This window comes from Brassica rapa, chromosome A09 (genome assembly GCF_000309985.2).
Source record: "Brassica rapa cultivar Chiifu-401-42 chromosome A09, CAAS_Brap_v3.01, whole genome shotgun sequence".
Lineage (NCBI taxonomy): Eukaryota > Viridiplantae > Streptophyta > Magnoliopsida > Brassicales > Brassicaceae > Brassica > Brassica rapa.
This window is the reverse complement of record NC_024803.2, coordinates 20,786,148-20,857,059: the sequence shown is the minus strand read 5'-3', so window position 1 is coordinate 20,857,059 and position 70,912 is coordinate 20,786,148. Positions and strand designations below refer to the sequence as shown.

Below are 70,912 nucleotides of genomic sequence, written 5' to 3'. Positions count from 1 at the left end.
CACATAACAAGGCAAAAGCCAGGTTACGGCAACGGATTTAAAATGTTCATTTCTTCATTTTTTTAACATTAACTTTTTAATTTACAAACTAATTTTTAATTTTATACAGCTAAGGCTATGATTTATGGATCCTAATGTTGGGGTTAGTACCTACTGTTATACCTAAATTTACCCAGTTATTCATAGCAAGGGAAAAGCCGGGTGACGGCAGCGGATTTAAAATGTTTAGTTCTTCATTTTTTCAAAAAATGAAGCAACATGCTCTCTAAAAATGGTTTGCTTCATATTTTTCTTCAAAATAGAGTATTCTACGTATATTCTACCACCACTTTATAATTAATTATTAATAATACCTTATACTTTTTCAAATTTGCCAATTTTACCCATGTGTTTTGTTTTAACATTAATTCCACCCAATTACTATTTAATAAAAATTAATAATTATTATATAATACAATTATTACACATAACATAAATAAAAAACAAAAGATTTTATAAAAAGCACTAACTACATATATATCTATTAAGTGATTAAAAATATTTTAAAACAAAAAAAATGATCTTATTTTATTCTAAATTCTTCTAAATCGAACATAAAATTCGTAGAAATCAGTAATTTAATATTCTTCGTTATTAACATTCAATTAGATAAAAGTAATAATGTAAAATTTGAAATTAATTGGATGACATTAATATTTTTAATTTGTTTAAGTAAAAAATAACAATAAATAAAAGTTAAAGAATAGTTTGTAAATAAAAGAGTCCATCTTCAAAAAATTAAGAACTGAACAGTATTTCTCCAAATTTGAAGAAATATTGTTCAATTCTTCAAAAAAAATTTAAGAAATAAAGAAAAAAATGAAGATAAAAATGAAGTACCAATGGAGTAAAAAATGAAGCAAAAAGTGGAAAATGAAACACCATTGGAGATGCTCTAACTTTTAATTTACAAACTAATCCTTAACTTTTTATTTAATTGTTATTTGTACACAAAATTGGTAATAAGTGTTAATGTCACCCAATTTGCTTCAAGATTTATATATTACTTTAATGTCATGTGTAATAATTGTAGCATATTAATACTCTTTAAGTTCTACATTGAAATTGTAGCTTTATTTTTTCACAATCAAAATACTTCCAGTGTTAAAGATCTGAAGTATTTCCTAGTATTTTTAGTGTTACGCATTTCCTAGTATTTTCAGTCTTACAATGCTAGTATGTCATAGTAATACCAGTGTTACATTGCAAAGTATTTCCAGTATCGTAACACTGAAAATACGTAACATTATAGGCACATAGACCTCTCGATATCAGTACAAGAGATTAGTTCGTCAATTTTTTTTTTTTTGCTTCTCGGGTCTCAGACGGTCTGTGGCTCTATGATAGTGTTTCAAAGTATTACCAGTGTCGCATAACGTTTTTCATAGGTTTTTTAAGCGGGTTCTCATGACACATTCGTTTCTGGAACGAATTGGTCAACCAGAAGTGGATCTAACTAACCATCGGGAGGAAAGTATTCCTTTTAATGTGCACGATGCTACATCTATTCTCGAGTTTTGTTCATCGCAAATGTTTTTGATGCTTTTCCGTGACTCACTTGGTACAATGGAAACTGAAAGAAATGCTTTGGTGATTGAAGATTTCTCGTATAAATTTTTAAACGAAAATGGCTTTCTAAAGCCGGAAAAGGGTTCAATACTTTGGCTAATCGTCGAGTTTCAGTTTGATATTGGTACAGGCTTTTTGTACGCATCATTGCGACAAGAAATGATGTATAGTTTTTGAGATTATGTTCGTAATCGTTTGGATATGTTGCTAGCGGTTAGACGAATTTTAGATTTTCGTTTGCCTATTTGAGACGATTTGCTTTGACAAAATCGTTTTCTTGACGATTTGCAAAAGTTTTTAGAAGCTTGGGAGTATACGAGTTTAGTATACGTACCTACTCCCCCTTTTTTTTGTTACCGAAAGAAAACAATTGAACCGATACTTTGAAGGGTTGTGTACGTTTCTTCTTCTGAGGTTTGATATGATCGATAATCCGGGACGATGTAAAGATGACGCTTGACTGTGATTTTGTTGTTTCAACGTTTACGACTTGGAATATGTCGGTTCGGAGAAAATTGCCAGAAACGAATCGGTCTTAAGACGACGTTGATGTCTCTAGTTTTTTTCTCTCCTTAGGAAGCGAGCTTGATATGCGTGGCGATCGTTTCTCGATTTTCGGAGAGTTTAGATCGGTTTACAAGATCTAGATGAACGGTTATGGAATGATATATCGAGAAAGGAAAAATCGCCTAAGACTTAGTTCGCTAGACTATCCACCTAGGTTTTACGTTCCCTAAAGTTCTATGGCAGTCTCAAAGGCGTTTTTATTTCTTAGTAATTTCCTACGAAAAATTCCAAGTCTAATTTCAAAAATTTCAAGTCGTAAATACCTTAGTTCTCTCGAAGATTCAGTTTTTTCTCTTCTCAATTTTGCTTGTTTATTTTTCCTTCCTCTTCTCGTGTATGTTCGCCATTTTCGATTTTGGTGTTTATCCTTTGAAACTTGACATTTATCTTCCGAACTTGACTGTTATCTTCCGCTTAGATACGACGACAATTTTTATAAAAAGATTCAACGTAATCGTATAGTTGAGGCGGCTAAGATGTTAAGTTAACCGTTGCCGTTTTATACGAATAATTTGAATTCATGCTAGAAAACTAGTCTTTGGGGGGTTTTTTTTATCGTAAAGTTTCAATGGTAACTCCAATCGAGACGAAACAAGAGACGTTTTGATCGAGATTTGAAGGAGAACACAAAAATGGAGGTAAGCGCGAGTAGGAGCAAGCATAGGAGTTAAGACGAGTCTTATTTGTTTTCGTCGTAAAATCTCAACGGAAACTCCGATTGAGACGAAACGAAAAGCATTTTTATCGGGATTCAAACGAGAACACAAAGAGGAGCTTTTTGAGGTCTGACAGGTCGCTATGTAGCGAACTTTGGTCCGACAGGTCGCTACGTAGCGAGTAGAAGCAAACCAAGAAGAGTCATACTTGTTTTCGTCGTAAAATCTCAACGGAAACTCCGATTGAGATGAAACGAAACGCGTTTCGATGAGGATTCAAAAGAGAACGCAAAGAAAGACCCTTTTGAGGCCTGACAGGTCGCTACGTAGCGAGTAGAAGTAAGCCGAGACGAGTCCTACTTATTTTCGTCGTAAAGTCTCAACAGAACATCCGATTGAGACGAAACGAAAAGCATTTCGATGGGGATTCAAAATAGAACGCAAAGGAGGAGCTTTTTCAGACTTGACAGGTCTCTATGTATCGAGCTTTGGTCTGACAGATCGCTACATAGCGAGTAGAGGCAAACCAAGAAGAGTCCTACTTGTTTTCGTCGTAAAATCTCAACGGAAACTCAGGTTGAGACGAAACGAAAAGCGTTTCGATAAGGATTCTAAAGAGAACGCAAAGGAGGACCCTTTTGAGACCTGACAGGTCGCTACGTAGCGAGTGGAGGTCTGACAGGTCGCTACGTACCGAGTAGAAGTAAGCCGAGGCGAGTCCTACTTGTTTTCGTCGTAAAATCTGAATGGAAACTCCGATTGAGACGAAACGAAAAGCGTTTCAATGAGAATTCAAAAGATAATGCAAAGGAGGACCCTTTTGAGGCCTGAGAGGTTGCTACATAGCAAGTGGAGAGTTGGTTTGAGCTCGGTCGCTACATAGCGACCGAGCTGTGTGCGTGCTCGGTCGCTACGTAGCGACCGAGCTGTGTAAGTGCTCGGTCGCTACGTAGAAACCGAGCTGTGTAAGTGCTCGGTCGCTACGTAGTGACCGAACTTGGCTGGAGCTCAGTCGCTACGTAACGACCAAGCCGTGTGCATGCTCGGTTGCTACGTAGCGACCGAGTTGTGTGCGTGCTCGGTCGCTGCGTAGAGACCGAGCTGTGTGTGTGCTCGGTCGCTACGTAGCGACCGAGCTGTGTGCGTGCTTGGTCGCTACGTAGCGATCAAACTGTATATGTGCTCGGTCGGTACATAGCGACCCAGCTGTGTAATCGATTTGTTGCGCTTCCTTTTTCCGCGATTAACCTAGGGGGTTTCTGTGGTTTTTAGGAGAACAAGTTTTACCCTTCCGAAATGTTTTCGGAAAACGTATTTTTGGTAATACCCTTACGGATTGAGATTTTTTTTGTTCCGTAATGAGTCAAACTTACGGGTTTGATAAGATTTATCGTTTCCTTTTATGTTTAGAAAGAGAAATCGCGAGCTCGTTTCATTGCACTTTCTATGGCGAAAAGTCGCAGCAAGGTTTTTGATTTTCTCAAGAACTGTGGCTTTTGCGTAGGCATTGGCCATAGGCGCAGTGGCGGCTGGGGCTTTCTTACCAGCGTTATTGCAAACTACGAGAGTTAGATTGATCCATACCCCCCCCCCTCCTTCTAGCGCCAAACTGTGGGAACCGAAATTCGCACTGTCAATTTCCGTTTAAATTAGGAAAGTAGGAGAACCCTAGTTTCCCAGAGGTCCCGGATATCTGCTAATACCACACACTAAGCAATCAGAACACGAGATAACGACGATAAATTTTAAGAAATCGTAAAAAGAGAGCAAAGAGAAGTCTTATTCTGAATTTGCGTATGAGCGTTTCCAACAAGGTATAAGCCTGGGCTCGAGAGCTGTCGGCGAGATTCCTAGTTCTAACAACCCTAAGACGGCTAAACCTAATTGAGTCGCAGCTCGAAATAACAAAAACGGAAAGTTGCCTAATTGCTCTAAGTGCTGAGAAAATCCCTACTTCGTGTCTCTCGCCTAGGACTCCTTATATTCTCACTCCTAGCTCGGTTTAAGCTTTTTCCCTTCTCCTCTTAAGCCGTCATAACTTAAAAATGGAGATATTCCATTTTCCCGATCTTCGTAATTATCTTCGAAAACTTCGTATTTATCCGCGGAAACTTGACATTTATCTTTCCTTGCGAACCAAGCATAAACCGTCCTACGGTTTATCGGCTTTGGTTAAGAAATCGTAAGTGGGCTTCGAGTCATGTCTTAGGTCTCTTTGGGTTGTTTTTTGACTCGAAACGTCTATTACGGCTTCTTTCGATAAAAACGAACTTTCCGCGGTTTTTATCGTAAAGATCGATTGATCACTTCAAATGACGAGAAACATGAAATGGGTTTGCTACGGTGTTCGGGAGATAGCATTAAAGAGTAGACAAGAATGCATGGATTTGTGTCGTATCGACGTTTTGGGAAAGCTAGATCGCTGTAGAAACCGAAATTCGCACTGTCGATTTCCGTTTAAATAAGGAAAGTAGGAAAACCCTAATTTCCCAGAGGTCCCGGATCTCTGCGAAAGCCAACGACAAGTGACCGAATATATGCGGAAATCATGAAAAGATAACAAACGAGTTTAGAGAAAACAGTAGATCTTCTTTCGAGTCTGCGTAAGAGCGTTGCGATCATTACAAGAGATCATAAAAGCTTTGGCCGCAAAGGCTGTCAGCGAGTTACTTAGTTCTAGCGGCCTAAAAGCTCAAACCTAGTTGAGTCGCAGCTCGATAACAAAAGACGAAAAAGATACATAAAAGGTTTTTGATTGATTACAGACTGAACCTTGTTAAAGGCTGCCTACGTACCCCTTTCGAGGATCAAGTCGGACGTAGTTCAATTGATAGAGCTGGACAAGAGATCGAACTGCCTGGGCGAGTTTGTCTAGTAATTGAGTGCCAGTCATAGAAGCCTAACTTGTCGAGAATAAAGCCAAAAGTTTCTAAGTGCCGAGAATTCCGAGTCTAAAAAAGGTCTCCCCCATGCCTCTCGCCTAGGACTCCTTATATACTTGTTTTCGTCGTAATATCTCAATGGAAACTCCGATTGAGACGAAACGAAAAGTGTTTCGATGAGATTTCAAAAGGGAACCCAAAGGAGGACCTTTCTGAGGCCTTACAGGTCGCTACGTAGCGAGTGGAATCAAGCCAAGAAGAGTCCTACTTGTTTTCGTAGTAAAATCTCAACGGAAACTCCGATTGAGACGAAACGAAAAGTGTTTCAATGAGGATTCAATAGAGAACTCAAAGGAGGACCTTTCTGAGGCCTTACAGGTCACTACGTTGCGACCGAGCTGTGTAATCGTTTTGTTGTGTTTCCTTTTTCCGCGATTATCCTAGGGGTTTTTCAGCGGTTTTTGGGAAACAAGTTTTATCCTTCCGAAATGTTTTCGGAAAACATGTTTTGGTAAGACCCTTACGCATCGAGATTTCTTTTGTTCGGTAATGAGCCAAACATACGGGTTTTGATAAGATTTATCATTTCCCTTTATGTTTAGAAAGAGAAATCGCGAGCTTGTTTTAGTGCTCTTCCTGTGGCGGAAGGTCGCGACTAAGTTTTCAATTTTTCTGAACAATACGGCGTTTGCGTAAGCGTTAACCATAGGAGCAGTCAGTGCTGCGAGTTTGTCTTTCATATATCCCGACATTGTTTCGATCAAGCGTTTTGTGGCCATGAGTAAGAGTAATCCGTAACCCCCCCCCTCCTTCTAGCGCCAAACTGTAGGAACCGAAATTCGCACTGTCGATTTCCGTTTAAATAAGGAAAGTAGAAAAACTCTAATTTCCCAGAGGTCGCGGATAGCCAACGACAAGTGACCGAATATATGCGGAAATCATGAAAAGATAACAAACGAGTTTAGAGAAAACAGTAGATATTCTTTCGAGTCTGCGTAAGAGCGTTGCGATCATTACAAGAGATCATAAAAGCTTTGGCCGCAAAGGCTGTCAGCGAGTTACTTAGTTCTAGCGGCCTAAAAGCTCAAACCTAGTTGAGTCTCAGCTCGATAACAAAAGACGAAAAAGATACATAAAAGGTTTTTGATTGATAGCAGACTGAACCTTGTTAAAGGCTGCCTACGTACCCCTTTCGAGGATCAAGCCGGCCGTAGTTCAATTGATAGAGCTGGACAAGAGATCGAACTGCCTGGGCGAGTTTGTCTAGTAATTGAGTGCCAGTCATAGAAGCCTAACTTGTCGAGAATAAAGCCAAAAGTTTCTAAGTGCCGAGAATTCCGAGTCTAAAAAAGGTCTCCCCCATGCCTCTCGCCTAGGACTCCTTATATACTAGCTCCAAGGTCCGTTTACGCTTTTACTCTTCTGCCATTAAGCCGTCATAGCATAAAATGGAGATATTCCATTTTTTCCGATCTGCGTAATTATCCTCAAAATTTCGTATTGATCCGCGGAAACTTGACATTTATCCTTCCTTACGCGCCAAGCGTAAACCGTGCTACGGTTTACGGGCTTGTGGTTAAGGAGTCGTAGGATGGGCCTGGAATCATGTTTTAGATCCCTTTGGGCCGTCTTCTGACTCGAAGCGTTTACTGCGACTTCTTTCGATAAAGAACGAACTTTCCGCGGTTTTATCCGCAAAGTTTGATTGATGATTTAGAATGGCGGATAACATGAACTGAGTTTGCTACGGTCTTCGGGAGATAGCATCGAAGGATAGACGAGAATGGATGGAATGGTGTCGTATCGACGTTTCGGAAGAGCTCGGTCGCTACGTAGCGACCGAGCGGACCGGACGCTCGGTCGCTACGTAGCGACCGAGCTGTGTGCATGCGTGGTCGCCGGGTATCGATCGAGCTTGGCTTGTCCGTGGTCCGATTGCCGTAATCAAGGTTGTCCGCGGCCGAATTGGATACATGTCTGTTTCCTTCGGACAATCGGTATTTAGTGGTTCGATTGAGATTTGAACAAGATTTTACCGCAAGGCTCTTTGTAAAGATATCTTTACAAAGATTACTTTTTCGTAAAAACGTTCATGCTGATTTTTATGGATTTTCAGGCATTGATTCCGTCGTGGCCGATTTTGACCCCAACAATCGCTTCGTAACGATCGAAACGTGCACGTGCTCGGTCACTATGTAGCGACCAAGCTTGGCTCGATCTCGTTCGCTACGTAGCGACCGAGCTTTGCTCGAGCTCGGTCGCTACATAGCGACCGAGCTTTGATCGAGCTCGGTCGCTACGTAGCGACTGAGCGGTACGCGTGCTCGGTCGCTATGTAGCGACCGAGCTTGGCTAGAGCGCGGTCGCTAAGTAGCGACCGAGCAGTGTGCATGCTTGGTCACTGCGTAGCGATCGTGCTTGGATTGTCCATGGTCCGATCGCCATACTCGAGCTTATCCGTGGCTGGCTTAGATACGTGTCTGTTGCCTTTGGACAATCGGTATTTAGTGGTTCGATTGAGATTTGAACAATATTTTACCGCAAGGCTCTTTGTAAAGATATCTTTACAAAGATTACTTTTTCGTAAAAACGTTCATGCTGATTTTTACGGATTTTCAGGCATTGATTTCGTTGTGGCCGATTTTGACCCCAACAATCGCTTCGTAACGATCGAAACGTGCACGTGCTCGGTCACTACGTAGCGACCAAGCTTGGCTCGAGCTCGTTCGCTACGTAGAGACCGAGCTTTGCTCGAGCTCGGTCGCTACGTAGCGACTGAGCGGTACGCGTGCTCGGTCGCTACGTAGCGACCGAGCTTGGCTAGAGCGCGGTCGCTAAGTAGCGACCGAGCAGTGTGCATTCTTGGTCACTGCGTAGCGATCGTGCTTGGATTGTCCATGGTCCGATCGCCATACTCGAGCTTGTCCGTGGCTGGCTTAGATACGTGTCTGTTGCCTTTGGACAATCGGTATTTAGTGGTTCGATTGAGATTTGAACAAGATTTTACCGCAAGGCTCTTCGTAAAGATTTCTTTTGGAAGATTACTTTTCTTAAAAGCGTTCATGCCGATTTTCACGGACTTTCAGACATTGATTCCGTCGTGACCGATTTTGACCCCAACAGTTCTAGCGAGTGGCTTGGCAAGTTAGACAAGTTAGGTAGGTTAGGCGGAATTAATGGTTTAAAAGGTCAGTCGTAAGTGGTCTTCTCGCTTTTCTAAGAGTGGAATGCGATAAGATTGGGGTTGCGCCTTATGACGACTGCCTACATACCCTTGTTGAAGGGATCAAGTGTCTCGTAGTTCGTTTTTGGAGTTAAGGTTCTTATGACATGTTTTTCAGCGAGACCTTTACGGTCTAGTTTATATGTAGAGGTTATCAGGCATGTTGCTGCCGATGGCATTTTATATTAGTGTAGAGGGAAGACTACGAATTGGCATCCCATAATCTAACTCTGTGTGAACTGCTATATCTGTGATCTGTTTCAAGAGTTTTCTGCCGTGCGTAAACTTGCGGGATTTTTTAAGACGCTCAAATATTAGCCAACAGACAAATTTTGGGATCTCGTATCAGGGTGTTTGATACTATGGCTAGAGACGTTAGAGACCAGTGTGCTGAGGGCAAGACCTAGGTATAATCACAGCTTTAGGGGGTGCGATGACTACTTCGACTTACGTCTCCCATATCGTTTTCGACCTGATTCCGTCCCGCTTTAAAGTCCGTGATATGTTATCGGCTTAAGTGACTTGTATGGTAGGAATCGAGCATCTCTTCGAGGACAATTTTTAAGTCTCCCGAAAGTGCTGACCAAAATTTCGGATTTTTTATATAGCACTATTACCCTTGTGTCAGTGTTCGAGAGTTATCTCTACGAGATGGCTTAGTTTGTTTAGGACGTTGAGAGTTTGTTGTGATCAGCAACAAAATTAACGTTACATATTACCATTTTTAACTTTTCGCGAAGAATACGTGTTTGAGAAGATGTTAGTGCGTATGACTGTTTGGTCTATCAAGAAGGTGTTTTTATCGAGGAAGATATTTTTTCTCGAAAAAAACTTATTCTTCAAGCATCTATGACGGTCTCGCGATACTGAATGTTTGTTTTTCTTTTGCATGCCGAGTTTTCGTGGTTGAAAAGTGAGGGCTTGAAGATGTTTCGCGGTGTTGCAAGAGTTTAGTCTTAACCTACGTTGGAGAAACATTTTTGGTTTGTATGCGGATGTTTGCAGCCAAAACTGTTATTGCTGTTAGGATTTGCAATCGAGGAATTAGGACCGAGGCGTCGGGTAAATTTGTCCATTAGAAGAAGTATTTTCCTTCATAGTGCTTTGTGAAGTGTTGGCCTTCCAAGATCTATTTCGTGCATTTTTTAGGATGTTTCATATAACCCTATATTATGGGTAAAATATAGCAGGCTTAAAGTGAATTGTGAAATGTATCGAACTGGTCGATTGTCGACAAGTTTAGGTTTTCCGTTAACCGTTTGGTTGTTAGGACTGAGTTTCGTTACAAAGATTTTATCATATAATTTTTTACTGTGGGTTATACGATAATTATTCTCTTAATAGTCACGAGACGTTTTTAGACAAATCGTAGATTGTTGTTTAGCCGTTAAGTGATGGAGCGATGGTTTCTCAAATAGTTTGGCTTGGTGTGAAGGATCTGTTCACTCAGATAGCCAAGGACGTTGTAGGTCAAGGATTAGACCATGGTACTTTCGTGTTAACATTAAGGTCATGTTAGTTTATAATCGTCCTTAAAGGGGATGCCAAATTCTGGTTTGGAATTTTACTAAATGGCGTACTTGACCGAGGGCCAAAGAGCGCTTGTCGAGATAGATAGGCCAAGTTTTCCAGAGTTATCCATCTTAAGATGGCCGATAGTCGTAGAATACGATTCTCTGCTCTAGGTTTCAGTTACGACAAATGTTTCGTATAATGTTACCTATAGTCTTATGAAAATTTATTTATTTTTGTCTGAGGAAGACGAAGCTTAAGAGGTTTAATACAGAACCAATTGATATATGGTGTTTTATACATCTTGTATATATGCTTTTAAATTGGTTTTCAAGTCTTTATCGAGTCTTCCTAGTCCTTTTGGAGTCATTACAGGTCTGGAGTTGCATTGGATGGGAGATGGATCAGCTGGAACAAAAGAGGCAGAAAACAATGCAATTTGGTGGTTTTCACGCAGAACAGTCTTGATGACTGTTCCGGATAGTGGAGCAACCCAAGTGACTGTTCCGAGTGAGTGTTCCAGCGGCAGAGATTTTTTAGGAAACTACAATCATTACGGGATTTGCCCTAATTATCCATATTTTCTCTCCCAGCTGCCTGTGGCTTTGATATATCATATTTTCTGTTTCTCTTTATCATTCTACGCTATTCTAGACAGAAGAAAACCATTGGAGACTTTAGAATTTGAGGATTTGCTTATTGTAAAGGGAGAAGGCTCCATCTCTCTCGTCATAGAGAAGATTATCCTGAACCCTATTCTTATTATATTGAATTGCATGATGTTATTCAGTCTTTGTCTCTGTGATTTCTTTGTCCATGTCTGAGTAGTCGCTTGTTAGGTTTAGGGTGTTAAGGATCGTGGATCAATGAGCTAGACACAAATAGGATTGTTATTCTTTGATATCTCTGTCTATTGTTATGCTTATTGCTTATGTTAAACTGGCCATTTAGCATATGATCACAAGTTTAATCTATTCATCAAAAGTGTTTTAGGTTACTGGAAATAGCATAGATAGGCGATTTGTCCTTAGCCAACGAAAGCTGATGTTAAGGCGAATCGTGAACCAATTGAATCTGAACTTAATGCTTGTCATCATTCTCTGATCCAAACGACAGTTTAGGCATTAGGATTGCTTGATAAATTGGTAGACACCACGACAGTGGGTTTATCTATTCTTGTTGTTCAAGTTCTAGATTGGCTCGTATTGTTTTCCTGAATAGTTGTGTAGCTCATGATCCTAAGTCCAATGAATCACCCTGAACCTAGCTCTTTTAATCATCTGAAAACCTTTTAACTAGTCTTTTATTTTCTGTCATAATACCTCAATCTTAAAACCCCCATATTGTTTTAGCTTAATATTGATCCTATAGAAATAAAGTGTAACAGTTGGTCTCTGTGGATTCGATCCTAAAGTGCTACATCGACATACCATTCGATTGTGGTAGTGTGCACATTAGGTTATTTGGTGTGCGTATACACGTAATATCAAAATGGCGCCGTTGCCGGGGACCATCTTTTTACCTTTATTTTTCGGTTATTTATTTAGTCTAAGACCTCTAACTTGCCTTATCCTTTTTGTTGCAGCTAATCTTCCAGGTGCATGACCAGTAGACATACTCGGAGAAACGCACAAGGAGAGTTAGTTACATTTACCAACCAGGAGCTAGCAAGGTTAGAAAGAACAAATCGTCAACAGCCAAGGCAAACTGACACCACTATGGGTGATCACGCCAATCAGGACGATCTCGCTGCGGCTATGGCACTCATGCAGCAGCAGATGCTACAAATGCAGCAGACCATCCAAGCTCAGCAGGATGCTGCTGAACAGGCTGCTCTCGCGCAGCAAGAACAACAGGCGCAGACTGTTCCAATCGGGCAGAGAAACCTTCCGCGTAACATCCCTACTACGCGCTCTGCCATTGTTCCTCCACTCTGCACCAGGCAGGACTTCGAGATCAAGCCTGCTTTGATTGGTCTAGTACAGAGAAAGGTGTTCTCTGGTCTCTCTACAGAAATTCCAATGGAGCATATTGAGAGTTTCGAAAAAGTCAGCAGTTTCACTCGCGCGAATGGTGTTCCACCAGATTACATCAGGTGCATGCTATTCCCATTCTCTCTTGATGGAAAAGCTGCACGGTGGTTGAACTCTCTCCCTACCGGCTCTCTCACTTCATGGGAACAGGTCCGATCAGCGTTCCTCAGCCATTTCTACTCTAAGGCGAGAACAGCTGCATTGAGGAACAAGATCACCTCCTTCAGACAGCTCACTGATGAGCTTTTCTGCGACGCATGGGAGCGCTTCAATGACTATCGCAGAGAATGTCCTCACCATGGATTTGATGATGATTATATCCTGGACATTTTCTATGATGGAGTGGACTGGAAATACCAAGGTGCTCTAAACTCTGCGAGCAATGGAGACTTCATGACTCAAACCACAGCTGGAGCGTTTAAGCTGATTGAGAACATGGCTGCTAGCTCAGCTAATAAGAAAGAGGAGAGTGATTGCTCCAAGAAAGGAAACAGTTCTGACGCCCAGAAAATAGATGAGCTGACTGCCAAGGTTGATCAGCTACTGAAAAACAACCAAGGGCACGTTTTCAGCATGGAACAACCTACGGCCGGGCATATTCAGAACCAGAACCAGCGACAACCGCAGAGCAATCCACATGCTGTTCCAGCTACCGGGAATAGTCAACCAGATGAGCTGAAGGGTCTGGGTATGATGATGCAACAGCTGTTGCAGGGTCAGCAGGTTCAGGCCAAGGCGTTGAATCAGGTAACCACGGAAATAGACACCAGGATGGGCAACATGTTCACTGAGCTGAATAACAAGTATGACAATCTTGCGATCCATATAAGAAAGATCGATGTTCAGCTTGCTCAAACAGCTGAGAGTGTCAAGAGGCAACAAGAGACGCTCCCTGGAAAAACTGATAAAAATCCAAGGACTGAGCACTGTAATGCAGTAGAGCAGTCGTTTGCTGAGACTATTCTAGTCGCAGAAGAGAACACAGAGCAGTCTGCTAGCTCTGAAGTGATTGCTCCTAGCGAACCTGCTGAAACTCCACCAGTCCGAGTCTATGTTCCTAAGGTTCCCTATCCAATTCCACCTAGACATCTGATGGATCCCATTAGTGAAGAGCAGCTGATAGGTTTTAACAAGATGGTGAGAAGGCTTCCTAAAGAACTTGCATTCGAAGATGCTCTGCAGATTCGTCCATTGCTCCAGTTCTTTAAACACTGTAGAGAGACTCAAGAGGAGATCAAGGTCCTCTATATCAAAGCACTGTCTACACCAGCATTGAAGGTATTGCCTAAGGTTGATGATCCTGGAAAGTTTGTTTTCCCATGCTCCATCGCAGGAACAACCTTCAAGGATGCTCTTTGTGACTCTGGTTCTTGTGTGAATCTCGTCTCAAAGGCTATTGTAGACGATTTGGCTATTGCTGATGTTGAGCGTTCTCAGCTGACCCTGACCTTTGCAAACTCTTCCAGAGCAATCCCATATGGAACCATCCGCAGCCTTCATGTTCAAGTAGGAGAATGCATTGTTCCTGCTGAGTTTCAAGTTGTTGAGATGAACAAGGATCATGAGATGCCTTTGATATTTGGAAGGACATTCATGGCTACTGTTGGAGCAACCATCGATATGCCCAACAAGAGAGTCTGCTTCTCCAACATCAACAAGAAAGTTTTCTACAAGGCTGTACCCACCAGATCTTCCTCATCACACGCCTCTCGCATCTCAGTGTTTGATGTAGAAAAGCTGAAGGTTGTTCCAAAGAAGGAGCATGGTGATAAGGGTGAGAGCAGACTGTTCTTTGATGAAGATCCTAGCACTGATCCTACTAAATTCAGAGGGAATTTAAGGGTGAAACAGAAAGTCCAGAAGAAAAGGGTCAAGGGAGATCCTACAATGACTTTGATACCTCTCAAGTGTGATGAGAACTCCATTGAGTATGAGGTAAAGTGCAAGGGTACCTCTAAACCTTTCTCTAAAGTCAGAGCTATTCTCACACATGAGCTGAAGGAGAAAGGGGAAGCTGCTGTGAAAGGGTTGCTGAGTAGAGTTCTGAAGCTGAACATGTCTGATTGTGGCGCTTGTTTTGGAACAGGCCCTCCTGCTCAACCCGACTGATCCCAGTCACCAAGTCAAGCTAGAGACTTAAACCAAGCGCTTGGTGGGAGGCAACCCACTGGTAAGTGTAAATATAACTTGGTTTTGTTTTTGTTTTTCTAACTCGTTTCTTTCTTTTGTTTTTCTTTTGGGTCAATTTGAGTCCGTTTTTTTTATTGAGTCAGTCAAAACTTTGTGGGAATTAGGACCTTATTCTGTGTTGATCACTGACCACCTCGTGCTTTAGTTATCTTATTCAGTGACCTTAGCAGTGGCGAAAGACACACATGTGGACCTGGAACACCCTGACATATCTCACTTGATTCTCCAGAAGTTCTCAGCCGATCAGGTTACACTGGGTAGACATAACTCCACCTTACTTGAACCTAATCTTGACTGAAGTTCTTCTTGTTATGGGCATTAGATCAGGGAAACGAGAACACACTCAGGACTTCTTATCCTTTTTATCCATCTTGCTGATCCTGAGTGGCTAGCTCATCTTTAGCTAGTTCCCACCCTGCACCTTAGCCTTTATTCCACCTTCATGCATTTGTTTTTCAGTGTTATATGTGCAGATATGTGCAAAAAGGTCGGAGAGGAAAGGATCAACGCAGCCTGCTACTCGTTACTGCTACAGAAATTCAGTAAGAAAGGAGAACAAGCAGATTAAGGGAGCAACAGCTCCATAACCAATGAACTGCACAAGAGCAGGGGTGGAGAACCAGAATGGTCGCGAAATCAGAACCACCAGTGGCACTCAGAACGATCATGTATTACCTCTTTATTCGTCACATCACCATATCAGTCTTCAAAAAAAAAAAAAAAAAAAAAACGAGATTAATGTGATGGAGAAGGGGAAGAAAGAAAAGAAACATGGAGCCACTGGAAAGGTCGAGCAAGAAGTTGGTACCAAGTATTGAAGAGTGTGTAGAGGAAAATGGAAAGCAGAACAATCAGTTGCATGTTCCGTCATCAGAACAGTCGCACCAGATAGAGCAAAAACGAGTAGAGGCTGTGGACATCAATGGATCTATCCTCTCTTGCCATTTTGTGTGATATCATGCATCCTCTTAAATGAAATGGTAGCCCCTAAACACTCTTAACTCCACCATTAAATAGCCTGTTCCACATTTAGACCGTCTACCCTGAATGATGCCTGTGATGAGAAGCTCACGCTACTCTTAAATGAATGTAGGGAGTTCTGTCTCGATAGTGTTGCTTTTTCAGGTTTGAGATGAAGAGTATGGAGCCGATTTTTGAACAGCAGTCAGTGGGGTTCCGGTAAGGGTGTGTTGTCCTAGTTTTACTGCTTGTATGGTTCAGAGATTCGTGGTTAAAGTATGGTTGCTGAGAATAGGAGAGTTCCCACACTTTCAAACCTTTCTCCCTGTTCTTGATACTTGACATTGTTTGAGGACAAACAAGGATCTAAGTCTGGGGGAATTGATATATGGTGTTTTATACATCTTGTATATATGCTTTTAAATTGGTTTTCAAGTCTTTATCGAGTCTTCCTAGTCCTTTTGGAGTCATTACAGGTCTGGAGTTGCATTGGATGGGAGATGGATCAGCTGGAACAAAAGAGGCAGAAAACAATGCAATTTGGTGGTTTTCACGCAGAACAGTCTTGATGACTGTTCCGGATAGTGGAGCAACCCAAGTGACTGTTCCGAGTGAGTGTTCCAGCGGCAGAGATTTTTTAGGAAACTACAATCATTACGGGATTTGCCCTAATTATCCATATTTTATCTCCCAGCTGCCTGTGGCTTTGATATATCATATTTTCTGTTTCTCTTTATCATTCTACGCTATTCTAGACAGAAGAAAACCATTGGAGACTTTAGAATTTGAGGATTTGCTTATTGTAAAGGGAGAAGGCTCCATCTCTCTCGTCATAGAGAAGATTATCCTGAACCCTATTCTTATTCTATTGAATTGCATGATGTTTTATTCAGTCTTTGTCTCTGTGATTTCTTTGTCCATGTCTGAGTAGTCGCTTGTTAGGTTTAGGGTGTTAAGGATCGTGGATCAATGAGCTAGACACAAATAGGATTGTTATTCTTTGATATCTCTGTCTATTGTTATGCTTATTGCTTATGTTAAACTGGCCATTTAGCATCTGATCACAAGTTTAATCTATTCATCAAAAGTGTTTTAGGTTACTGGAAATAGCATAGATAGGCGATTTGTCCTTAGCCAACGAAAGCTGATGTTAAGGCGAATCGTGAACCAATTGAATCTGAACTTAATGCTTGTCATCATTCTCTGATCCAAACGACAGTTTAGGCATTAGGATTGCTTGATAAATTGGTAGACACCACGACAGTGGGTTTATCTATTCTTGTTGTTCAAGTTCTAGATTGGCTCGTATTGTTTTCCTGAATAGTTGTGTAGCTCATGATCCTAAGTCCAATGAATCACCCTGAACCTAGCTCTTTTAATCATCTGAAAACCTTTTAACTAGTCTTTTATTTTCTGTCATAATACCTCAATCTTAAAACCCCCATATTGTTTTAGCTTAATATTGATCCTATAGAAATAAAGTGTAACAGTTGGTCTCTGTGGATTCGATCCTAAAGTGCTACATCGACATACCATTCGATTGTGGTAGTGTGCACATTAGGTTATTTGGTGTGCGTATACACGTAATATCACCAGTGCGGAGTCAGCTGCGGGATGATTGCCTTCTCGGATGTGACCAAGGGAAAAGAAAGGCAGAAGCCAGCGAGCCACATGGCTATTAGATCGTAATGCGAAGAGAAAAGTTTAGATTGATCATCCAAAGTCAGATCTTACAGCTTTGTGTTTGCTATACAAAATATAATTCTTCGTAAAACTAGTTATGTTTACTTTCTAAAGTTTCTTCGTAAGACTTGATCTGATTGTACGAAGGATTTTTCGCGTAAGTAATGGGGACCGGTTTTATGAAGGTTGTAAATCGGTGACATGTATACACATGTCAAAGTAGTGTTGTTTCTGCGGGTTTTATGAGAAACGTTTCTGCTGTGATTTCGATCTTAGGTGAAAGTTGCTTGGAGTTACTCATGAAGTGTTACCGAAGTTTATTTCACTACGAACTAGTCGCAAAACGTTTTTCATAGGTTTTTCGAGAGGATTCTCATGACACATTAGTTTCTGGAACGAATTGGTCAACCATAAGTAGATCTGGCCAACGATCGGGAAGAAAGTGTTCCATTTAATGTGCTCGATGTTACATTTATTCTCGAGTTTTCTTCGTCACAAACGTTTTTGATGCTTTTTCGTGACTCACTTGGTTCAACGGAAACTGAAAGAAATGCTTTTATGCTTGAAGATTTCTCAAAGAATTTTTTATACGAAACTGGCTTTGTAAAGCCGGAAAGGACTTCAATACTTTAGCTAATCGTCGAGTTTTAGTTTGATAATGGTACAGATTTTCTATACGCATGATTGCGACAAGAAATGCTGTATAGTCTTTGAGATTATGTTCAAGATCGTCTAGATATGTTGCTAGCGTTTAGACAAATTTTAGATTGTCGTTTGCCTATTTGCGATGATTTGCTCTGACGAAAGCGATTTCTTGACGATTTGCAAAAGTTTTCGAAGTTTGGGGGTTATACGAGTATAGTATACGTACCTACTCCCCCCTTTTTCTTTTTTTTTTTACGAAAGAAAATGGTTGAACCGATACTTTTAAGGGTTGTCTACGTTTCTTCTTCTAAGGTTTGGAATGATCGACAATCCGGGTCGATTTAGAGACGACGCTAGGACTGTGATTTGGTTGTTTCCAGCTTGACGACTTGGAATATGTTGGTTTTGAGAAAATCGCTAGAAACGAGTCGATTTTAAAACAAAATTCATGTCTCTAGTTTTTTCTCTCTTTAGGAAGTGAGCTGGATATGTGTGGTGATCGTTTCTCGATTTTTAGAGAGTTTAGATTGGTTTGCAAGATTTGGCTGAACAGTTATGGAACGATATATCGAGACAGGAAAAATCGGCTAAAACTTAGTTCTCTAGACTATCCACCTACATTTGAAGTTCCCTAACAAGGGTATGGTGGCGGAGGATGGTCGACACTGGGGGTCGTTGGGTCACCCGGGATATCTGCAAAGCTTTGCTATGTTTCTCTCTAATGAGAAAATAAAAGGAGGAATCCCTTTTAATACGAAAAGAAGGAGAGCCCTAGGGTCTTAACCATAACGGGCCGTATATAAAACGAGATTTTTGGACCTTTGTCGGCCTCGAGACTCGCCTCGTGGGTTTTTTTTTTGGGGTTATCTCCTTTCAAAAACGTATAGAGTAGCAATACGCGGAGATGAGAGAAAGAGTGTGAGATGTCATCTCTTTTGTGACTCTTCGGATCGTGATACTAGTCGTTGCATAAGATAAGAATATCCGAAGACTTGTGTTCTAGAAAACTCATAAACGCGCAACTATCGATGAAGTGACACGTTTTGGAATCTCGTATCGGGTTCGTTGATAATATGCCTTGAGATGTGTGAGACCAGTGTACTGGGTTTAGGGAAAGACCTAGGTTTACTATATGTTTAAGGTTTGCGATGACTACTCGGCTTTATATTACCTGTTGCGACTCCAACCTGATTTCGTTCGGATATTGAAGTTTGTGCTAGGTTCTCGGCTTATATGACTTGCATTGGTCAGGAACCTAGCATCTCGCCAAAGAGAATTTTTAAGTCGTCTGGAAGTGCTGGCCAAAATTTTTGATTTCTTTTATAGCGCTATTATCCTTGTGTCGGATGTCTGAGAGCTATCTCTATGAAATGGCTAAGTCTATATACAACGTTAAGGGGTTTGTTGTGATCAGTAACAAACACAATGGTAGACATTACCGTTGTTTAGTCTTCGCGAAGGATATGTGTTTGAGAGGGTGTTAGTGCATATGACTGTTTGGTATTCCAAGACGTGATTTCGTCGAGGAAGTTATTTCTTCAAAAAACAGTTTTTCAGGAGATTGCGACTTCTCGAGATGCTGAAGGTTGTTTTTCTTTTATATGCCGGTTTTCGTATTTTAAATGTCCGCAGGCTTAGAGATATTTTGCGGTGGCGCAAACCTTTAGTTGTAACCCTGTGTCGGAGAAACATTTTGGTTTGTTTACGGATGTTCGCAACCAAAACTGTTGTCTCTGTTTTGGATGCCAAATCGTTTGATTTGTGATCGAAGAGTTAGTACAAAGGGTTCGCGTAGATTTGTCCGGGGAAGAAGCGTTTTCCTTCACTGTGATTTGTGAAGGGTTGGCCTCCAGAGATTTATTTTGTGTACTTTAAAGGATATTTTGTATATTTCTAGGAGTTTTGTTACGATTTTTTTCTTACATGCCACGTTCTATGGGTAAATACATTGTGGGCTTAAAATGATTAGTATAGTATATAGAACTTGATCAATTTTCGACAAGTTCAAGCTTTTCGTTAACCATTTGGTTGGTAGGAGTGAGTCTTGTTGGAAGACTTTATCGTATGATTCTGTTTCTGGTTTATACCATAATTAGTTGTGTAATCGTCACTCAGTGTTTTTAGACAAATTGTAGATTATCGTTTGCCATTATTTGCCTGTGTGGAGCGGTGATTGCTCAAATGTTTTTGCTTGGTATGAAGGATGTGTTCAGCCGCATTGCTAAGGAGGTAGGTTGTCAAGGATTATACCATAGTATTATCGTGTTACCATGTTAGTTTGACGATTGTCTCTAGTCGGAATGTCAAATTCTGGTTCGGTCTTTACGGGAAGCATAGTTGGCTGAGGGCCAAAGGGCGTTCGTCAAGACTGATAGGCCAACTCAGAGTTTTATGTGTTAAGATGGCTGATGTTGTTAGAAAACGATTTTTCACCTTAGGTATGAGTTATACGACGAATGTTTCGTATAATGTTTTCTTTAGTCGTACAAATTTGTTTTCGTTTTTATCCAAGGAGGATGAAGCATAGGAGGTTTGATGTGGGATGATTGCATGTTCGGATGTGACCGAGGGGAATGAAAGGCAGAAGCCAGCGAGCCACATGGCTAAAAATGAGATCTTTAAGATTGTAGTGCGAAGAGATAAAGTTTAGATTGGTCGTCCAATGTCGGATCGTACATCTTTTTTTTTTGCTATACGAAAATACTTTTTCGTAAAACATGTTATGTTTACTTTCAAAAGTTGCTTTGTATAACTTGATCTGATCGTATGAAGGATTTTTTTGTGTAAGTAACAGGTGACCTGGTTTTATGAAGGTAGTAAATCGGTGCTATGTACGGACATGTCAAAGTAGCGATGTTTCCGAAGATTTTACGAGAAATTTTATGCTTTGATTTCGATCTTTGGTGAAAGTTGCTTGGAGTTACTCATGGAGTTTTACCGAAGTTTCTTTCGTTGATCTAGTGGCGGAACATTTTTTGTAGGCTTTTGAGAGGATTCTGATGACATATTCGTTTCTCGAGCGGACGAATTGGTCAACCAGTGGTAGATCTAGTCAACAAGCGGGAAGAAATGTTCCTTTTGTTGTGCTCGCTACTACTTCTGTTCTCAATTTTACTTTTTCGCAAATGTTTCTTGATGCTTTTCCGCGACTCGCTTTGTTCAACGGAAACTGAGAGCAATGCTTTGATGCGTGAAGCTCTCTCATATAATTTTTGACTTTTATATGAAACTCTCCTTATTAAGTCGAAAAGGTTTTCAAACCCTTGCTTAATCGTCGAGTTTCAGTTTGTTAATGGTACAGGTTTTCCAAACACATGATTGCGACAAGAAATGTTGTATAGTCCTCGAGATAATGTTCATGATAGTTTGGATACGTTGCTATCGTTAAGACGAATCTTAGATTGTTGTTTTCCATTTTGGGACGATTTTAATGAGGCATCGCATTGCCTAAGTATTTTTCTGCATGTTGCTGTGAGATTTTGCTTTGTCAAAAGTGTTTTCTTGACACTGAGGCAAAAATAATTTTGAAGTATGGGAGTATACGAGTATAGTATACGTACCCATTCTCTTTTTTTTACGAAAGAAAATTGTTGAACCAATATTTTGAAGGGTTGGGTACGTTTTTTCTTTCGAGGATTGCGATGATCGACAATCTGGGTCGGTTTAAAGACGACGCTGGAATTGTGACTTAGTGGTTTTCAGGCTGACGAATAAGAATATGTCGGTTTTTAAGAAAGTTGCTAGGAACGAATCGATTTTAAGACGACGTTCGTGTCTCTAGTTCTTTATTTCTTTTGGAAGCGATCTGAGTATGTGTGGCGATCGTTTCTCGGTTATGCGAGAGTTTAGATCGGTTCGCAAGATCCGCCTGAACAGTTAAGGAATAATAGATCGAAAAAATCGTCTAAGACTTAGTGTGCTAGACTATCCACCTAGATTCTAAGTTCCCTAAAGTTTGTGGCAATCTCCAAAGTGTTTTTATTTCTTATTACCCTCCTACGAAAATTCCAAGTCAGATTTCAAAAAATTTCAAGTTGGACATACTTTAGCGTTCTCAAAGATTCGGATTTGCCTCTTCTCTGTTTGGCTTACTCATTTCCCCTTCCTCTTCTCGTGTATGTCAACCCCTTACGGAGAGTATCGATTCTTCCCCATTTTATTTACCTTCCTGACCGCGTTTAGGCTGAAGCCTGTCTTACGGTTTTGGTTCGACGATCCATATTTTTCAGATCTGAGTCTCCGTATCATTGGTTTTAAGAAAACGAATAAGTATCTCGTCGAAAACCTTTTGGTGTTTTTGAATTAGCCAAGGGCGATCAGGAGCTTCCGAGGGCAATCAGAAGATGTCATGGGCGATCAGGAAGAGTTCTTTGCCGATCGGGAAGACTCGTTGGAGTTTTAGGCTTTGGTGAGAGTACACAACCAGCACATTCATAAGTTAATTGATTCTGCCATGCATCAAACAATCTAGATCTCTAGGATCTAGGGGTCTCTCACAAACGTCCCTCCTCGTGTCAGCCAGTCCCACGTGTGCCTTCGTTTCGCAGGCTATGGCCTGTGGCTTCCTATGTGACTACTGGCTTGCATCCCTTTGTCCCCTTTCGGCATTGACCCGCGGTCATAATAATCACTTATTCTCCGACTCGGCATGATTCAATCTTACGACGTCCTTACCGTTCACTCATCTTCTTTTTTTAGACGTCACTTGTTCTCGGTGTCTTAACTCATCGTTACATTACATCATTAATCATTAACTCATCATTAACTCATTTTTTTTTCTTATCATTAGCTCATATAAACATCATTAAGTCATAATTATCTGATCATGAGTTCATCTCAACACACAACCGGTTTCATTTAAACAACTTGATCACATCTAGGCGTCTTTTCATCACATTATAACAATCAGCATAGATCTAGCACACATCACATCATTCACATCTCTACCTACACGATATTAACAGAGGATTAGCGCTTTGATGGCTTACACGACATGAGACAAATTCACAGCTGACACCTTTGCCTTTCTTGTGAGTACTGATCCAGATATAGAGGAAGATAAAGAAGAACACATTCACACAAAAACAAATATGCAGTCTTACACTCAACATAAGATAGGAAAGGGATTAGATATCAGATTTGATACATCCAGTGATAAATCGTTGAGAGGATGAAGGTGGAGATGTAGATCAGAAGATGACGAAGGAGGAAGCAAACCGAAGACGGTGGCAGAAGATATTTCTTCCCGGTGGTGGTCGTTGGAGGTGGCGGCCGACAGATAGGGTTCGATTCTCCCGGGATTTTTGTAGGGTTTTGCTCTATTTCTCTCTGATTAAAAAAAGAAGAATGAGTCACCTTTTTATAAGAAATTAAGGAGAACTCTAGCGTCTTTACTCTTTACCTTAATAGGCCATATCCTAAAATGTTTCTCTTAATTTTTTTTTTGTCATTGAGTAGCATCAAATAATGTTCACAAGGCAAAGCTTGGATATGAAAACGAAGAAAGGAAAAGAAAACGACAACAAGAGAACCAGTAGGCCTCAAACAAAAAACCCAGAAGTTGGGAAACAAGGAAAGAACATCATCTGGAGAAGCCCTTCCACACGTCAAGGTTTCTGGAAAGAAATCAACGTGGAGCTGCCTCTGCTGATAATAGGGGAGCTAACCACTGAGGCCCATTACTGGCCACGTACGAATGATGACGCAAATCTCTTGTGACGCTTACTGCAATTGCTGAAGCTGCATTGTTACTCGTTACAGAGACCAGCTGGAGCTTGCTTCTCACTATAGCCTGCACACTACGTAAGATTTCATAGCAATTTTTGTAGTTGAAAGGAGACAGCAGGGGGTTCTGAATAATCATTGCCGCTTCCGCCGAGGAAAACTCAAAAATCACATTCTTCAGTTTCAAGTCAACCACAGCTGATGTCGCCCAAGCTAAAGCCATTAAGTCCATTTGAACCGCTGATAAAACATGATTGAAAGAGCGTCTGCTATGTAACAGAGCTTTACCATGAGCATCCCGGATAATCCAACCTGCTCCACCAAACAAAGAAGAAGAGTCCCATGACGATCCAATGTTACATTTGACCCATGAGACAGGAGGTTTAGACCATAGGTGACTCTCCCCAGGGTCCACATGAAGACCTTCCCCAATCTCCTTTAAGTGACCATTTAACTGTAACCACACGCCGGACTCCTCCATCGCTAGAGTAACCACTTCTGACGTCACCGGTCGGATATGTTTGAAACAAAATTTATTTCTTGCTTTCCAAATATGCCACAACAACCAAGGAAATGATAGGCGAACAGAAGACGACCATCCTGCAGGAGGTATGGGAAATTGAGAGGCTCTCCACACTTCCTTAGCATACGAGCAGTGGAATAACATATGACAAATTGTTTCTGGACCTTGTTGGCAGACGGGACAAGTAGGGTCTAAAGGAATTCCCCTGGTGCAGAGTTGTGCTTTCACCGCCAGGGCTCCTGATAACACTCGCCAGAGAAAGTGTCGGAGCTTTGGGGACGTCTTAGATTTCCAAAGCTTAGACCACAGCTGCTTTTCTAAAGGAGGAATATTATTTGAGACCCCTGATCTAATCTCTGCTAACGATTCCACCAATTTGTAACCACTCTTTGAGTCATATCTCTCATTCTTTGCTAGACCCCAGATAACCGAATCAGATCTATTAATGGCAAATTTTGAATTAACGACCAATTCAACGTCATCCTCTGCGATAACTTGGCGTACAAGGTTGATGTTCCAGGAGTTTGAAGGTGCATCAATAAGGTCATGAACCGTCAGAGTAAGATCCACGACTGCATCTTGTCGATATTTAGGAGAACGTGGAACTGGATCCACTAACCAATTATCGAGCCAGACCCTTGTATCTCTGCCATCACCAATCTTTTTCACCAAACCTGCCTTAAGAAGTTCCCGCCCATGAATAATGCTCCTCCACGCGTACGAAGGCCGAGCTCCTAAGCTGCAATCCAGTAACTCAGACCTTCTGAAGTAACGATGCTTCAGAATACGCGCCAAAAGGGAGTTTGGAAACTTCCATATACGCCATGCCTGTTTAGCGAGCAGGGCCTGGTTAAACATCTCGATGTCCTTGAAGCCTAACCCACCCAAATCTTTATCCGTGCATAATTTCTTCCAGGCCACCCACGCTATTTTCTTCCTATTATTGCCACTACTCCACCAAAATTCAATCATAGCGCTCGTCAACTTCTCACAAACTTCTTTAGAGAGTTTGAAACACGACATCGCATAAACCGGTAATGCCAAACCAACCGATTTTAGCATAATCTCCTTCCCTCCCTGAGATAGTGATTTGTTATGTGTTTCTCTTAATATAAATGGGAAATTTTATGTGTTATAGTACTTTGTTAAACTTCACATTCAAATTCCTTTTCACGTTATATTTAACTGAAACCTAGACTTCACACAATGCTTTTTATTTAGGTCAATATTTCTACACTGAATAATATTGTGTACAAATATATATTATTATATAAATATAATTAATTAACTCATTAAAAGCACACCATCTACATGATAGAGCAAGAGTTAGGATTTTCGTCGCTAAACATTATGGTGTAAGAGTCATCGACGGTGGTCTCGTTAACGGAGGCTGTGTCCGGGACTTTCCGAACCATGTTCGGTGGTGCCTTCTTGTCATATGCTTGAGATATGTATGGATTCGCCACCATTGTGTATGGAACGTATGGCCATAGCTCCACTTTCTTCCTTGTCGACTTGGCCGCCTCCAAAACCTTCTTCGGCTCAATGTATCCCATCACCGTCACCTTTTGCTGTTTAGCATCCACGACCACCGATTTCACCCCTATAAATAATGTCCAAGCCAAAATAACGGGTTATATCATTAATTCATTATCAAAAACAACAAAGATGTAGTAGATGAGTTCTACAAGAAATGCATAGCGAGTTTCGTCCTAACCGAAGCTGCTGAAGCCGATAATTTTTCTGTCAACAAGAATAATATTTGTAGCAACTGGTAACACAAAAAAAAATCGGACAGATGCATAAATATTCTATAATATATACTTTTAGAATTTATAATTTTCACGTATTATGATTGAACAAATCAATTTTCATTTTCTTATAGATCTAAACTTTGAGCCAGTATTAGCTATAAGATAAAGCTCATGACGTGTTTTATATTCCAAAATATATACATTAGTTGAAAAGGATCAAAATTCTAGTATAATAACCTATCCGTTCCAAGGGCACAAAACAAGACACCAACTTTCTAACCAAGACCGCGCGAACTTTATATATAAATTTAGTTTTTATTGATTGTTTTATTCCGGTATGTATTTTCATGCAACCTCTAGTCCGAGTGATAACCGTTTGTTGTTAAAAGAAAAAATCAATCATTTTTTTCTTCATACTATAGGCAGATAATTATATTTTAAGATTAGGCCGCGCTTGCTCAGAGTAATACCGAAATCTATAGAAAACCAAGATGATTTTAGTTTAACATCAAACATTAGTAGATGGAACCCGATATATGACTTCCGACATGACAAATTACAAGCCACTGAATAATAATGATTTAATAAATTAACAGGGGAGGTGCTAGAGTACTTGCTATACCTTTGACGCCAGATAGGATTTGTTTGATTTTACGTTCACAGCCTTCGCAGTCGATACGAGCAACTCGGAGAGCTACTGTCTGCATTGGTTTCTTCTTCTTTTTCCTCCTCATCTTCAACAATTCTGATATGTATTCCATCGTTCTTTCCACTCCCATTTTCTCTTAAAACAGTTTTTTTGAAGAAATAATAGAGGTGGCTAGAATTATAGTTGAGGAGTAGTGAACTGAAGAATATAAGCTCTCTCTCTCTCTCTCTCTCTCTCTCTCTCTCTCTCTCTCTCTCTCTCTCTCTCTCTCTCTCTCTCTCTCTCTCTCTCTCTCTCTCTCTCTCTCTCTCTCTCTCTCTCTCTCTACAATAATAAAGTGGTGCACGGGTATTCACCTTACAGTGAGTGTGTTTCTTATAATATGGATACGAAAACGGGACATTACTTAATTATTTATGTGACGAGTTACGAAAAATATGGACTACATTATTACCTCTGAAGGGAGAAAACAAGTCTAATAATTGATTGGTCTCTTAGAAAGTGCAAGAAACTTCCATCGATGTGAAATGAAACTTTTGGCATTTAATCCATTAAAGCCATGGATTGGGTGGTGCGCGTTCTTTTTCTCTTTGTTTGTTCATTTCTGTATGAGTTAAATCGACATTAAATTCCAAATTACAGAAATAATCTGAGATAACAATTTCAAAATAAAAATATTAAGTAACTAATTGGTGGCTATATGAATTTAGAAAAAATAATTTTAATTTTTTTTAATTTGAACCAAAATTATAAAATTTTGTTCATAGTTAACTTGAAAAGATTGAACTTTCTATACAAAAAAAATATATGCGTCAAACTGTGAAGTGGAAAGAAGACCTCTCTGGGTGGAATTGCGGGGAGCTCAGGCTGCTTACCGCCACCTGGACATGCCTTGGATAGTCGCTGTTGATTTTAATACGACTCTATCTTCTGGTGAACATTCTAGGGGATGTTTTTACAAGTTCAAGTCATTTAGGAATGAGACAGTTTCAAGAGGCTGTGGGGGATTGCAATCTCACAGATCTTACGCATTCAGGGGTGATCTTTACGTGGTGGAATAATCAGGATGCAGACACTATTGGTAAGAAACTTGATCGAGCTCTCATCAATGGATCATGGTTGCGGGCTTTTCCACAATATTCTAGTCGTTTTGAGGCGGGGGGATTTCGGATCATGCAATATGTGTAGTACGTCTTACTGGTGTCGTGAATGAGGCGAGAAAACCATTCAGATTTTAATTACCTTACTGAGCACCAAGACTTCCTTCCTACGGTGCAGAGAGTATGGAGTACAACCCAACCAATACATCATTCGCGTACAGCATTGAGCAGATTCCACGCGAAACTAAAGCTTTTAAAGTACAATATGAGATTGCTTAACAAGACACATTACGGTGATCTACCTGCAAGAACAAAACAAGCTTTTGATTGTTGGAACAAACTCGCTAGTATTGATGAAAAGTTTTTTGTCAGAAGTCCTGCATTAGATGGCTTGGCGCAGGAGATCATAATTCAGTCTTTTTCCATCATGCGATGCAGACCAGGACTTCGAGGAATTCGATTAAAGTCCTTGTTACAGAGGCAGGAGTAACTCTCACTAAACTCTCAGATATCAAGAGAGAGGCAGTCTTGCATTTCCAGAGATTCTTTCAAACTCAGGACAAAGGTATTGATAAGGACCCCGCCCCCTTATTACATGAGTTGTTAACCTACCGTTGCTCGAGAGAGTCTGCTGCTGGCCTTGTTGCACCGGTAACTGAAGAGGAAATGTTATCTGCGCTACGTGCTTTACCCAACTACAAGGTATTTGGGCCAGACGGCTTTACTAAGAAGTTCTTTATCGCTGCCTGGCCTCTTGTTGGAAAGGAGTTCATAGTCTCAGTGCAATTCTTCTTCTTATTCGGCTTCCTTACTACTGGCATCAATGCAACAATCCTCTCCCTCATTCCCAAATCGGTGGAACCGAAGACCATGAAAGACTATCGGCCTATCGCTTGCTATAACTTGATATACAATGTTATTTCTAAAGTCCTAGATCGACGGCTCAATACAGTGTTGCCAGCAGCTATTGAAGTCAATGAAACTGCGTTTATTAAGGGGCGTTTACTGCTGGAGAATGTCCTCCTAGCTTCTGAATTGGTGAATGGATACCATAGGACTTCTAACTCCAACAGATCAACAATAAAGTTTGATATCTCGAAAGCGTTTGATACCGTAAAATGGTATTTCCTTACCTATGTTTTGCAAGATATGGGCCTTCCTCTGCAGTTTATTCTCTGGATAAGGGTTTGTATTTCCACTGCGGCTTTCTCGGTCTCTGTGAATGGTAGTTTGGAGGGTTTCTTCACAAATGCTAGAGGAATTCGACAAGGGTGCTCTCTTTCTCCTTACCTCTATGTTATCCTGAACAATGTCCTCTCTAAGATGTTAAACAAGGCCGCTGAAGACAAGCAATTTGGCTACCATCCTCAGTGTAAAGATGTGAAGCTTACTCATTTGTGTTTTGCTGACGACATTTTAATATTTACTGATGGTTCAGTTGGTTCTTTGAGGGGAGTTCTGAAGGTGATGGAGCAGTTTGCTAAAATCTCGGGACTGCATATCAACGCTTCTAAGTCATATTTATTTGCAACAGGCCTGAATCTAGATCCTTTGTTAAGCGAAGCCATGCGACTTGGGATCAAAGTGGGTAGTTTGCCAGTCAGATATTTGGGCATGCCACTTACAACCAAAGCGCTAACAAAACAAGACTACAAGCCATTGATAGACAAGGTAAGGGGCAGAATGCTGTCTTGGAGAAATAAGTACTTGTCATATGCTGGACGGTTACAGTTGATCAAATCAGTCATATCCAGTATTGTCAATTTCTGGAGTCAAGCCTTTATTCTTCCTAAAGCTTGTTTGGACACAATAGAAAGTATGTGTAGTGCATTCTTGTGGTCTGGTTGTGGTCTGGTTCCCCTACGCAGACTCATAAAGCTAAGGTAGCTTGGGAGGATCTTTGTTGCCCTAAGTATGAGGGTGGTCTTGGTATCCCGAAGTTCTGTGATTCGTCTAAGGTCTTTGCTTTAAGCTTAATCTGGAGGATATTTTCGAATTCAGACTCTCTTTGGGTATATTGGATACAACACTACTTATTGCGCCAGAATTCGTTTTGGGATATAAGAGAGGATGGGAAAGGATCTTGGATTTGGAGAAAGCTTCTAAAATTGAGACCACTAGCGTATCAATTCATCCAGTATGAGATCAATGATACTCACACTGCATTTTTTTGGTTTGATGACTGGTTACAGATGGGAAAGTTTATGGATATTACGGGTGCTGTTGGTACTTATTATCTTGGAGTCGCACGCACGGCTAGAGTCAGTGAAGCAGCTACACATCAGCGATGGAACATAAAGGTACAAAGAAGTAGACATTTTCATGCTCTTCATGATCGTATTCAGAATGAAAGGGTACCGCTTGACGAGCATGGTAGAGATGTGGTTCTATGGAAGCACACGAAAGATACTTATAAAACGCACTTCTCATCGAGTACTACGTGGGATCAAATCCGGGCAAGGAGAGATAAACTGATTTGGAGCAAGAGTGTGTGGTTTCCGCAAGAAGTTCCTAGGTACTCTTTTATAGTGTGGTTAGCAATAAAAGATAGACTTTCAACTGGGGTTCGTATGAGGGCTTGGGGCATTCAAAAAGGATGCTTGATGTGTGGAGAAAGGGATGAGTCGAGAGATCATATACTTTTTGCGGGTCCATTCACTTATACTGTCTGGAATAGACTTGTAAGCAGGCTCTGTGGCAGTAGAATAAATCCAGACTGGTCGCTTACACTGCAGTTTGTTATAAGCAATACCCTTAGTAGCATGGACAAGATACTCATCAAAATGCTGTTTCAGACTTTCATTTATTACATGTGGAAGGAGAGGAATGACCGGAGACATCAGAAGGGTTATCGCTCAACAGAGCAAGCTGTCCGAATTATTGATAAGGTCATACGTAACAGAATCAGCTCTTTTCGGTACAAGCCGGGTCATAAGTTGGCCGGTTTGTTGCAGCGTTGGTTTGAGATTTTTTTTATTTCACATAGGATTATACGGGCATCTTCTTAATGTGAATAGCTTTTAGATTTATTAATCTCTTGTAAATTCATATTCTTTAATCTTATCAATAAATTTCACATTTCATGAATATATATATATATATATATATATATATATATATATATATATATATATATATATATATATCAAAATTTGTGCTAATCCACAAGACTACCTCATGTGATATTTGATACGATTACTTTGTAAAAAGAATTATTTTTGAAGGCAAGTCTACTTCAAAACAAGCAATAATGGCAGAGCCTAGAAAATGTGGTGGTAGAATGTTTCAATGGTTTTCCAACGTCTAGGTTAAAAAACACATAAGAGAGAGGCCATATGGGGGCGTTTAGGTAACGGGAGATAGAATAAAAACAGAGAAAGAAAGAGTATTTTGGTCGCACTGCTGGGACAAAAAGAAAGTGGATCTTTTTTTGTAAAAGAAAGTGGACTTATGGTTCAATAGTTGATGGGTTGGAGGAAGCATCTCACTTCATTTGATACTACATTGGGTTTTAAAAGTGCGCATTTGGAAAATAGCTCTAAAAAAATGATGATGCTAGTATTATGCCAACATATGCAGTAGAAAGTGTTCCAGATATCTTCTGCCAAATCGGACGTCTAGGTGAGAAACTAAAAAAAGTTTGGTAGTCTAGATGTCACAGTGTCCACACATATACTCATAAACTGCGAGGAAATGCAGCAGTCTTTTGGAAGATATATATATATATATATGTTCAAGTTTTCCTTTGTTCATATATGGTAATGTAATTAATCATTTATTTTTCAAAATAGTGAATTTTTTGCCAAAGTTGAATATGCTATCCCAAGAATACCGAGGACTAAGTTCAACAAATGGAAAAAAACAACACTTCATTAAGTGGTTGAAAACAGATGTAGAAATTATTAATCATTATACGTTTAATGATACATATAATCATCAATATCTATAAATTTATATAAGGTTTAATTTTACTTATCGGTGTATCTATGACGATCCATTCTATCATCCATGTTTTCAAGATTGATTCAAGGCCAAGTTTCTAATATCACCACATCACCTATGTACTTTTTACGCTTACGAGTATAGGAGACGTCAGGCAATTGTCAACTATGAATATGTGTGACACGTGAAACATATTTATAAGGGATTTTGCAAGAGATTATTGAAATTTAATTCCTCAGTTTATTGAAGATGAAATGTATCCTTTTCAAATGTAAGTGGTTCGACATGGTCGTCAATAGATGTGAGTGTTTTGAAAATCGGCACGGACCCGCGGTCGAACCGGTAAACCCAATGACCTAGTATGTAATCCAGTATAGGTTTTAAGTATAACTATTATTTAAAAACCCGGTAAAACACACCAAAATTCGTTAAACCCCACAAGAAAATCGTTAAAACCTGGAATCTGGCTACCGATTGAACAAATACATAAATTTTAATTGTTATATTTTTATTTTTTTCAGTCACATTATTAGAATCAGTTTTGTATTCTAATTAATAAGTTAGGTTTTTAGTTTTTATAAGAAAAAAATCATATGATCTTGTGGATTATGAGTCTATTAACAAAACTAGTTGTTATTTGGCATTAGTTTATTTTTTTTATCGATAATATGTTACAATTTTATGTTTTACTTTTAGCTTATTTTGGATTTAAAGTTTAATTTTATTATTCACATTAGACATTAAAATACTTAAGAATTTTAAGTATGGATATATTTTTATTATATGTCATAACTCTTAACTTGTTACAAAAATTGTTACTAAAGTTATCTATTTTTATAAATGTTTTTTAAAACAAAAAAATATTTATTATATTATCAATACCTAATATATTATTATATAACAAAATTAATTAATATATTAACTCGAGATTCGCCCAATAACCTAGTGACCTGGTAAGTCATCCGACTCATGGTCCAGATCAGATTTCAAAACATTGTTCGATATATATAACAAGTTTGGAGTTGTGGATGTCAATGCTACGTGGAAGTACAATAAAGTTGAACCCTTTATCTTGTCATCTCAAGCAAAGCAAGTCACTACAAGAAAACGTAAGTTTAACGAGGATAAGTAACGAGGAAAAATAATCCTCGTAAAAGTACGTTGATTTTGCGAGGAAAATACGTAGAAAAAGAGAAGCATCGTTATTTCGTCGTAAGGTAACGACAAAACAATTTCGTCGTAAAAACGATGTAAATTGACGTGGTTTTTACGAGGAAACACTATTTCCTCGTAAATACCACGTAAACTTCGCGACTTCTTAACGACGAAATACTTTACGTGTACTTAACAAGGAAATTTTGAATCCACCAACTTGGTAGGTAGCTCACGTTTTTTTTGGCCATCCAATTAATTTTCGTCGTAATTTCACACGAGGCTATACTTTTCACACATATAAGTATGGTAGACAGCGGGCGACCAGTAACTATGGAATATGTGTGAAAGGGAAAATAGATTTCTACGGGATCTTGACGGAGATTATTGAAGTCAAATTTCCAGGGATATTGAAGCTGAAATGCGTCTTCTTCAAATGTGAATGGTTCGATCCCGTCGTCAACAGAGGTGTTCGGTCTAACAAATTCGGTGTAGTTGATGTCAACGGTGGACGAAGGTACAACAAATTTGAGCCTTTCATCTTAGCTTCACAAGCAGACCAAGTTAGCTTCCTTCCATACCCTCGAATGAGAGATTCGGGTATAAATTGGTTAGCTGTGATCAAAGTTACACCTCGAGGACGAATTATCAGTGGAGAAGAACCACCATTGCAAGAAGAACAGATAAATGAAGTCTAGGAACCTGAACAAGAAATTGATGACATCCTTCTCATTGATCCGCATAATCACGAGTACGAAGATCTTACCGACGATGCCATAGATGAAGCTGTTGAAGACGAGTTTAATGAAAATGATGATGTTTCTAGTGATGACGAGAATGTTGATATATCCGATTGATGTATTTGATTTTATGTAGTTTGTTTTATGAATAAGATAATGTGGGAGTTTGATTTATGAATAAGGTAATGTGAAAGTTTATTTTAATTATGAATAAGGACTTGTGGTTTGGGGTTTGGAATATATTATAAATAAGGTTTGAGGTGAAAGAATAGATTGAGGTTCAAGGGTAGATGGGTTTGGGGTTTGGAATATATGAAGTAGAAGATAAGGAAGATGGGGTTTGGGGTTTCGGATTTTAGGGATTTAAACGTAATACTCGTTAATTCCTCGTAAGCCAAAATCGTCGTAAGGTTGTCGTAAGGCCACGAGGAGTTTACGACGAAATTAAAAAAAATAAAGAAAGCGGGGCACGCTAATTCCACGCAAGCCAAAATCGTCGTAAGGTTGTCGTAAGGCCACGAGGAGTTTACGACCAAATTAAAAAAAATAAAGAAAGCGGGGAACGCTAATTCCACGTAAGACTCTCTGAGTGAATGAAAATAAGGAATTGTGGTTTGGAATGAAAATAAAGATAGGGTTTGGAATATATGAAGTAGAAGATAAGGATATGGGGTTTGGGGTTTGGGATTTCGGATTTTAGGGATTTAAACGGAATACTCGTTAATTCCTTGTATGTTAACGTCGAACTTACGACGAATTCCTCGTAAATACCACGTAGGACAGATTCGTCGTAAATACCACGTAGGAGAGATTCGTCGTAAATACCACGTAAAGTAAATGATGAACGCGGCCCACTTTAATTCCACGTAGGACGGAATCGTCGTAAACACCTCGTAACCAAAATCGTCGTAAACATCTCGTACCGTAAAAACTAGAAAAAAAAAAAAGAAAAAGAAGAAATATACTGGATTTACATGTGGCAAGACTTCCAGCAATTATATTACTTAAGTCTCACCAACATAAATTCCAATATCTTCTTCTCTTCCTTTTTTCTCAAATTTTTATAATTTGAATAGGATTGGATTTGAGAGTATGAAGTATGATTGGATTTGATAGTCAGTGATCCTCCTATCTGGTAGGGGTAGAAGGCGATGCTCGTCGCGGATCCTGAAACGCCAGAGCTTCCCTTCCTCGAGCCATAGCGAGTGCACCAAGTGCTGCTCATCGAGGAAGGCGTGGTCGCGGTCGGCAGAGTGAGAGTCGAGGCGGATGCCGAGATACTGGAAAATCGGGGTCAGAAGACTCCCAACTGTCTCCTTCTTGTTCTTACCCTTGCTGGTGAAGGGCTTCTTCTTCAGCTCCACTAAGTGCGCGGCAAAGACAGCTCCGAGGTTCGGTGGGCTTACCCCGCCGTCCTCGTCCAACTCAACCAAATCCAGCACGCCGTTCACTGCGAAGAAAAGTAACGTGAGCTCCTTTATCCTGACCTTGTTGGGCTCCATCTTGCAAACCAGTGTGTTTGCAAGGAGCCGTAGGAAGTAGCGCAGTGCAGGATGGCAGATGTCTGATAGCACGGCCCTGTTCGTGTCCCAAACTCCTGTGCCGACGATGTCCCAGAATCTGTCGAGGTGTGAGAAGGGTGGGACCGTGTAGGAGGCGATGCTCTCATCGAAACCGTAGATGCGGCAGAGCTCGGAGATAGTGATCCTGTAGCGTGTCCCTCTGGCGAAGAACGTCAAAGTGCCATCTCCCGCTACTCTCGCAGCTGAAGTCCTGTAGGTGACCTCGACAGTGGCCATGAACTGGTGGACGAGATCGGGGTAGAGGTCGTAAGCGCGAGAGGGCATGGTACCGAGTCCTAACTGTGTGATCATGTCCTTAACATCTCCCTCGATCCCGAGTTTCTTCAGGATGGCTCGGTCGAGGAATTTGGTGGGCTCGATAGAGACTCCCAGCCAGGCATTGTAGAAGAGGCTGTCGTAGTCGTCCCAGTTATCGGACAGAGGACGCTGACGGCACTCATTGCTGTTGATCGCTGCCTTAGGATCATCATAGCCCGGGACATCGAATGGTGTGTCTTCGGCGCGAGGCCATGGGTGACGCTGTGGGTTGGAGGAGCTGCTAGTCTCGTCGAACCTCCTTTTCGACCTGAGTTCTCTGTTTCGCGTGTTTGTCTCTGAGCTGCTCATCTGAAACCAAGAAGAAAAGAGGATTAGTATTGTCGATAAAATGTAATATTGATCGATGGGTTGTACTGAACATCGATCGATATCGTTGTGTCGAAACAATCAGACAAGAGAGCATCGGTCAATGCGAACAAGTTCATATCGACCGATGTCGAATCGCGAAACCTGCAAAATCACTCAACTCCAAATCGCGTTTATACGAATCGAAAAGCATGGAAATCACAAACCGAACTCTAGATAAGCAATATGAACTACAAAAACATCTCTCAATCACACTAAATCAAGCGTTCTAATCCAACTCAAAACGAAAACCCTAATTTTTCGAAAAATTGAAAATTTCGAGTGCATACCTTGAATGTTGATTTCGGGAGTGGATTTAACAGTTACAGAGTGAAAAATCGAGTGGATTTAGGCTAAAAACGGACGAAATCCGTCAAGAATCGAGAGAGAAAATGAGTGTTTTTGTTTTCGGTTTCGATTGTGAGTGTGGAAGAGGAAGTGGGCTGATATCGAGTGAAATAAGTGTTAAAACCGTCGATATGCCTGCATCGATCGATGGCAGTAATGCCTCGTCGATCGATGTCGTCTTTAAAGATAAATTCTAATTTCTAAATTTTCTAAATAATGCTAATATTAAGAAATATGGAATTTACTATTAATTACTAGTAAATATAATTTATTAATTTTAATTAATGATTTTTAAATTATTATATTTATTAGTTAATGATTTTTAATAGTTTTAAAAGCTGTAAATGATAAATCGAAAACAATAGTGATTCAATAGATTGAATTGAAGTGGTTTCAAGATTGGAAAAGCAGCTAGATTCAGGCAATTCTCAGGTATAAAACGTATGCACTTAGTTTAGACTAAAGGGTTTGATGGTTTTTGAACTAAACAATGATTTAACCAGATAGGTTATCTTCGCTAGATCTCGGATCTCAACTGTCGTATTTTGATCTCGAGAGAGTGTCGATCGATGTGACTTAATGCACATCGGGGATTATACAAGGATTTTTAAGGTTATTATGCTATCTCGGTTATATATATATATAATACATTTGTAAGGAGATACAATAAAGATTACACAGCGTAGCAGTGGAGGCTTAGGTCGGGAAAATCATTTTTCGCATGTTTTTCGATGTTTAAGTTTAGTGAAAGGTAGATTCGTCATTAACATATCGTCTTCCTCTTATGATTTTTAAGGTCTCTGCAATTTTATGCACGACGCATTATATATCATTTTTCATCAATTTGTTTTTGCTGTTTTCATGTAAACTTTGTGACATTTATGTATATTATTCGATTTATAGGCTGAAATGAATAAGAAATAGGTTTTTTAGAGCAACGATCACTACAAGAAAAACTAAAATTTGCTACAGTTTTTTTGTGTGGCTATTAACTGATTTTTGTGGCTATTTGTTCGATAGCTACAAAAAGTCACAAAAATAATTCGTTGACTATTTAGGGCTTGTGGCTATCAACAAAGCATTGCTATTTGTTGCCGTCATTTCACGACATAGTCACAAACAATATTTGTAGCTAGTATCTACGATTAGCTACAAATTATATTTGCAGCTATTTTGGCCACAAAAAGTAACATTCAAAACTGTGGCTAATATATAATTGTTCAAAATATGGAAAATATAACAAAAAAAAAAATATATATATATATATATATATAATTATAAAATGGGTTTACAAAATTAAATTGATTTACCATGAAAATTTGATTTGTAAATTAAATTTGGTTTGTATGTGTTACTAAGAACAAGAATTTGGTTTATAAACTAAAATTGGTTTACAAATTACATCTGGTTTACTAAAAAAACTAAACCAAATAAAAGAAAAAAAAATATTCTAGAATAGCATTTTTAAGTTTTTCTCACAGAAATAACTTTCAACGAGAAAAATGACCAAAAATAGTTTTATTAAATAGTAAAAGTACATTTTTACCATAGGATTAACTAATCTAGATTTTTCTTAACACAACTAACTAATCTAGAAATATGTTTAAAATTAAAGGGAAAAATTTTGGGGATAGAGTTTTAAATTTAAAAAAAATAAAAATAAAAATAAAAATTTTCAAAATTAAAAAGAGGCTATTTTAGTATTTTGGAGCTATTTTTGTGACAAAAACTTAAAAATGCTATTTGAGAAAATTGCCCAAAAATAACCTAAACCTAATACAAAATTGTTTATTTGACAAAAAAAAAAATATATATATACAAAATTGTCTATCTTCTCCGCATCCTCACCGCTGCTTTTTCGCTTGGACTTGACGGCGACAGCGACCACCACCGTCATGACTGCGGGCACCACCACTGCATTGCAATTGCACCGCTATACAAAATTATCTATCTTCTCTTAAGCATGTATCATCGTCTCAGGTTGAATCGATTTCTTAAGCCATATTCAGAGCAGATTGTGAAGGTCAACAAGCCCCACAACGCGAGATGGCTTGAATCTGAGAGGCATCGCGAGACCGAGAGAGAGAGAGAGCAAATGATTCGCGCTTCGACACAGGGTTCATCGACGAATAATCTTGTTTATCAACGGCTCTAGATGAGAAGCACCAGCTGTATTAGTAGATAGAGCCTTCTATTGAGACGATGGTTCTTTTTTTTTTTAACGCTGATTTATTATGACATTACATTTATTAGAAAGATTACATAGACGATTCGACAACCGATAATACTACCTGCCTTATGAAGATCTACGCCTAACTACATCATCTGAGCCGTCCTATGAAGATCCATTCCAGACCAGATTTACTTGCACCATGTTGAAGATTCCTTGTAAACCTTTCTTCTGAAACCTGCATTAATAAACTGCTCTCTCCGGGACTTGAAACCTGGATTTCCTGTAATCTGCAAGAAATTGCATAGGGGTTTGAATCCCAGACCTGGATGTAGAAGCCTTTAAACCTTAACCATTAGGCTACGGTGCTTCCACAAACGATGGTTCTTAGAGCATCTCCAATGCATGTCTCTATATTTTCCTCTAAAATAGAGATCTCTATTATAGAGGTGGATTTGCTCCAATGTATTACTCTATAATAGAGTTTCTCTATTTTAGAGAAAATATAGAGGAATGTTACTTTTTACTTCTATATTTAAAGGTGAAAGTAGTACATCTCTATATTTTTCTCTATAAATAGAGGAACTCTATTATAGAAACATACATTGGAGCAAATCCACTTCTATAATAGAGATTTTCTATTTTAGAGGAAAATATAGAGATAGAAAATAGAGGTGGGTTGGAGATGGTTTTAGTTTTGTTGTTGTTTTCTGTTGTTAATGGAGATTAAAAGGGAAAGGAGAAACAGATAAATAGAAAGAAGAGAAGAAACAAAGCAAAAAACACAATCATTCGTGTCCATTAGATCATAACACAATCGATGGTTGATATTCATTTCAGAGTGATCCGTGCCTTTCTTTATTAACCAATCAGAATTCAGTTGCTTTTTTCATTGGGAACTGATATCACTCAAATTACCCTAAAGAGTGTTACTCTCATCAAAAGAGGTTCAGATGTAGTACTTAGGGATCGAATCCACAGAGACTCTAGGATTACTCAACTGACTTAAATAATTAGAAATGAAGATAGACTAAAAAGTTTTAATAGTTTTAAAAGCAGTAAATGATAAATCGAAAACAATAGTGATTCAATAGATTGAATTGAAGTGGTTTCAAGATTGGGAAAGCAGCTAGATTCAGGCAATTCTCAGGTATAAAACGTATGCACTTAGTTTAGACTAAAGGGTTCGATGGTTTTTGAACTAAACAATGATTTAACCGGATAGGTTATCTTCGCTAGATTTCGGATCTCAACTGTCGTATTTTGATCTCAAGAGAGTGTCGATCGATGTGACTTAATGTACATCGACCGATACACCTTTGTAACGATCGACCGACATAACGATAGTTGCGTCGATCGAGGGTTATTCTAGCGAGCTTTGTGAACGGGTTTAACTTGTTCTCTAACCTTCTCAGACCAACTGTCGTTGTGCCTGAGTTAGTTAGATCACGCAAATGGGTTCAGGTATTGAGGGGAAACGGTTAGTTAGACTCAATTAATCCTAAGATCTAAAATGAAGGTGATCAATCTCAATTTTAGCATTAAGTCCATAAGCAATGAAAGAACAATCAAAACACTTTTTTGATAGTCATATTAGCAGTACATAATTTCAACCATGGTGAGAAACCTAAATCTAACAATTGGTTACTCAAACATATTCATGAGAGACAAAGTCATGATGGTGTGAAATAAACTCAAATGAAACATAGAACACAAATAGATAGAGTAATAGAAATAAAGGAGTTCAAGATCTTCTCTGTTTTGCAGTCTCAGATCTATCTCTCCATTCCTAAGCTCTCCTAATGGTAGCCAAAATGCTCCTTCTCCAAAACTGGGTATTTTTCAAGTGTCTGCTAGAAATGATACAAAACCCTAGTACATAATAGCCTAACAGGCGGCTAGGGGCTTAAGTTGTAAATAATAGATCTTCTGGGAAATGAAATCTTTTAATTTGCGATTTCATCCGTGTGACTGGGTATCGATCGATGCACATTTATGTATGTCGATCGATGGTAAGTAATTATGATCGACCGATATTGCTCTTCAAGCGTCGATCGATTTTCCTTGCGTAAAAGCATTCCAAAATGTCCCAAAGGCATCATTTCCTTCCATCAGGTGAATAAACCTGTATTTACTTTGAAAAGACTCTAAAACATGATTAATACATCTTAAAACCTTTATATACCATGTATAAAAACGGGTGAAAATCATGGTATATCAACTCCCCCAGACTTATCTTTTGACTTGTCCTCAAGTTAAACCAACGGACAATCTCTCTGGAAGAGGGTTGAAAACATCAGGGACTCACAGATTTGAAACATTGAAATTATCACCTCTATAATATTGCATTCCACATCTAAGGTTCCTTCTTACAGATATACATTATGCAATATCCTAGCTTAGCAACCAAAATCATCTAGCCAACAATCTTAACTAATCTTATTATCAATCTCCTCAACCAACCTCATTTCTTAATGTAAAAAGTGTAGGCTTTACCTTGGGAGTATCGATCACAGGATGCAAGGATTTCAGACAAGTATCTGTAACTGTAGGTAAAAGTTAGTTCATAATTTCTCTCTCTCTAATTTCTCTCCTGATTCAAAGTCTGCTTCCATTGCAGGATCAGTGACCAAGATTGGACAGGCTTCCATGAATCAAAACTTAATGGTGGTTGCCACCAAGCTCTGTTCACTTCTTTTTGACATATATCCAAGAGTTCTTTGCGAAAGCGAGCCTTGAAGATTGCCGCCTCCAAGTCCCGTTTAGAACTCTTTTATTGGAGTCTTTTATGAATCAAGCCTTAATGGTTTTAGCCACCAAGTCCTGTTCAGACTCATCCTACTTAAACAATAGATCTTATATATGTATTTTTTTGGTTAACATACTAAATAATCTAGGGTCGAAATTAGAGAGAGGAATGTGACATATAATTGTACCCAAGGCTTTACCTTCCGGTCTTGTCTGAAAAATCCGATCCTATGTATACCAAGCCCCAAGACAAGCGGTGAAGTCAGGTTAGTGTTGGAGGTTAGCTTCGGTTCTTTCTAACAAGCTAACAAGTGTGTATAGTTGACTGGTTGATACACTTTAGCATCTATAGTATTATCTGCAGTCAGTAAATCTAGAATGGTGCTAGAAAGTGGTTAGACATTCAAGTAGAAATCATTAGTTCATAATCCCCTTCTTGACTCAATAAAATTATTTTTGAAAAGATTTTTGACAGAAACTCAAGAAAGTGGTGTTAGTAACTACCTCCCCCAGACTTAAATTACACCGACTCGGTGCAAAGTGCCCAAGGGTAGGTTAAAATCAAGTTAGATGTTTGAGAATGTTAGAGTGAGAATGAATTACCTATCCGTACTACACATCGATCGATGTAATACTCTCCATATCGATCGATGTTACTCGCCCAGAATCGATCGATGTAATCCTTTCCATATCGATCGATGGCAAAGCACATACATTTTTGCATGTGCTTGGAGTCAAACTCGAAGTTCCTTGCCTAATGTTAGCTCTGTTAGACAACCAAGCATAAGAAATAATAAGCATCCTCAAACATAAAATATAAGTTTGAAAACATAAATCCTACATGTTCGGAAAATAAATAAACAAGTTCATAATAAGAGGAGAAGAGATATAGATGGGAGGACTAGTCGGTGTCCTCATCAGTCGCCTCATCGTCCTCTGGGGATGGGTCCCTGCGTGCTGCTGGTGCTGGTGCCTGCGCTCCTGTGGCTCTCCTGCTCCGACAAGACACTCTAGCCCAGATGGCCTGAAGAGCGTCCACCACGAACCTCTGAAAGTCTCCCTGGTCGTGCATAGGGATGTCCGGGATGTTCAGGAAGTCGGGGAGAGGAGGTGCCTGTACGTCCCGAGCTCTGGTACGGCGAATGCTGGGAGGTCGGCGTGACATGTTCCGCGGGTTGTGGAGGAATGCCTCGTCTGGCATGCATCGAAGCTGCTCCACGTTGTTGCCAAAGTCAGTGATCCTCCTATCTGGTAGGGGTAGAAGGCGATGTTCGTCGCGGATCCTGAAACGCCAGAGCTTCCCTTCCTCGAGCCATAGCGAGTGCACCAAGTGCTGCTCGTCGAGGAAGGCGTGGTCGCGGTCGGCAGAGTGAGAGTCGAGGCGGATGCCGAGATACTGGAAAATCGGGGTCAGAAGACTCCCAACTGTCTCCTTCTTGTTCTTACCCTTGCTGGTGAAGGGCTTCTTCTTCAGCTCCACTAAGTGCGCGGCAAAGACAGCTCCGAGGTTCGGTGGGCTTACCTCGCCGTCCTCGTCCAACTCAACCAAATCCAGCACGCCGTTCACTGCACAGAAAAGTAACGTGAGCTCCTTTATCCTGACCTTGTTGGGCTCCATCTTGCAAACCAGTGTGTTTGCAAGGAGCCGTAGGAAGTAGCGCAGTGCAGGATGGCGGATGTCTGATATCACGGCCCTGTTCGTGTCCCAAACTCCTGTGCCGACGATGTCCCAGAATCTGTCGAGGTGTGAGAAGGGTGGGACCGTGTAGGAGGCGATGCTCTCATCGAAACCGTAGATGCGGCAGAGCTCGGAGATAGTGATCCTGTAGCGTGTCCCTCTGGCGAAGAACGTCAAAGTGCCATCTCCCGCTACTCTCGCAGCTGAAGTCCTGTAGGTGACCTCGACAGTGGCCATGAACTGGTGGACGAGATCGGGGTAGAGGTCGTAAGCGCGAGAGGGCATGGTACCGAGTCCTAACTGTGTGATCATGTCCTTAACATCTCCCTCGATCCCGAGTTTCTTCAGGATGGGTCGGTCGAGGAATTTGGTGGGCTCGATAGAGACTCCCAGCCAGGCATTGTAGAAGAGGCTGTCGTAGTCGTCCCAGTTATCGGACAGAGGACGCTGACGGCACTCATTGCTGTTGATCGCTGCCTTAGGATCATCATAGCCCGGGACATCGAATGGTGTGTCTTCGGCGCGAGGCCATGGGTGACGCTGTGGGTTGGAGGAGCTGCTAGTCTCGTCGAACCTCCTTTTCGACCTGAATTCTCTGTTTCGCGTGTTTGTCTCTGAGCTGCTCATCTGAAACCAAGAAGAAAAGAGGATTAGTATTGTCGATGAAATGTAATATTGATCGATGGGTTGTACTGAACATCGATCGATATCGTTGTGTCGGAACAATCAGACAAGAGAGCATCGGTCGATGCGAACAAGTTCATATCGACCGATGTCGAATCGCGAAACTTGCAAAATCACTCAACTCCAAATCGCGTTTATACGAATCGAAAAGCATGGAAATCACAAACCGAACTCTAGATAAGCAATATGAACTACAAAAACATCTCTCAATCACACTAAATCAAGCGTTCTAATCCAACTCAAAACGAAAACCCTAATTTTTCGAAAAATTGAAAATTTCGAGTGCATACCTTGAATGTTGATTTCGGGAGTGGATTTAACAGTTACAGAGTGAAAAATCGAGTGGATTTAGGCTAAGAACGGATGAAATCCGTCAAGAATCGAGAGAGAAAATGAGTGTTTTTGTTTTCGGTTTCGATTGTGAGTGTGGAAGAGGAAGTGGGCTGATATCGAGTGAAATAAGTGTTAAAACCGTCGATATGCCTGCATCGATCGATGGCAGTAATGCCTCGTCGATCGATGTCGTCTTTAAAGATAAATTCTAATTTCTAAATTTTCTAAATAATGCTAATATTAAGAAATACGGAATTTACTATTAATTACTAGTAAATATAATTTATTAATTTTAATTAATGATTTTTAAATTATTATATTTATTAGTTAATGATTTTTAATAGTTTTAAAAGCTGTAAATGATAAATCGAAAACAATAGTGATTCAATAGATTGAATTGAAGTGGTTTCAAGATTGGAAAAGCAGCTTGATTCAGGTAATTCTCAGGTATAAAACGTATGCACTTAGTTTAGACTAAAGGGTTTGATGGTTTTTGAACTAAACAATGATTTAACCGGATAGGTTATCTTCGCTAGATCTCGGATCTCAACTGTCGTATTTTGATCTCGAGATAGTGTCGATCGATGTGACTTAATGCACATCGACCGATACACCTTTGTAACGATCGACCGACAGAACGATAGTTGCATCGATCGACGGTTATTCTAGCGAGCTTTGTGAACGGGTTTAACTTGTTCTCTAACCTTCTCAGACCAACTGTCGTTGCGCCTGAGTTAGTTAGATCACGCAAATGGGTTCATATATTGAGGGAAAACGGTTAGTTAGACTCAATTAATCCTAAGATCTAAAATGAAGGTGATCAATCTCAATTTTAGCATTAAGTTCATAAGCAATGAAAGAACAATCAAAACACCTTTTTGATAGTCATATTAGCAGTACATAATTTCAACCATGGTGAGAAACCTAAATCTAACAATTGGTTTACTCAAACATATTCATGAGAGACAAAGTCATGATGGTGTGAAATAAACTCAAATGAAACATAGAACATAGAACACAAATAGATAGAGTAATAGAAATAAAGGAGTTCAAGATCTTCTCTGTTTTGCAGTCTCAGATCTATCTCTCCATTCCTAAGCTCTCCTAATGGTAGCCAAAATGCTCCTTCTCCAAATCTAGGTCTTTTTCAAGTGTCTGCTAGAAATTATTCAAAACCCTAGTACATATAGCCTAACAGGCGGCTAGGGACTTAAGTTGTAAATAAAAGATCTTCTGGGAAATGAAATCTTTTAATTTGCGATTTCATCCTTGTGATTGGGTATCGATCGATGCACATTTATGTATGTCGATCGATGGTAAGTGATTATGATCGACCGATAATGCTCTTCAAGCGTCGATCGATTTTCCTTGCGTTAAAGCATTCCGAAATGTCCCAAAGGTATCATTTCCTTCCATCAGGTGAATAAACCTGTATTTGCTTTGAAAATACTCTAAAACATGATTAATACATCTTAAAACCTTTATATACCATGTATAAAAACGGGTGAAAATCATGGTATATCAGGAACATAATTCAATTGTTTTTAATGTTGAATTAACATGTCCCTTTAGGGTAACGTTATATGGACTTTTTGCAGATTTGACTGAAAACATAAAGTTAAACACAAAACTAACCTCTCCTTCTTTTTTATTTTTGTTTTGCTCTATTCACTTCATATGTTCACATTATTTACGAAAATGCCATTAATTTTTTTCTTTTTCGAAAATAGTTTTTTTACTCTCTCAACCTCATCATCTTCAAGTATTTACAAGATTGTCATTGCCATCAATACCCCAACTACCATGAACAACCAATTTGAAGCTCTTAATGCACCTAAAATGGATTTACACTCTCTCTTTCTCACTTGTTATGAAATAAAAACAACATCTCTTTCACTTTGCCTCTATATTCATCCAAAAAACTCAAGCTTTTGATTCAAATTTTTTTATGGTTGATAGAGCCATTCAAGCATACTCTTCTTGGTGGGTTACTTTCGTTTGAGATTATGGGTGGTTGGAGAAGACTCTGTGAACTAAGGAAGTCATCTCACTAGTTTAATGTATGAAATTGAATTTTTTTCCAGATCTGTTCGCGTAGAAGACTTACCCGTAAGTAGTTTGGCTGTAGAAGACTTACGGGTAAGTCTTCTGGTCAAACGGACGACTTACTTGTAAGTCGTCATCTTTGTTTGTTAAAAAAAGCTAGAGAATACCCTAGACGACTTACTGGTAAGTCGTCTAGGATAAACAGGTTAGTTTTGCATTTGATCAAATTGTGTAAGATATTTTACTTTTTCTGGACGACTAACCACTAAGTCTTCTCCGGGAAAACAAAAATTTCAATATTTTATTAAAGCTAGACGACTTATCTGTAAGTCGACTCAGGTTACTTTTGCAATTGAAAAATAAAACTTAAATATTTAACTTTTCCCAGACGACTTACGCGGAAGTCGTCAAGTAAGACGACTCGTCCAGGATAAGCAAAGTCATCCAGATTTATTTCCTAGATTCTGGTCAAACCTTGCTTATCTCGGACGACTTCCTCGTACGTCGTCTACCTGGACGACTTTCAAGTAAATCATGTGGGTAAAATTAAATATTTAAGTTTTTTTCGAATTGCAAACTAACCTGAGAAGACTTACAAATAAGTCGTCTAGCTTTAATAAAATATTGAAATTTTTGTTTACCTAGAGACGGCTTCTGGTAAGTCGTCCAGGAAAAGTCAAATATCTGACACAATTCGGTCAAATCCAAAACTAACTCGTTTATCCTAGACGACTTACCAGTAAGTTGTCTAAAGTTTTTTTTTTAACAAACAAAGCTGGACGACTTAGAAGTAAGTCGTCCTATTTAAAATTCAATTGAAAAAATGACATGTTTGGACGACTTACTGGTAAGTCTTCCTGACGACTTTCTGGTATGCCGTATGCGTCAACATTTAGTAAACTTCATTTTCTCTATGTTTACTAAAGTGTTTTATTTTGAATTTTTGTAGATTATGTGTCAGTTACATGCAGTGTATAGAGAATGGTTGTTGAAAGATTGTCGTTGGGATTTTGTGGTTGATAATGTCAAAGGAGCGAGAATCATTTTTTGGGGGGGAAGGTTCGACACATGCTGAACTTCTTGCAATGTCTCAAGAAGATTTCAACCTGGACATGAGCACAAAATCTGTGGAGATTACCTACTCATTACCAGCAAAAATGTGCTGGCTCCAGACACCCCTCCTATTCATGTTACAAGTGATAGACAAGTTCAAAATTTGCTCGATATAACCAAAACGTATGGAGTACGGCTTTGTGTATCAAGTCGTAGCAAGGTGGAAACGGTTTCACAGTTCAGGGAAGAAGATGATGAAGCTGATGAATGTTTTGAAGATGATGATGATGATTTGGTTGAAGATGAAAATCATGATGGGGAGGAGGATGCTGGAATCTCTAATTTTGCTGAAGCGGACGAGAATGGTGATGATTACAGTGTTTATGGAAAGGTTGAAGATGAGGATGAGGAAGATGATGATATGTGTTTTGAAGATATCAAAAAGATTGAACGGTAACAATATCTATGTCAACCAGAGTTTTATTAGCAAGGATGCACTGCTTTCAGAACTGCGGTTGACAGCAATGAGGTTTAAGTTCTCCTCAGAATATAATAGTCAACGAAAACTCTCCTTGTGACAACATGTCCGGTTATGGTTGTCAATGAAACGTCAGAGCGAGTGTGAAACATGGGACAAACACTTTTTGGATAACAAAGTATGTGGAAAAACATACATGCTCAGTGGGAGACCGACTCGCTCAGCAGAGACACTGTACTCCGAATTATGTTGGTAGGCTTTTCATTGATCGTGTTGGAATCATTGATGGGTTGAATCCGCAGCATATCACTGATGCAATGAAGAACATGTTTGGCATGACGCTTGATTACACCACTTCATACAGAGCACTTTTATATGCACAAATATTGGTGAGAGGATCAGCAGAAGATGGGTATTCGCGTCTGCCATCATATCTCGAGCAAATCTCCTTAGCAAATCCCGGTTCTATGACGGCTATAGAACTTGATTCTATCAATAGATTTAAGTATCTATTTCCCTCTTTTGGAGATCAAAGTTTTAAGTATCAGAGAAGGGTCATTGTGGTGGATGGGACTCACCTAAGTCGGAAGTATGGAGGTGTTATGTTAGTTGCAGCCGCACAAGATGGGAATTTTCAGATATTTCCATTGGCTTTTGGGATCGTAGATGCTGAAGATGAACCTTCTTGGGAACGGTTTTTCACAAAATTGGCTAGTTGTGTATTTGATGAGCAGCCTCTGGTGATAGTCTCCGACCCAGCACGCGGCCATTAAAAGTGCGTGTGACAAGGTGTTTCCTTGGGCAACCCGAGGAATATGTTATTATCACCTTCAAGATAACATTGTCAAAAAGTATAAAGGGAAACATCTCTTGTGCTTGGTGAAAGGTGCTGCTTATGCTCATACGGTTTCAGATTTTGACCGGTACATGGCTGAGATACGGAGTGCAAACCCGGACCTTGCAACGTATTTGGAGAATGCCGACGTCAGCCTATGGTCAAGGGTTTTTTGTCAGGGGGACATGTGCAACATAAAGACAAGCAACATTGCTGAATCTATTAATTCCGCTCTGAAGCGAGCTAGAGGATTTACGGTTCAGTTCCAGTTGGAGTTCATAAGGGAGAAGCTAGGAAAGTGGTTTTGGAAAAGGAGAGAAGATGCTTTGAGTCTCCCAACTCAACATAGTCGAGGTGTTGAATACTTGCCTGTTGTTTGATCGGAGATAGCGGATACGATGACGGTACAACCAATTAATGGATGGCGATTCTTTGTGAAAGGTGGCAAAATGGACTGTGTGGTTGATTTAGAACATGGAAAGTGTGATTGGGGTGTCTATGTAGTGGAGAAAATACCTTGCTTTCATGCTATAACTGCTGGAACATCTGTTGGTTTGCATATCTCCACACTTGTATGTCCAGTGTACTCAAAGGATTTTCTGTTTGCAGGATACTCAGAGAATATATATCCTTTTGTTGGACAACAAGTTGAGGAGCGCACATGCTTTCCTCCAGATGTAAAGCGTGGTCCGGGAAGACAGAAGAAATCAAGATGGCAATCTTGATTGGAGCTATCCAGGATGAGAGGACGCAAACCCTAGAAGCAACACAGGGTTTATAGATGCTCAAAATGCAAGGAAACTGGCCATACGAAACCACAATGTAAGAAATGACGTGGACGACCTTCGCGTAAGTCGTCCAGAAGGTTGTCCAGTTAGTCGTCCAGGGTTTTTTCTTTCAGAAGACCTTCAAGTTAGTCGTCCAGTGTTTAGTCTTCCAGAAGACCTTCACGTAAGTCGTCCAGAAGGTCGTCCAGTTAGTCGTCCAGGGTTTTTGCTTCCAGAAGACCTTCAAGTTAGTCGTCCAGTGTTTAGTCTTCCAGAAGACCTTCACGTAAGTCGTCCAGAAGGTCGTCCAGTTAGTCGTCCAGGGTTTTTTCTTCCAGAAGACCTTCAAGTTAGTCGTCTAGTGTTTAGTCTTCTAGAAGACCTTCAAGTAAGTCGTCCAGAAGACCTTCAAGTAAGTCGTCCAGTTAATCATCTAGTGTTTAGTCTATGTATTAAAATTTTATGTTATGAACTTATCTGTGTCAACTTCTTTGTCAAATTGCACTACCAAACAAATTTAAGAAGGTCTTGCCCTTTATATTATCCGAAAGGTTAGACATGTCACTGCACAGAAGAATTTCCAGACTACTTATAGTTAAGTCGTCCAACATTCCAGCGACTTAACTGTAAGTCTTCTGCGAAGAAGATAGGTTACAAAATAGGGATCAAGTTCAAATACACACATCAGCCTAATCTATCATACAAAATAATCTAATGTAGCTTGTTTATCATGCCTCATACGCACCCAGGTTGGCATCATTGTCTTTGTTTAAGAACTCATGTGCGTGCTCTTGAAATATATCCACCGCCATCATATCCCTCGTAGACTTCCCGTTGGCCTTAGCAAAGTCTTTTTTACTAAACTTTATCCCAAGAGCATGACATTCAATGTACTTTAGAGTGTACACGCCACAATCACCAGCTCGAGCTGGAGGTATATTGTCCAGTCTCTCATATGTGAATGGCTCCAAACTGTATTGGGCACATTGTTCATCTAAGGAAGCGCACTCAGCAAGCAGATAAGGGACCATGTAGAGAAAAGGCTCCATTACCACATCGAGTTCTTCTGGGGAGATACTGGAACAAATGCTGTCAAAGATGACTATGTGCCTCTTAGGGATCGATATCCACATAGCAATCCAATGAGTGTCGCTGTAGTTCACTGGCGCATAGATATCATCAATATCCGTCCCCCAAACCTTGTTCGATTAGCAAAATGATGGTATAGCGCCTGCATAATAATTCCACGCCCCACCAGGGAGTCTTCTTCCTAAACCGTTCTGATCGGGCTCCGAGTCCTTAAAATCCTTGAAGTTGAATCTCCATTGCTGAGCAAAGAGATGATCAAGGAAGCACATTTTCTCGCTCCTGAAATGTTGTGGGTTAGCGTCGTACCTCTTCCTCAGCACATTAATCCAAGCATCAATATGCTGCATATAAAATAGGGTACAAGTCAGAAGATATCAGACGAATTAAGTCATTATGGGAAAAGCAAACACTTACGGGCAAGTTTTCAACCAATCAGCGAGCTCCTTCAACTTCTTCTTGTCAATTGTTGCAAAAAGATTATAGCCTGGATAAAGCTTTTTGTTTGGAATGATCACTTTGGCCGTGCTATTTGCCGCATAAGGAGATTGCTGTAAGGCAGCAAGTCTCCTTGTTTGATCACTTTGCACGGCAAAAGGCCAAAGCAGCATCCCTCTTATCCTGATATCTAGCATCCTCCTTCTGTAAATCCAAAACAGTGGACTGATTTTGTCCAATAGAACAAGGCTCGGTTTTGGAGCTTTATCTTTCGAGGAACTAGCATCTGCGGGCACATCTGGACCTTTATCCTCCGGCAACCTCTTCCTTCCCGCATTCGTCCCATTATCACTTTCACTCTGCAATATACAAGATGGGTTTATACAATAATAACCAAAAATCCATTTCAAACAATAATAACCAATGAGTGTCTTCAAACATGAAACAAAATACATATACAAAATCCATACACTATAAACAAAGCACACATGTTCTGACATACAAGAAACAAAGCAAATGCAACTTTTCAGTTCTTATTCTTAAGACTTTGTCTACTCAATCTCTTGTTGGGAGAGGATTCGTTACTAACCCCGGGTTCGAGCGTCGGTTTAGGTGGAGAGGTAGTGTTTTGAGATGATGTCTCTGTCCCTCTGTTTTGAGATGATGTCCCTTTCCGTTTTGTGGTGATACCAACCTTCTTCTCCACATCTTCGACCATTTCCGACAGATACTTGATCTCCTTAAGGCATGTCCCAAACCCTTCCCTCATGGCATCAACTACGTCCTTTAACATGGTTTTAATATCCTCTTTGGTCAACCCACCAACAGTCATAGTCACCTCTGAACGAGCCACTGTATGAACCTCTTCACTAGACTCTGCAGGTGCCTCTTCACTAGCCTCTGCAGGTGCCTCTTTACGAGCTTTCTTCTGAGGTCTTGGACTGCCTTCCTTCACTACCTTTTTCTTCGCTGGACTCACAACCGCCGGCTTTGTATTGACCCTAATACCAGTGACTTCCCAGTGTTCCATGGTCCACTTCCATGGTTTCTACACAAACATGAGTTTAATTATGTTCTCCGCAGGCGTGTCCTCAACATCAAACTCCCATTTTGGAAACATTTCACCAATGTCCTTCTCAACAAAGTTGATCACCCTAGTCTGCAGTAAATAAAAGATATGAACTTAGATATTTGACGGATTAAGAAAGATGGAAAGAAAAGAGTTCGCAGACGACTTATAATAAAGTCGTCTGGAAAGTCTACCAGCTGGACGACTTAGTAGAGGACTTATAATTAAGTCGTCTGGAAAGACTATCCAGACTACATAATTATAAGTCTTCTACTAAGTCTTCCAGCTAGAAGACTTTCCAGACGACTTAATTATAAGTCGTCTATTAAGTCGTCCAGCTGGAAGACTTTCCAGACGACTTTATTATAATTTTCTGCGAAGTCGTCCAGATTGAAGTAAATACCTGACTGAGGATAGCCTCTTTAAAGCGTCTGTGTCCTTTGCCACCCTTGTAAGCCAATATCGGTGGATAAGGATTGTTTGGGAGAGGTTTACCATAATTAGCACCTAATTCCGGCAGAGCTGTGTACACCCAGACCTGGAGAGCTTGTGCAAACCCATTAATAGTGTAACAACCCGAAATATCTTTGCCCTTCACAGAGTCCATCAGCACCTTAAACGCGACTCTCCCCATGGATAATTCTCAAACCGTTCTAGCTCCATCACTAGCCTTGCCATACTAACCCCTGTAGGGGTTGAATACTTTCTCCCTTCAATATATCCAGTGAAGATGGCAAGGTACGCGAGCTGCTTGCGATCATCCCGAGACCACCCTTCGCATCTCCCAAATGCTGCTATTATCTCCTCAGTAGATGGCCCAGCTTCGACATGAACTCCCAACATCCCCCAAAAAGAAGTCAATTCCTTTGTAACAACACATTGAGGTCTTTCAAGGTCCTCAATGTACTCGCAGTTTAGACCAGTGAGGTTTTCAAACACTAACAGTGAAAACCTCACAGGTTCTGGACCAACGAGACTCCACAGCTCATACTTCTTCTTTATGTCCAGCTGGAAACCGAGCATGTAGTGAACCAGCCTTGAAGCCCATTCAAATCCCAGGTCTTGGAACTTGATGAAAACTCCCAACTTCGACTCCTTCAGCTCTTCATATTCGTCATCATCAAGAGCTTCCTTTAAAGCATCATGCAACCTCCAACAAGTATTATACGAAATGCTATGCCATGCGGGGGGCTCTTCCCCTACTGTATGTATTCTACGGGGGAGTTCTGGTATATCCATTTTTTTTGCCTGCAAAACAATCAAAGACAATCATCTCAAACAATCAAAGACTTATAATTAAGTCAACCATCTCAAAACAATCAAAAACTTATAATTAAGTCGCCTAGCAAGTTTTCCAGCTGAACGACTTATAATTAAGTCGTCTGGAAAGTCTTCCAGCTGGAAGACTTTCCAGACGACTTAATTATAAGTCTTCCAAGACAGAACATTTTAAAGCTGACCTGAAAATTCGGAGAAGATATAGTCGCCTTCGACGTAGCGGTTATATATCGGCAAAAATAGACATGAAAAAAATAACAAGTGTATAAATTGATAGAGACAACGTTTTATGTTCATCTTTTCCTCAATCAATCACTCGATAGTAGAGATATAACTTACCGGCGGCGGAGTTCAACAAGATGCCTCTGAGAGAATGCGCGCTAGGGTTTCCTCTCAGATCTTAAATAGAGGAAACGGCTGTGAGAACGGTGGTGAGAACGATGGTGATAACGGCGGAGAGATAACCGGCAGTGAGAACGATGGATTAGAGAGAATCGACGGAATTCGCCTTTGAAATCGCCTTTGAAAGAAACGACATAAGGGTTTTCTGAATTTCGCAAAAAAATGAATAAAAAACACCTTATATATGGCCGCTAAATAATCCGGTTAGGTTTAAAAGTACATTATAAAATTAAAGGTTCAGTCCGGTTTGGACGACTTACTAGTAAGTCGTCTGTTGAATATTGTACATCAGACGACTTACTAGTAAGTCGTCCCAGACCCTAAATTTAACCCTGAACCTAAATTGACTAAATTAACTAACTAACCACGTTATAAAGCCGTAGTTATACTTAAATAGTCTTTACTATACATATAAATAAACACACTTACGTAAATTTTGAAGTTTTCAAAAAAATATTTATGCATTCCAAAATCTAACCCTAAGAACAAATACAATACTACAACATATGTTGGCAAAACCTAAACCAATGAATAACATAACTCACAACTTTCACTCATCTATGTTGAAAACGATTAACTTTTGTTATATCTTAATTTATATCTCTTAAAACATATGTTAATTACATGATTTCAATTTTTTACTTATCAAAATATTCTTACAAAAATTTTAAATTATTTCTAAGTAGAACTAGTCCAGACGACTTACGGGGGTTAGAAACGTAAAAACAATTTGGTTTTTTTGTTTGTTCACAAGGGGCTGGTTGTAATTTCAATAGTCTTTTAGATTACTTTTGCATTTGATTCAAATTTGGGTATAGTTTTGCATTATAAATCAAGTTGTGAGTCAAATTTGGCAATTTTCCCAGGTTATATACTTAGATGTTATGTTTAATGTTTGAGAATTATTAAGGTTAAAAAATAGATGTGGAAACTCACCGAATTGAATTAACTTTAAAATCTAGTTTGGAGTTTTAGTATTATGTCTGGACTCTGGAGATAGGCTTTGAGGGTTAGGTTTAAGGTTTGTAATTAATATTTGGGAAAATATATTACAAGTGTTGGATTTTCTTAGCTTATAGATGTAATTTGTACTTTTTTTGAAATTTCTTATAAATGTTTGGTCTGACATATTATTTATATTTAGAGTTTATAAGTAAGGATTTAGATTTTAGAATAATAATCAAAGTTTTAGAGTATGGTTAATGGTTATGATCTAGATTTTAGAAAGAAAACTGTTAAACTATTTCAAAATTTGATACTAGTGTTGGATTTTCTTTTTGTCATGTTAATTATTATTTATTTTCAAGAGTTTCTAAGTAAATGTAAAAAATTAGGTTTAGGGTATGATTACAGTTTATAGTTTGAAAATTTATTTCTTCAAAATCTAACCTAAACATAACATATAGTATATATATATATCCAAAATATAACACTGTTCATATAGTTTGACGTTTATATTTAAGAGTTTAATTCATGATCTAGGATAAATGGCTTTAGGGTATGTTTAGGGTCTAAAGTAAGTTTAGGATTTATATTTCTCCAAATAGCCACAAATTACATTGTGGCTATATACTTCAACAAATTATTTAGTGGTTAATAGTGGATGTTTTATGTCTACAAATTATTTTGTTACTAATTTTGGCTAATTATCCTCAAAAAACTATAACTGTAGTTTGTAGCTATATTAGCCACAAAAATCTTCATAACAGCTACACGTTTTGCTTTTTAAATATTGTGGCACTTTTTGTAGCTATTTGTAGCTGTAAAACTCTAGCCACAAAATTTGTGTGGCTAATTTGTGGTTATTTACATTTTCCTTGTACTGGATATTTAGCTGAATAACTCAACTCTAATACGCCACGCTTGGTGGCCAAATTGCATTTCCCCCGCGTTTTTAAATATGGGATAATTGTATAAAGCGTCTAGATTTTAGGAAAATATATAAAATATGCGTTTAACAATGACATTATCATTTTTTATAGATCAATTTAGGAAAGTGTATAATCGAAAGAACAATTGTTTTCTCTTAGGGCTAGTTCTAAGGAAACAATTCTGATGTTGCTGATATCAAAATGAATCATCCTTATTCGGATGATACGTAGATGACGAAACAATCTTTAAAACCGTAGATTTGAAAATTTTATAGTTTATATTTGGGGAGAGAGCCGAAATACACACAATCAAAATTTATAATGAAAAATCGTATTTTTTTGGAAAACCGGACTTTCTTCGAAGTCAATGACAAGTAATCATATGATACACTGAAATAAATACGTTGATAGGAAAACAAACTTTGAAAACCAATATATTCTAAATTTATGAAAAATCCTTCTATAAAGAAAATCGTGCATGACGTTTGTTTGGAAGTGAGATTACAACTGAAACAGAATAAGCAAAAGTAGCAAAATATATCTAACTTCGCTAGATAATCCACATAAGGCATGAAAACCAATGTGAGTGGTAGCTCATTAGTAAGAAAAAGAAAAATACATGATAGACAGGATTTGTACAAATCTGAAAAAGTTGACTGTATTAGATTCTAGTCATCCATGAGGTTGATCTTTTTTTTTTTTGGTTTTCAGTGCCACCAACAGAATTTTCTCCAACCACTAACAAATTATGATAAAATATTATGAAGCACAACTTAAAAAGACTGCATAAGACCATCCGATTTTAGTGGTTAAGTCCCCAGTCATATGTTTGGTAGACAACTCTAAACTGAGTATCAACTAGCACATCCAGCAACTCTTCTGAAATTTGAGGTTCCAAGTAGGTTGACGCATGCTTCAGTACACTCTTTTCACCATTTCCAAAATCCACCGCATACCTGTACAACGAACGACTAAGTAAAGTAAGTGACGAAATCATATGTAACTTCAAAATCTGTTGTATCCATAAAAAAAGATATATCTGAGCTTTACCAATTAAAGATTTTGCTAATGTATGCAACTTTGGAACTGAGATCAACTAAGAGTCCTCCTCCTCTTAAGAAATCGCGAGTTGCCTCCATGAGTTCTTTGTCGATCTCTCCAGGCGAGAAGCATCGGAGAGGTGGTCCAGAACGAGTGCCACAAACCATAGCAAAATGACTCAAAGGCTCTGCATAAGGCAGAGCAACCTAAAGACATGATAACATGAATCAGCACAAGAAATGTATAAAAACCACTCAAACTAGCTTCTTCATACAGTTGCTTTACCATGGACCGTTTATCCTTTTCATTAAAAGGTTTCGCAAGATGGTAAGGCTGTCGCTGGTTACCCCGTATAATACCATGTTGGATAGCCGAGAGTGAGTAAGTATAGCCGCCAATCACATACTTGAACTCCCCAAACATCTTCGTTCGTTCGAGTGGTCCTGCTGGATGTCCCCATACAAGTATTGCATGAATAGCCATCATGTTATAAAGATTAATAAAGAAGGAGAGCTTTTCTTCTCTCGACATATCTACAAGCTGTACCCTGTGGAGCTCTTGGATTATTCGCAGGTACCTTGGGAAAGGAACGATACATGGATCAGAAATAAGAAAATAAGAGAAACATCATAGTTAGAGGATATATATATATACATACCTTGCAAACTCTTCACTCCCATGAATGCTTCTGTAGTCAACATGTTTTCCATCAGGCGAAGTGTAAGCTTCAAGAATTGCTCGATACAAAAGTCTGAGTCTTGACGCAATTTCAGCGATCGGCCTTGGCTTTATCTCAATGATTCCTCTAGGGATGTTATGGCATTGAGATGACACGACATGGTCATCATCTAGAAACCGGTACAAGTGATTCCCATCTTCAAACAGATTCTCCCTGTTTGAAAAATACCGCAGAAGGTTATAAAACATTTAAAACAAGAAGCACAAATGGAAATAGAAAACTTGAAAACATCTGTAGATGGAAAAGCTTACTCTAAGACATGTTGAAAGAAGAGTTGGCTTGCAAGTTTTCTTGCAACTTCAATGGCCTATGAAACAAAAAAAAATATCGTATTATAAATCAGCTTAAATACAGAGCACATTACTTATATATCTCTTTACCTCATCTCTTTCTAAACATTGATCAGATGATAAGAAATCCACAGCATCTGAACCTGAAAAACAGTTTTTGAACTTTCGTAACTTATAAAACCTATCCTTGACGATGCAAGGCTTCATCTTCCGCACTATTAAAGCTAGTTCATCTACATGACCTTTACTTGATGCATCGTCTTCTCCTGAGAATGGTGGCAGAGGAGCTTCCCTAGGTGATGCTTCATCTATCAAATGTTTAATCTTCTCATCGAGCTCTCCTGATTCATCCAATTCCTTAATCTCCTTAACACTCCCGACTAATTCTTCATTGAAGAATACCTTAGGAACATCTGAAGAAGATGATCCACCAATCTTTTCAAGATCCTGCTTTCTAGATGGGTAGATATCAATATTTATCTCCACATATCTAAGCCTCTTTCCATGCAAATACAACCTACATTCTCTGCATGCCTCACACCCTAATCTTGTATAGAGTATAATCCTACCTTTCATCACTACAGGCTCCAACTCTGCTTCCTCCACGTTCTTCACTTCTACTTTATCAACTGTATCGTTCTGCATCATCTTCAAGTAGCTTAAGGGATTCCATATGGACGACTTTCCCTCTGTTTTAGGAGACTCCACCGATTTGGTTGCATCGTCTCTTGCGTCGTAAACACCATTCTCATCATTCATTCTCCCGGAAAGACGGCGCATCACTGTATGTACTGCGACTTCACTCTTCAATCTAACGAACTTCTTGATCGCAGCTGCTTTCTCCGTCCAAGCAGACGTCGAAGGATTAGAATCTGGTGAGTCGGGTTTTGGCTTCTCTTTACCATCCATTGTTTCATCTTCATCAACGTCATCTTTTGAATCGTGAGAACTCTCACTATCATGTTCATCATCATCATCATCATCATTACTAGGACTAAGCATCTTATCTTGTTGTGTTTCACACTCCAACGAAACAGTCTTGTCCTCATTGTGGATGTCTATAGACTCCATCTCGTCGATTATATCCTCAGTTTCGACAATGGGTTTAGGATAAACATCCTCATCTCTGGTCTCAACTGTTTTAATCTCTTCCACATTGCTCTCCTCCAATGTTTTTGCACAAGCAGTTTCAACATTGTGCTTAGGAGACTCTTCCTCAGCGATGATCTCAGCAGATTTCATCGGCACATTATGTTTAGGTGAAGTCACCACATCCATCAACGAGGCTAAAAAACTGTTAATGCCAAAAAAATACAATTAACTGATTTGAAATTTTAAAATATTGCTTTAATCTAATGATTTAATTGAACCCTGAGAATCTAAGGATTTTAACCTGAAACAATCGATGAATTGAAAACTTACAGATCCAGAGAGAATCAGAGGACAATGGATTAAAAAAAAATTAGACAAAGGAAATCGAATAGGAGGAAGGAGAGCGATTGTCAGACAAAGGTAAGAGCTGAGCAAAAGAGAAAATAAAAAAAGATTCTCTATTTCTATTTTTGTGGTTTTATTTATTTTTCTTTCGAACCTTTTCTTTAATTGAATCTTTATTTACATTTTTATGTAAATAGAATTACTGAAAAGTTCTATAAAAAAAGTTATATAATGAGATTAATCGAGAAAGATCTTTTATTTTTATTATAAGATAGTGTGATTGGACCTGCAGATGTTTGGTAAAAAGAATAATTTTATCCTTAGAAAATAATCAGAAATAGAAAGTGTTCAATAGGAAAATGAAAACCTGATCGAGTTTATCCGAGCAGGAGAAACAGTAATCATTGAGGATGGATTTGTAATAACTCTTTAGTTTTGAGTTTTCTTTTGTTTTTTCTTCCTCTTAAATGTCATATTTCTTACACAAACTTATAAAGGTAAAATGATGAATAATGATAAGGATAAGTAACTATTTTTAGTGTTTTTACTAATAATAATTTTTACTTTCGGTATATCGCTGAGCCCCGACGAACCACCAATAAAGCAGATCTTGCCAGATCTGAACGAGAACTTAGAGAAACCGCGGAATAGACCACCCACGCTCCTACCCTTGACACGACTCGCGACCGCTCCAGAACTCAGGGCAGCGACGCCTGAGACGAGCCCACAACAGACAACATATCGACGATCGACAAACAAGAGTATGAGATGGAGAGGGTAAAGGAGAGAGAGAAGAGCGAAAAACAGTGGAGAGGCTGAAACAGTGGAGAGGCTGAGCCAAAACAGTGGAGAGGCTGAGCGGAGAAGACGAAGTTGTAAGTTGTACGAAGGAGAGAAAAGAGAGAGTTAACACATCCAACTTGTTAACTTATAGGATGTATCAAAATTGATTTTGCGGTAAATTGGTAATATATTTATTTTATTTGTTTTTGTCATTTATCGAAATGGAAAAGTAAAAAAAATTGGTAAACATGTTAAATATTTTTTTTTTACAACAAAAGGCTAAAAAAGAACTAAGCAGATTCATGATCCAAGAGCCACCTCGGGAGAATCAATCAACATAAACCATAGCAGCAGGCTGATTTCTAGCACCTCGTGCTAGCTTGTCCGCCATTGTGTTTTGTACCCTCGGAATATGCTGAATAGTAAAGGGATGAAAAAAATCCTTACATCGCAGAAACTCCTCCATGTGTGTAGTGAATGTTGACCATTCTGTTGGTGTTGACACCATCTTCACCAGTTGAGAGCAGTCAGTTGCAAACACCACTTCTGAGATTCGTAGGGTCTTCATACGCTCCATCGCCCATATCAAAGCTTCACATTCAGCATGTAAAGGTGATAGACTTTTGCGAATAGACATGGCACCCATCATAGTATCAGTTGATCCACCTTCGTTATAAACCCATCCTTGTCTCGTGCACGAGTCTTGTGCCCTCCATGCTCCATCTATATAACATCTATTTGTATCACATGTAATGAGGTGATCCACAATATGTGATGATCCCGTATTTGGAGAATCACTGGTCTGTGATTCGGCCCACATGACACTTTCTATTTCCGCAGTCCGGAGAAGATCGAAAGGATCCCTTGTCTGATTTTGATAAATTTTTCCATTCCGATTTTTTCAAATAAACCATAGAATCCAGGAAAAGTAGCTCAAATCTGGTTCTTTTGGTAACCGCCAAAAAAGATAATCCATGTTTGTAAAAATAGATGAGGTCGGAAATATCCCTGGGCAAGACGAAACATTAGATAATGCCCAAATTTAAAGTGCAAAAGGACACTAAAAAACAGATGATTAATAAATTCTTCCTCAGCCCCACACAATTGACATTGCATATCACATTTAATACCACGTGAGTGAAGATTTCTATACACCGGTAAGCAACTGGAAATTATTTTCCAAACAAAATGTTTCAATTTTGGTGAAAACTGCAGTTTCCAAGATTGTGCCAGTAAAAGTTTAGTATTCGGTCCCATATCAATATTTTGTTCACCCATATCAGGAAATAATTTCGCAGTACGATATCCAGATTTAATTGTATATCTACCGTGACCCGTAAAGTGCCAGCCATATGAGTATGGCTTAGGGTTACGACTAAAAGCTAAACTCAGTATAGTACTCACATCGTCCTGATGAACATATGCATTGAGTAAATCCAGGTTCTAAGACAGATCAACTGGATTAATGAGATCCTCCACCTTAAGTAATGTATTCAAAAATTGATTAGAAAATTTTGGGGTTGCTGACCTCGGGCGAGGAGCGGGGATCCAAGGATCATTCCAGACTGAAATGCTTGAACCTGTTCCTACTCTTTTGATTAGCCTTTTATTAACCCGAGATCTAGCGGATGTAATATTTCTCCATCCATACGAGGGAGAGTATGATCTAATAGGATCCAAAGGATCTGAATTTTGCTAATATCGTCCTTTGAAAACTCTTGCAAAAAGAGAATTAGGTTTATCAATTAAACGCCATAGCTGTTTCGCTAATAAAGCCGTATTAAAATTCTGAATATCACTAAAACCGATGCCCCCTTCAGTTTTATCCTTACACAACTTGTCCCACGAAAACCAATGCATACCTTTTGAATTACCGCTGCCACCCCACCAAATATGAGCAATTGTACTCGTAAGTTTCTTAGTCACTGTTTGCGGTAAACGGAAGAAGACATCACATGAGTTGGCATGGGAGATGCAACTGATTTAATTAAAACCTCCTTACCACCATTTGTAATAAATCGGAGAGTCTAATGATTAACCTTATTATTAACCCTTTCATTAAGAAAACCAAAAACCTGTGTTTTAGAGCCACCAAGACTCTCTGGAATTCCCAAATATGTTTCCATACCACCTAGTGTAGTGATACCCAATACCTGTTGTACCTCCAACCGTGCTGACTCAGGGACCTTATGTCCATACTGGACGGATGATTTCAAAAAATTAATCTGTTGTCCCAATGCACGTTCATAATCTTTCAAAATCTGTAGAATGACCTCACATTCTTGCCTATTGGCTTTGCATAAAAAAAGGCTATCATCCGCAAATAATAAATGAGAAACTGCCGGACTTCCACGTGCAATTTTTAGCCCGGTTAGTAACATTTCCTACTTCCTAATATTTGCTATTAATGCTTCAGTGCACAAAATAAAAAAATAAGGCGACAAAGGATCACCTTGTCGCAAACCTCTATTTGGTATAATATGTCCTTTAGGTTGACCATTAATTAATACTTTGTATTGTACCGAAGAAATGCAAGACATTATCCGAGAGATTCATCGTTGTGCAAAACCCAACTTTAGTAAAATAGCCTCAATAAAGGGCCACTCAACTCTATCATACGCCTTACTCATATATGTCTTTATAGCCAAAAATTTCTCTTTACATGAGTTATTTGTCCGTAATCCATGAAACATCTCTTGTGCAATTAAAATATTATCAGAAATCAACCGCCCAGAAACAAAAGCAGAATGTGTTTCTGATCAGGTGAGGCAATAACCTTTTCAACCGTTGGCACAACACCTTTGAAATAATTTTATATCCTACATTACATAAATTGATGGGTCACAGTTCCGTCATTCTAACTGGCCTCACTGTCTTTGGAATAAGGCAAATATTGGTCATATTTATTCTTTCATCCAAAGATCATGTCCTGAAAAACTCATTAACCATATCAGTAATATCGTTTTAATAATCGACCATGATTTTTGAAAGAACAGAGCCGTCATTCCATCCGGATCCGGAGCCTTCTCCGGGTGCATCATGAATAAAGCTGATCTCACTTCCTTTTCTGATGTCCATGAAGTTAAAATTCTATTTTGATCCTCCGTAATCAAACTAGGTACCACATGTAAAAATCAACTGCAACCCCTTCAATCTCTTCTTCCGATGTAACCCAGTCACCACCACTGTTATGTAACCCCACTATTTTATTCTGTATTTGCCTCTGTTTAGTAAGCGCATGATAAAATTTAGTATTCCGATCCCGTTTGGCATGCCAAGTCGTTCTACTCTTCTGTTCCCAAAAAAGTTCTTCATCCCTATAAGCCTCTTTTAATTTCCTGGATACCTCTAGTACCTCCTCATACGTTTTAGTATTATCACCCTGAATTTCCTCTAAAGCCTTCTGTAGAGAACTTATATTTTCCTTACCATATGGAAGGTTATTTTTCTTCCAAACCGATATTTCGTGTCGACAATTAACAATTTTATCTACGATACCCGAATTATTCCGTAGATTTTCCGTAGACCAACCTTGTGAAATATAATCCATAAGCCCTTCCATACCAATCTATCGCTTATCAAAACGCAATTGTTTCCTAGTTTTGATTAATTTCTCATCTAAACTTGTAACAATGGGCCTATGATCCGAGCCTACCATTCCCAAATATTCCACAAAAGCTGACGGGAATAGATTATGCCATTCTACATTTTCTAAAGCCCGATCTAATCTACATCGAACCGTTTGTCCTTGCCTCTTCCCACTCTATGACAAAGTATTTCCCTTAGATGGAAATTCTAAAAGACCACAATTTTCAATCATATTATTAAATTGAATAAATGTTGATGCATGCCGAAGCGCTCCCCTTTCCTTCTCATGGTTACTAGTTATTTCATTGAGATCCCCAATAACAAACCATGGCTCCATTCTACTTATTCCGACAACATGTTAAATATTGTATTACCATTTTCGAGTTTTTTACAGAAATTACGGAGAATTACAATAGTGGAATACTGTACAACCAAAAAAAGTTTTTTTTTGTTTTTTTTTTAAAAGCATTTTTATTTTACATTAAAAAATCGAAAAGTCTACAAATCCGCCTCGCTCGCCTGCGACGTTACCCTACAACGATTTATTATTCCTCTATCCGACTCCGACCATGAACCGCCGTTGATTCTGCCCTGTATATTTCTCGCCTTGGCAGCCTCAATCAGAAAATTTCTTAGGGTTTGGTTTAGGAAACGGAGTATTAGAAGATGATAAAACGATCTAGTAATTGCGCAATTTGCGAGAATACGAACCGTGCTTCTATCTGCAGCGTTTGCGTTAATCATAGGTAACATCGATTCTCTCATAATCTGAAGAATTTCCGCTTTTTTGGAGTTTGATTTTTTTTTCTTTAACAGATTGATTGAGTATAATACTTTGTTAAAGTCACTAAAGACTCGACGAGATTCTTTGCATTCAAAGCTGAGTGAGCTATTGGAAGCTAAGGTTTGTGTCTCACGAGACTCCTTGTCCCACTCTCCATCTCTTTTTGTTCTTAAACTCCTCAAGTGTTTAGGGAAAAGCTGATGATCAGAAGAATTGGAGATTGCTTCAAAACGAGAAGATTTCAAACTTGAAGAATAGTCTTCGGCGTAACAAGGAGCAACTAACTCAAGGTAGGTATGCTTTTAGTGAACTCCAAGGACCAAGGACCGAGTTCTAACGTGTCTTATGTAATAATAATATTCACAGGAAAGGCTAAGATTGAAAGAGAATCTCGTGATCTCAAACTTAAATATGGGGTTCTTGATTCAGCTCGCTCCACGGTAGGGAAAAAAAAAAAATCAAAGCTTAAGAGTGATTGATGTATATAATGTATTAATGCTTTTTTTTTTTTTTTTTAAATATGTTGGATTTTGGTTTTTGCAGCTAGAAAAGATTAGAGTAGAGCAAGTGGAAAAGTATTTTCCCAATCTAATATGTACGCAGAGCCTTGGCCATGTAAGGAACGGAACTATATTGTGGTCTGGATATGAAATATCGAACCAGATATGTGAAAGAGTTAGTTTTCGTAACTGCAGATGGCAATTTCGTCTGAGCGCCTTCACAAGCAGTCAGTGGTTGTGAAGCAAATATGCAAGTTGTTCCCTCAACGCCAAGTAAGCTCATTATTTGCATATTACAGCTTCTTGGACTTGTGGTTTTTACAATAGTTTCTGTATTTCAGGTTGGCTTTGAGGGAGAGATTCAAAACGGTTCAGGTGGTCCGTTTAATCTCATATGCAATTCACGTCTCCCGAAAGGTCTGGATCCTCATTCCATCCCATCAGAAGAACTCGCTGCGTCTTTGGGGTAATGTTTGTTTTCTTCCTTTTTAAGGCTATACATTATTCCCCCTAGTGTGTTTGGTTTTGTAAGACATTTTCTGACATGTGGAGTAGGTTGATGGTCCAGCTTCTGAACCTTGTTGTTCACAACCTAGCCGCTCCTGCACTCCATAGCTCAGGTTTTGCGGTATGTTTTTTTTCGTCTTCAATAGATTGCACCTGTGTTTTAAAAGGCGATCGCCTTTTGCGCCAAGGCGCAAGGCGCACCGGGGCGATGGTCCTAAGGCCTCAGTCCTCTAAGGCGAGCCCTAGTTCCTCAAGGCGCTCGCCGTGGTGCGCCATTGGCTTGTAGTTTCCTAAAACACTACTTTGACGGAACCCTTAAAACATCTTCGAACTCTATCACTACTCTGTCGACCATTTAAATATCCTTAAAACATAATGCTTAGATCTTCAGAGTTACAGGTTTTGTTGGATTTGAGCAATTGAATTTAGTTTTCTAGTTTCAAGTTCTTTGTTTTGGTGTTTTGGGGTTTATATATGTGTACATAGCTGACTATATTAGTGTGCATGACTAACTCGTTGCTGACTATATTAGTGTGTATAAATAAGACAGTTTGGTATAGCTGACTGTACTAGTGTTATATACGAGTCTACTCTATAACTATCTTTTGTACGTAACCATAGAAATAGTTACACGTCTGTAGCTAACACATACACTTCTAACCTAAGAACATCTATCAATGCATATCTAAGTTCCTCTAAAGCTGTATATAACTAAACCACGTTTGAATGCATCCTAACCATAAGGCGAGCGCCTTGGAGCGCCATGGCGCAAGGCGCATGGCTCCAACCTCCTCGCCTTAGAGCGCCATGCGCCATTTAAAACACAGGATTGCACTGCATATATAAGTAAAGACTTAAACTTCACTGTCCGTTGTGTTTTCACCCACCACACAGGGCTCTTGCTCCCGTATATGGCAACGAAATTCGTATTGGGACGCACGTCCTTCTACTCGAAGGTACAGTACAGTAGTTTTCTCTTTTCCGAAATAGATAAAATGAAACTAAACAATGCATCCTTGTGGTTGCAGCAATGAGTATCCTCTCTTCATACCTCGCCAGAATTACTGTACAACAAGCGTTGAAAACTCATGGACAGATAAAAACTCGAGCAATTTTGGTATTGCTTCCATGGATTCAGATAGGAAAGAAGCGCGTCTGGACTCTACAGGAAGAAACAGCTTTAATTACTCCTCTGCTTCTCCTCATTCGGTTGAGTCACACAGAGATCTACAGAAAGGGATAGCTCTTCTCAAGAAAAGCGTTGCGTGCTTGACTGCGTATTGTTACAATTCACTTTCCCTCGAAGTGCCGCCCGAGACCTCAACTTTTGACGCTTTTGCCAAGTTATTGGCCACACTTTCGTCATCAAAGGAGGTCCGGTCTGTTTTCTCTCTGAAAATGACTTCTTCAAGGTACACCACATCTTTTGTAATAATCCTTTACACCCGCTGTTTTGGATTTAGCTTCCTGATGTTTTCATGTGTTGCAGATCATGCAAGAAGGCTCAACAACTCAACAAGTCCATTTGGAACGCTCACTCTGTCATCTCAAGCTCCATACTTGAGAGTGCCCATCTTCCGGTACACGTTAATTCTTCTTTTTCGTATTATTTTTTGTACTCCAACCATAATCAAGAACATTAGTTGTCGCTTTATATCCCATTTAACGATTTAAAAATTCATACAGTTTCCAGTAATGTCACATTTATAGGGTTCTTCTGGTTACTTGGAGGATGAATTTGGGATTGATGTTTTATTTTTCCATATTTTTGTTGTTCTAGTAAAACCTCTAAAACACTAATATTTTCTGGCAGAGGAACGCAATTTATAACCAGGATACGAACGCAACAGCTAGTTATCTCTCTGCAACTGAATCATCAGAGACCCGGAAGAACAACGATATGAACGGATGGGATTTGGTGGAGCATCCAAAGTACCCTCCACCACCATCGCAGTCTGAGGATGTTGAACACTGGACGCGTGCTATGTTTATCGATGCCAAGAAAAAATGAAAGGTTGATTCTTGCTTTGTTGTATGATGCGAAAACTTCTGTAAATATTGTCTTACGATGTACGCATCTGTAGATTCTATCTCAACCGAACAAAGACCAAACGAAGACGAATCTTAGTATTATGGTGTTATTTTTTTTTTTTAATTCCTTACCCGTTAATAGTTTAAACATCTGGAACTATTTGACATTAATTTTCTCGTGTTCTCCTTTTACCCTACCGGAGATATGCTATGTTTTTTTCCTTTTCCATTATGCAGATTTCTTGTTGACTGTATTTTCAAATGCGTCAGTTACAAAAGCTGCATTACTCTTAAGGATATAGATGACCGGGTGGTAAAATCAACTAACACGTTTTTTCGTGCGTGGTTTAGTTGGAAAATATTTGTGCTATCTTAGCAATATGAACATGATCATCCAAATAGTCTTCCATATACTAAAAAATCACTTATTCGCATCTGAAAAAAAAATTATACTAATTTCGTATGTAAAAACACTAAATGTTCATAGTTGTTACAACTCATATATCAGTTGCTGAAGAAACACATCAAGTGATCTTTTCAGATGCTTTAGCCCAGGAACGAGCATGGAGAGGAACAAAAAACTCTTATTGAATGCACAAATTTGACGGTAAATTGTACGGTGTGAAAATTACTGGCCATAGAGAATATTGTTTTCCATACTTTCCAAATGGGTTGAAACCATCATTACATAATCTAAGATAAACACATATCTTTTCATAAGAATTTATGCTGATTGGAAATGCTTCCAAACTTTTGCATTTAAAGGATGTCTAATCTCACCATCTATTTTGTGCCCTGAATGCCATATCATTGGTTGAGCTTACAACCTCTTCAATCTTTTGATCAAAGGCAAATACCACATTCTTTTGTATCAGAACTCTTCCTCTCATATCCTAATAAAATTTGCATTTATCCCGGCCCTCATCAACTCTCCAGTATATGTTCTTCTAACATATATGCATTCTAAGGTTCAATAATACTACCATATTCATAATCAGTTTCTTCATGAAGATACCAAACCTTGTAACTCGGTGTAAACCCTTTCAAGTACAAATGAGTCCAAACATCCTACTTTTTAATATTCCTATTATTTTACAAGTAGAGAAGAGATATCTTAAAATACCGGTAACTGCTTCTGGTTGTCGTTGAGCTGAAACCGTGAAGTCGCTGTACCTTACCTCTCAGAGCGACCTCATTGGAGCGACGCCCTGAAGTCGCTCGCTCTTTTGCTTCTTGGAGACACGAAATCGGACCCGGAGCGACCTCTCGCAGCGACCCATCCAGGTCGCTCCCGAAGCCCGGAGCGAGGAGCCGAGGTTGCTGCGCGTCTCTTATTTGCTTGAACTTATGATTTCTCAAGGGCTTTTTGGTCATTTCATTATGCACGTTTTTACTTTCTAAACCTATGTTTTAATACTTTGTAAGCCATCAGAGGCAGATTATCTTTTGTTCTTAAGAAAACCACCAAAAATCTTTGGAAAGTTCATCTCTTGATTCAATTGATCATCTCAGTTATTGCAATTATGTGTTTTCTAATTGTTATTAGTGTTTCTCTACATGATTAATCTGAAATCCAATATGGGGTTAAGAGGAATCATGAAGAGTAGTGAGTAATCACCTTTTGAATTCATGGGTTAGGGAGATTAAGGGTGATTAGGTTAGAGCTAGGATGTTTTAGTGTAGATCATTCTTAATCTTTGCTAGGAGAAGTATTCATAATGCATCTTCTGAGTTGGCCTCTCAAAAGTTGATCTATAGGCATTTCCCACCCAAAAGGTGTTTGATGAAATGCCTGAGACAACTCTTCTAGCTTTTAGCATACTTTGCCAAAGACATTTGTTGTTAGAGGTGCTAAGACAGCCATTAGACTTGTTAGTAATGATTGCTTTCATATTATTCAACCAAAGACATTTGATGTTTGAAATGTGTTAGTAAATGAACATTCATCTAGACATAGAACTTGTTTAGGATTGTGTCTAAGCTTAAGGTTGATAGTTTGATTGATCGTTTGCCTTCCTTAGTTCGAAACTTGATCACCCAAGATCTAATCCCTATGCCCATGAGTTCTCTTTTCCCTTAGTAAAAAAGTATCATTATGTTATTGCTTTTTAGTTTTAGTCATAGCTTAAAACCCATCAAAATTACATGATCGCACTTAGATTAAGCTAGTACTTGCATTCTTGGTGCTTTGATATCCCTCAGAACTGGTTCGACAATCTTTTATACAACATCATTTGTTTTAGGAGCCTTGAAAACTCCTAACATCATTCGAGCAGTTGCTATGAAGCTCTCAGCAAGCTGTTCTTGGATAGACCAATATTTTTAAAAGCGGATCATCGGGGAGACCAAAATTATCGGGTCCCGTCTCTTGGTTAAACTTGGCTCATCTTTTTGCGGCAAGTTACTAAAGCTCTTATTTTCTGTTAAGTCATAACTTTTGATAATGGTTATTCCTTCTAATTATGGTGCTGACTTGGTCAAACTTCCGGATAGTGGTTTTGGTTTGTAGTGACTGCTCCTGTTAAGGCCAGACTGAATTTTATTTAGGATTTATTTTATTTTACTGCTTTTTGTTGTCTTTTCTAATTCTGTCAAAAAAAATAAAAAAAAATTGATAATAATATATTTACATTTTAACCAAAAAAAAAAATTCTTTTCATCCCAACTATTTTATCTCCTCCGATTTTGTAGAAAGTAATCAACAATCAAACCTAATATTATTGATACCTCTGAAATTTTTCAGCACCCAAATGGAAGGATTTAAAGACACAGTTTATTAGAGATGAAACTGAAAGAATCTATAATTCACTTATCGTTTTTAATGCAGAATAGAAACATAGCCATCATAAAATGACAAAGTGCATCGACATTGAACTATATGTTTATAAAAAAAACTAGATACGACTTTGGGGAGCGTTAGTATGTGCGAGTGCGTATGTATTTTTATTTTGAAAAAAAACTAGAGTTTTAGAATCACATTTTCGCATGCAATCCCTTCTCACATTTCATGCATTCGATCGACAAAAACATAAACTTAGTTTCAGTTACAAAAAAAAAAAAAAAAAACATAAACTTAGCATTCACATGATTGTGTACAGGCCCGGCCCATTATGTCTGGGTGTGTGAAGCAAAAGAGCAACTTGGCCCATATACACAAAACATATTAATAAAAGAAATTTTTACCCTCTAAGACACATTATATCTTTGGAATAACACATTGAGACACTTGTGGCTAGAGGCACACATTATCTGTGTGGAATGTCTTACTTACCCTTCAAATACACTCTTTTCTAATTACTTTATGTGTCATAAAATAATAAAAATTTCTAATTTGTAAATTCATCTCTTTTTCTCTCTCCCACTATCAATTTTCAGATCTACTTTTTCTCTTCCATCTTTCATCGGTTCTCTCTTTTCCTAATCTTTCTATCTTTGAAAGTTTCCAATTTTCTTTAATTTTTGTCATCCTCTGTCACCATGACGAAATCGAAGAACTCAGAAAAAAAAACGAAGATTACTCTAAAGATCTTGTTGTTGTTCTTTAAGTGCTTTCTGTTACAGCTTATGGAATCAATTCTAGAATAAATCGTTTCTCATCGTATTGAACATGACGAAAGTCTCGCAAGCGAGCTGAGGCAAGAGTAAGGCTTGCGGTGGTATTCATGCTCGGAATCCGCCATTGCGGTTGTCTTCGTCGTAGCTTTCAATTGCAGAGGGAAGCTCGAGCAACATGGTCAAATTCTTATATTTTATACATTTAGTTCTTTAAATTTTGACTATTTTCAATTTGACCCCAACAAAACTTTGGAAGATTTTGAACTTTAAACTAGATCTCCCTCTCTCTTACGTTCACACAAACATGTTCAAGGTGTATTTTTAGGATTGAATATCCAAATTTATATGTCCACACAAAACTGTACATATGAATTTATCCATATAATTCACTATTCTATGTTCGGATACTACTATCTTTTCACATTTTTCATATTTGTTTTGTCCATGTCCATATTTTTTTACGTCCAAACTTTTATTATCCATGTCCACACCCATTTGTTCACCAAAGTGACTTACACAAAATACATGTACGTAAAAACTACACGGTATGCATAAAGTACTTGTCCACAGATACTAAGAAATTA

The 70,912-nt window shown here is 39.0% G+C and overlaps 4 protein-coding genes, 1 long non-coding RNA gene, 1 other non-coding gene and 2 pseudogenes across 9 annotated transcripts in view; 2 read left to right on the top strand and 6 right to left on the bottom strand.

The window, feature by feature from the left end:
* LOC117128137 overlaps positions 1 to 3,585 on the bottom strand; it is a 43,447-nt gene extending 39,862 nt beyond the window's left edge. The window contains exons 1-2 of the long non-coding RNA XR_004451330.1: positions 3,477 to 3,585; positions 1 to 3,142 (exon numbers count right to left, since the gene is read on the bottom strand). The exon at positions 1 to 3,142 is cut by the window's left edge and continues 17,689 nt beyond it. This is a non-coding gene — a long non-coding RNA (uncharacterized LOC117128137). The remainder of the gene's footprint in view (positions 3,143 to 3,476) is intronic.
* A 9,094-nt stretch (positions 3,586 to 12,679) lies between these two features.
* Positions 12,680 to 12,786, bottom strand: LOC117128661. The gene has a single exon (XR_004452056.1). It is a non-coding gene; the product is annotated as a small nucleolar RNA R71 (small nucleolar RNA).
* Positions 12,787 to 25,404: 12,618 nt separating this feature from the next.
* On the bottom strand, positions 25,405 to 29,527 carry LOC103838798 (heavy metal-associated isoprenylated plant protein 24). 2 transcript variants are annotated; one of them, XM_033279869.1, is made up of 3 exons: positions 29,516 to 29,527; positions 26,583 to 26,839; positions 25,405 to 25,809 (listed from the first exon to the last, which is right to left on the bottom strand). In XM_033279869.1, exons 2-3 carry the CDS (start codon positions 26,737 to 26,739, stop codon positions 25,514 to 25,516), a joined length of 453 nt encoding a protein of 150 aa, XP_033135760.1. In that variant the 5' UTR covers positions 26,740 to 26,839; positions 29,516 to 29,527; the 3' UTR covers positions 25,405 to 25,513. The 2 variants fall into 2 exon arrangements, with proteins under 2 accessions (XP_033135760.1, XP_033135761.1); XM_033279870.1 differs by lacking the exon at positions 29,516 to 29,527 and adding an exon at positions 26,936 to 27,079.
* A 15,945-nt stretch (positions 29,528 to 45,472) lies between these two features.
* Positions 45,473 to 50,402, bottom strand: LOC117128063 (annotated as a pseudogene).
* On the bottom strand, positions 45,473 to 55,291 carry LOC117128062 (annotated as a pseudogene).
* LOC117127751 lies at positions 46,620 to 48,542 on the top strand. The gene is made up of 5 exons (XM_033278401.1): positions 46,620 to 46,643; positions 46,746 to 46,752; positions 47,128 to 47,302; positions 47,584 to 48,067; positions 48,180 to 48,542. Exons 1-5 carry the CDS (start codon positions 46,620 to 46,622, stop codon positions 48,540 to 48,542), a joined length of 1,053 nt encoding a protein of 350 aa, XP_033134292.1.
* A 348-nt stretch (positions 55,292 to 55,639) lies between the features above and the next one.
* Positions 55,640 to 63,180, bottom strand: LOC103838797. Of its 3 annotated transcripts, XM_009115246.3 has the most exons (8): positions 58,537 to 63,180; positions 57,386 to 58,437; positions 57,234 to 57,286; positions 57,105 to 57,160; positions 56,773 to 57,006; positions 56,400 to 56,691; positions 56,124 to 56,320; positions 55,640 to 56,029 (listed from the first exon to the last, which is right to left on the bottom strand). In XM_009115246.3, exons 2-8 carry the CDS (start codon positions 58,419 to 58,421, stop codon positions 55,876 to 55,878), a joined length of 2,022 nt encoding a protein of 673 aa, XP_009113494.1. In that variant the 5' UTR covers positions 58,422 to 58,437; positions 58,537 to 63,180; the 3' UTR covers positions 55,640 to 55,875. The 3 variants fall into 3 exon arrangements, with proteins under 3 accessions (XP_009113494.1, XP_009113492.1, XP_009113493.1); XM_009115244.3 differs by having other exon boundaries at positions 57,234 to 58,437; XM_009115245.3 differs by having other exon boundaries at positions 57,234 to 58,437; positions 58,566 to 63,180.
* Positions 63,181 to 63,429: 249 nt separating this feature from the next.
* On the top strand, positions 63,430 to 66,979 carry LOC103838796. Its single transcript, XM_009115241.3, has 12 exons — positions 63,430 to 63,697; positions 63,768 to 63,855; positions 63,926 to 64,025; positions 64,102 to 64,175; positions 64,279 to 64,350; positions 64,431 to 64,508; positions 64,577 to 64,701; positions 64,791 to 64,863; positions 65,637 to 65,698; positions 65,771 to 66,154; positions 66,232 to 66,322; positions 66,556 to 66,979. Exons 1-12 carry the CDS (start codon positions 63,618 to 63,620, stop codon positions 66,751 to 66,753), a joined length of 1,425 nt encoding a protein of 474 aa, XP_009113489.1. The 5' UTR covers positions 63,430 to 63,617; the 3' UTR covers positions 66,754 to 66,979.
* Positions 66,980 to 70,912: the final 3,933 nt, after the last annotated feature.

Excerpts from the sequence above, each read along its gene's own strand:
- LOC103838798 (XM_033279869.1), bottom strand. The coding sequence starts at position 26,739 with ATGGGAGTGGAAAGAACGATGGAATACATATCAGAATTGTTGAAGATG. Across the intron at positions 25,810-26,582 it reads AATCCTATCTGGCGTCAAAG|GGGTGAAATCGGTGGTCGTG; the intron begins GTATAGCAAGTA and ends CATTATTTATAG.
- LOC117127751 (XM_033278401.1), top strand. The coding sequence starts at position 46,620 with ATGACATGTTTGGACGACTTACTG. Across the intron at positions 47,303-47,583 it reads GATATCAAAAAGATTGAACG|GCTTTTCATTGATCGTGTTG; the intron begins GTAACAATATCT and ends TTATGTTGGTAG. Across the intron at positions 48,068-48,179 it reads TATTTGATGAGCAGCCTCTG|TATAAAGGGAAACATCTCTT; the intron begins GTGATAGTCTCC and ends ATTGTCAAAAAG.
- LOC103838797 (XM_009115244.3), bottom strand. The coding sequence starts at position 58,421 with ATGGATGTGGTGACTTCACCTAAACATAATGTGCCGATGAAATCTGCT. Across the intron at positions 57,161-57,233 it reads AATGTTTAGAAAGAGATGAG|GCCATTGAAGTTGCAAGAAA; the intron begins GTAAAGAGATAT and ends TTTGTTTCATAG. Across the intron at positions 57,007-57,104 it reads TTCTTTCAACATGTCTTAGA|GGAGAATCTGTTTGAAGATG; the intron begins GTAAGCTTTTCC and ends TTTTTCAAACAG.
- LOC103838796 (XM_009115241.3), top strand. The coding sequence starts at position 63,618 with ATGATAAAACGATCTAGTAATTGCGCAATTTGCGAGAATACGAACCGT. Across the intron at positions 64,351-64,430 it reads GTACGCAGAGCCTTGGCCAT|ATGGCAATTTCGTCTGAGCG; the intron begins GTAAGGAACGGA and ends TCGTAACTGCAG. Across the intron at positions 66,155-66,231 it reads CTGAAAATGACTTCTTCAAG|ATCATGCAAGAAGGCTCAAC; the intron begins GTACACCACATC and ends CATGTGTTGCAG.